Below are 72089 nucleotides of genomic sequence, written 5' to 3'. Positions count from 1 at the left end.
CTATCAGATTAGCTAATATGACAAAACAAAGGAAAATGATAAATATTGAAGGGAATATGGGAAAATACTTTGGTGGAGCTGTGAACTGATCCAACTATTCTTTTTTTTTTTTTTTTTAAATATATTTTATTTGGTCATTTCCAAGCATTATTCGTTAAAGACATAGATCATTTTCTTTTCCTCCCCCCCCCAACCCCCCATAGCCGACGCGTAAGTCCACTGGGCATTAGATGTTTTCTTGATTTGAACCCATTGCTTTGTTGATAGTATTTGCATTAGAGTGTTCATTTAGAGTCTATCCTCTGTCATGTCCCCTCAATCTTTGTATTCAGGCAGTTGCTTTTTCTCGGTGTTTCCACTCCCATAGTTTATCCTTTGCTTATGAATGGTGTTTTTTTCTCCTGGGTCCCTGCAAGTTGTTCAGGGACATTACACCACCACTAATGGAGAAGTCCATTACGTTCGATGATACCACAGTGTGTTTGTCTCTGTGTACAATGTTCTCCTGGTTCTGCTCCTCTCGCTCTGCATCACTTCCTGGAGGTTGTTCCAGTCTCCATGGAACTTCTCCACTTTATTATTCCTTTTAGCGCAATAGTACTCCATCACCAACATATACCACAGTTTGTTCAGCCATTCCCCAATTGATGGGCATCCCCTCATTTTCCAGTTTTGGGCCACCACAAAGAGCGCAGCTATGAATATTTTTGTACAAGTCTTTGTGTCCATTATCTCTTTGGGGTACAGACCCAGCAGTGCTATGGCTGGGTCAAAGGGTAGATATTCTTTTGTCGCCCTTTGGGCATAGTTCCAAATTGCCCTCCAGAATGGTTGGATCAGTTCACAGCTCCACCAGCAATGAATTAATGTCCCTACTTTGCCACATCCCCTCCAGCATTCATTACTTTCCTTTGCTGTTATGTTAGCCAATCTGCTAGGTGTGAGGTGATACCTCAGAGTTGTTTTGATTTGCATCTCTCTGATTATAAGAGATGTAGAACACTTCTTCATGTGCTTGTTAATAGTTTTGATTTCTTTATCTGAGAACTGCCTATCCATTTCCCTTGCCCATTTATCAATTGGAGAATGGCTTGATTTTGTGTACAATTGATTTAGCTCTTTATAAATATGAGTAATTAAACCTTTGTCAGAGGTTTCTATGAAGATTTTTTCCCAATTTGTTGTTTCCCTTCTGATTTTAGTTATATTGGTTTTGTTTGTACAAAAGCTTTTTAGTTTGATGTAGTCAAAATTATTTATTTTACATTTTGTGATTCTTTCTATATCTTGCTTGGTTTTAAAGCCTTTCCCCTCCCAAAGGTCTGACATGTATACTATTCTGTGTTTACCCAATTTACTTATGGTTTCCTTCTTTATGTTTAAGTCACTCACCCATTTTGAATTTATCTTGGTGTAGGGTGTGAGGTGTTGATCTATTCCTAGTCTCTCCCACACTGTCTTCCAATTTTCCCAGCAGTTTTTATGAAATAGTGGATTTTTGTCCCAAAAGCTGGGATCTTTGGGTTTATCGTATCTGATCCAACTATTCTTGAGAACAATCTGGATCCATGCCCAAAGGGTCATAAAATTGTTCATACCCTTTGACCTGGCAATACCACTAATGGATCTGTATCCCAAAGAAATAAAAGATAGGTGAAAAGGACCTTTTGTACAAAAATATTTATAGTACCTCTTTTTATTGTGGCAAAGAATTGGAAACCGAAAGGATGTCTATCATTTGGGGAATGCTAAACAAGTTGTTGTATATAATTATGTTGGAATATGATTGTGTCATAATAAATGAAGAATGGCATGACCACAGAAAAATCTGGAAAGACTTGTATGAAATGATGAAAAATGAAATGAGAAGAACCAAGAGAATAATGTACAGTGATCAATTGTGAATGATTTAGCTATTGTCAGCAATGCAAAGGTCCAAGGAAACTCCATGACAAAAAATGGTTACCTACTGCCATAAAAGGAACTGATGGGGTCACAATACAGATAAAAGCATACCATTCTTCACTTTATTGATTTCATGAATTTTTCCCTATGATAAGTGATATGTACCTTCTTTCATATGATGAACATGGAATTATATATTATATGATAGCACATGTAAAACTTATATCATTTTATCTGCTGTCTCAGGGGGAAGGGAGGTTAGAATGGTTGGAGAGAACATTGCTAGCAAAATCTCAGAAAATGATTATTAAATTATTAAATTATTATTATTATTAATTACATTATTAAATTATTAAAATTGTATCTACATGTGATTGGGAAAAATATAAAAAATAGAACTTGGAAAAATAGGGAAAAAAGGAAGTGTGGCACAAGTGAGTCTGTAAAAGGTGGCAGAAGACAGGTACAAGAGATACTGGGAAGAGGCTGGTAAGAATACTGAACTAAAGGTTAGACTTCAAGGGAGAAGAGCTATGAGCCACAGCCTGGGGATATCAAATTGGAATGCCATTAAGGGTATAAATGATGAGGTAAATACATGCAGAAATGGAGATGGGAGGTAGAAAGTAAAAGAAGAAACAGTTAGATCAGATCATGGTGGAAAGTGAACAAATTATAGCACAACGCAGAAGTCTAATTTTTCCATTTCCTTTAGTAACTAAAGTGTTATTTTTAGAAAAGCAAACTGATATACTAAAAGGTGAAATTACTAGCCATAGATCTGACAGACAATTTAGTCATCTGTAGTGATAGTGGATTTTCTGCTCCAATAATGATTCTGCACCAAATATTCAGGTAGGATTTTATTTTTATTTTTAAACCCTCACCTTTCCATCTTGAAGTCAATACTGTGTATTGGCTCCAAGGCAGAAGAGTGGTAAGGGCTAGGCAATGGGGGTTAAGTGACTTGTCCAGGGTCACACAGCTGGGAAGTATCTGAGGCCAGATTTGTTTAGATGGGATTTTTAAGTGTAATAGAAACCTAATAAAGTTCTTAGTAAGTCTGGGTGTCCCCCAAGTGTCCTTTTAAATAAATACTGCTGCCATGGGAAAAGCAGGCTCAAGTCATGTCTGATATAAGGAGTTGCTCTTCTTCATGTATCAGCGGTGAAAATTGTGGCCAAAAGAGTAGTATATGGTAGTATATAGGTGTAAAAGTGATAGACAGAAGGAGCAGCTAAGTGGGACAGTGATTAGAGAGCCAGGTGGGGAGACAGAATCTCCTGGGATCTAGCCTCAGATACTTCTTAGCTGTAACCCTGGGCAAGTCATTTAACTCCCATTGCAGAGCCCTTACCGCTCTTCTGACTTGGAACCTATATATAGTATTGATTCTAAGATGGAAGGGAAGAGGGTTTTATTTTAATTTAATTTAATTTTTTTTTTAAGTAATAGGTGGAAGGAAAGACTAAAAAGAGAAAGAAGAGTGATAGGCTGAATGGGGACCTAAATGAGGGATTGAGATGTGGGAAAAATTCCAAGTAGTACAATTAGTACCAGTACAACTTCTTACCTGTGAAATGGGGATAATAAATGATGTACTACTTATCTCCCAGGATCATTGCAAAGAAAGTCGTTTAAGAATTATAAAATGTTATGCGAATTTATTTTTATTATTATGATTTCATTGGAAATTAATACAAAGCATACAACTAAATCAATTTATATTGTCCTTATGAGTAATAGTCATAAAGCACCTTATTGCAAAGAAAGTGTTTCATAAATTATAAAACATATGGGAATTTAAGTTTTTATTATGACTTCAATGGACATTAATACTTAATAGAATTTTGTAAATTAATTTACATTGTCCTTGTCTGTAATAGTTGTAAATCACTTTGCATTCATGGGGAGAGAAATTCATTAGTGGAGGTGAATCACACATTGGGAAGAAGGTGAGCCCTTTTGAGCTCAGGTACGGTGAGCCGACTATTCCCTTGCCAAGACTCCAGGACTCAGGTTTCACAGGTTAGTTGGCACTGGTCTGGCGCTCCTGATGGATTTGCATTCTCAGGCTTTTTGCCTCTGAATTACTTTCCCTTTGTTCTAATTGATTACAACTGCCTTGTGACTTAAAGGGAGCTTCACAGCAGAATTAGAGCAGTGATAACACAAAGCCATCGACCTTTAGATGGAATGTTTTAACTTGTGTTAGGAAAGGCCATGTCTTCATGAGAGGTACCCCAAGATAAGAAGCCAAATGCAAAAAGTGAAGGGCACTGTCTGTGTCCCCCAAAAGGGAAGCAGCCTGGAGATGCAGAGAAGGACAGAGAAGGGAACAGTAGAGCTATAACCGGAGATGTTGATAGAAGCTCAGACTCAATGATTTTTAGGTCATGGCAAGAGTAGGGAGACCAAGATGATCCTACAAAGGAGTTGTACTCTGAATATGAGTCCTTAAACTAAACTCTTGGTACCCTTCCTATATTTGATGGATAGGACTTTCGAGCTTGTTGTCATCCCATTTGTCAAGGCTTGTTGGGGATATTAGAGAGATAACTATGGCATATAAAATAGACATGTAATCAGGAAGACTTGGATTCAAATTCTGTTTCTGGCCCTTATTAGCAGTGTGATTCTAAGCAAGTCACTTAACCTTACTGGACTTCCATTTCCGCATCTATACAATGGGGATCTTTGGACTAGATGGCTTCTAACTTTCCTTAGAGCTCTAAATATATGATTTTGTGGTGCATTTTAGGGGGCAGAATCTTTATAAGGGGAGGCATGGTCTTTCTTGCCTGTCTGGCAAGCTGGAAGTTTCTAAAGTGTAAAAATGGAGATTTGAACCCTAGACTTCAATCCCTAAAAGTCCTTGGTATTTCCCAGAATTCCCTATAATATCACCGGAGTCCTGGGCAAGATCACAATTAGTATTTTAACTGGTAGTAACGTCTCCCTATCCTTCTTCTATGCTCTTGCTCTCTCTCTTCCATTGCAATGATATAGTAAGTAAGCTAAGCGCGGGGGTTCTGAATTGGCTAATCAGCCATGGGCACATGAGTTATTATTTTGTATCTTCTTTATTCCGTGATTTCTAATAATCCTTAAATAAACCTCATAAAATATAATACTTTTATTACTAAAGACTAATTTAACTTTTACACATGGAAACTCTTGGATATATAGGATTTCAGAAAAGGATTGGGATTGTACACGTTAGAAAAAGGTGAATAGTATCCAGAGGAGAAACAATCTGTCAAAAAACAGGCTCAGAGAACAAGAAGCTCTCTCTACCACCACACCCTGAGAAACTGACTCCTCTATCAAAAAAATGCCTTCTTTCCTTAGCATAAATTTTACCGTACCTGTTCATGTGTATATGCTCATCCATTCTGTGAAGAGAAACACAGTAATAATGACAATAACTAGCATTCATATAATACTTTATCATATGTGAATCACTTTACACAAATTATCTTATTTATTGAACAGTAATAGAATCAGCAACTCAACAAGCATTCATTAAGCTACCTACTATGTGCCCAACACTGGGCTAGGCATTGGTGATAGAAGGATCAGAGTAAAACAGTACCTGTTTTCAAGATCTTACATTCATCTGGGAGGAAAAGAACAGGCACACCAATTAGGCTATATACAACTAAAACTATCAAAACATGAAATCCTCTAAAGCTTTTGGGACACCCTGCATGAAGTAGTTTTGGGAGAGGAAGCACTACCAACTGTGGGGGGATCAAGAAAGGTCTTTTGTAAGAGGCAGTATTTGAGTTGAGTCTTGAAGGAAGTTGGGGATTCCAGGAAGTAGGGGCATAGGGATGTGTGAGGAGGCTGTGGGGGACATAATTATTCTACCTACAGGACAGCCTAAACAGAGACAAAGAGACAGGAAGAAGGAAGGGCATTTAAATTTTCCCTGAATGATAAGAGAGCTATTATTCTCATTTTATAGAAAAGGAAACTATGACTCAGAGAGTCAGTATAGACCAGTGGAAAGGATATTGGTGGAGTGTTGGAGTCCCATGAATTTTGTCAATCTATTTTTACTTCTCTTGGCCTCAGTTACTATATCAGTAAAATGATCTCAAGTGATCCTAGCTTGTGCCCAAGGTCACACAGTTGGTAAGTAATAGAGGAAGAACTTGAACTTCAGATCTTCTTCTAAAACCCAATGTGCCCTTTGTAAAACAGGACATCATATATCGATTCAAGGCGAATTAAATACAATGGACAAGTTATGCGGGATTGTAGCTGATTGCTCTGCTTTCCATCTGTCCTGCCCAACACCATCCCAGCCTCCATTTCTGGGTCTGGCCATGCAGAGTAAAATAGCTGTTGAATATATGTACTAAACTATGAAAGGTTTTGTCCTTAAAAAATGTATGCTTTAATTCTTCTGCTGTTTCAGAAAAAAAATTGTGAAATAGTCTTATAAAGGTGAGATATTGTCCGAAGAAAATAAGTGTTAGTGAGTGAATAGCTAAGTGTGTGTAATGGGTTCTGGTATGGGGTAAGAGCAAAGAGAAAGATGCTGATGAGCAAAGAGAAGGACAGTGAACTCAACTAATTAGTACTGCATTCTGTGTCTGACAGAAATCATTCATCTACAAATGGAAATGAAGGAAGCATCACCATATGCCGGGTCGGTTTTGATCAGCCTCTATTAGAAGGTTAGAAAGCATTTCTGGGATGAATAAAAATAAAGGCAGCAACAGTCACTCTGCCAACAAAATGCTTGTCGGGGGCCAGTCATTAGTACAACATTAGGCCTGGAATGGTAGCAAATGTGAAAGGAATAGATTGTGTCAGTGTGAAGATGGCCTGCTTCCAAATGGAGCCCACACAAATACAAATTACACTTGGGGAAAATGCACAGAAAAAAAGAAAATTAAACTGCCTGGCTATGGATTTTTTCTCACATTGAAAGAGGCACCTATGATAACTATTGATTGACTCAATTCAATTCATTCAGCTGAAGCTTATCTACAGGGCAGTGATGTCTGTATAGACCCTGTAGTTGAATGACTAGAGATGAGACAATTGGCATAGAGAAAGAGCATTAGAGAGCTGGGCTTGAGTATTATCTCTCCAGATACCCACTAATCTCTACTAAGGTATGGACCAATTCTTTCTTAAAATACTACCTCTTTCTGGAGGATTTACAGTTTAATAGAGACTAGAAGATTTTTTTTTTCTGGCTTCAAAACCTTTCTTAAAGGCGTTTCTGGTATCAAGTACAAGAGACCTCTAAGAGCTGGTCCTTCCAATGGAAATAATGATGATAATGACATATAAATGGAATTATCCTCCTTTGTTTATTTTAACTTGATCAAGAATTTGGAGTGCCCCTTCTTTCACATTTAGTTAGTTAGACACTTGAAAGAACCTTTTACTGGAAAAAGAAGTTCACATCCTTAAAGACCAGAAGTAGATCCCATAAGCCCTGACCCCCAACACCCAGTCAGTGCTAGACAAATTAAGGAACTTTGATTGGTTCCTGAGGAGTGACGTGGGAGAACTGTTTGGGGGAGAAAAGTGTTTATAAGGTGAGACCCAACAGGAGGTCATTCATTCCCATTTCAGATTCCCATTTTGGATTCTCATTTCAGATGTGGATTCTGATTTCGGCTTCCTAATTTGGACTTTGGATTCTGTGTTGGAGATTCTATGTTGGAGATTCTTGCTGAAGAGACTATCGTGACTCCTGGTTACAGATTGGGAACTTAGGGAGCCTTTGTTGGAGTTGTACTGGATTCCCCTGGATCGGCAATTATAGGGTATTTAGCTAGGCAATATTTTCTACCTCCTTCCTATATTTCCCCCTTTACTATCTCTACCTTGCTGTAATAAAGCTACTAACAGCCTCATGATTTAAGAGTTAATTTTTGTAAATGGCGACCACAACAACCTTTTTTAAACTCTTAATTTGACTGAAACCAATTTTAACTCTTAAAATAATGAGTGGCTCATGTTTTTGTAGTGCTTTAGCTCTCTGTAATAAAAGTAGTGTTATCCTATTTTCTATATGAAGAAACTAAGACTCAGGTTAAATGACTTGTCCAGAGTCACATAGTTAGTACTTACATGTGAGAAGCAGAATTTTTGGGATCCCAGGTCTTAAGTCTAAAATAAGTTTTATTTTTTCTTTCTTTAGGGAAGTACATATCCCCCCCTTTCTCTCCACTGTACAAATAACTGCCCACTTAGTCTGAAGGAGATGCCCTGTATGATAAGATGATAAGGGATAATGAAATCCCTCCTACCTCACAATTAGCTCCATCATGTTAACCAATTCTATTTCTATTCTATTCTCTCATATTCTATTACATGTAAATTTGTATATTTGTATACTTTATTATATTGACATAACTTAAATAATAAATAAGCATATTTATATGCTTTCTATATTAAGGTAACATAGGGAAGTGGAGCCCAGTAAGAGATGGCACCTGAGCCAGGTTGGGATGAGGCTAATTATCTGGTGCTGAGTATGGAAATGAATTGTGAAGGCTATGGTGATGAGAGAAAAGGAAGTTCACTGAGTCTGAGTTCTTCCTCTGCCACTTGTTATAAACCAGACCTGGGGGTAAATTACCTTATTCTCCTTGGGTCTCCATTTTCTCTTCTGTAAAATTAGGATACTAGAATAGATAACTTCTAAGACCCATCGAGCTCTAAATCTATTTTCTTGAAGGAAGGGTAGAAAGTACATACATAGCAGAGGCCAGAAACAATACAGATTTTAAAGGTTGAAAATGATTGGTAATAATTCACATTCATGTAGCAATTTTAAGGTTTATAAAACACTTTCCTATCAATGCCCCAGTGAGGTAAGTAGTGAATATATTATTATCCCCATTTGACAGGTGAGAAACTGAGGTTTAGGGAGGATAAATGACTTACTTTTCCAAGGTCACAGTTCATAGCTTTCCATAGGTTTAATTTACACTCAGCCCATAATCATTTTATTTAAGGAAACAAGTTGGAAGGATTTATTGCTGCCCTTGTTTACTGTTGGCAAACAAAATGTTAGCACTGAGGAGATATCCAGAATGCCTGAGGCCTTGGTAAAGTTTAACAGCCCGAGAAGAATGAGATCCCAGAAGTCTCAAAGGAAGATGTGAAACTAAGGAGCTACTTTATATTTCCTAAAGCTTTTATAATTCAGAAGATTTTATAATTCAGAATTTTTCATGCTTTGGGTGATTAGCTAGGCACAATTTATTTCTGATATAGATGTTCTCAATGTATTAATTAATTTTTAATCCTTGGGTGACAAAGAAACTCATTCAGTGAAATATCCAAATTGACATTGTTTTATTTGGAAAAGTCTGGACTGTAAATCAAGACAGGAAAGAAAAGAAGGATCTTAGTAGCAATGATTTCACTCTTTGGTTCTAAGTCTTATCTCTCCTCTCCTTTTCACAGTTAAACTCCTAGAAAAGTCCTTTACATTCCTGATCCCTACTTCCCATTCTCTCATTTACTCTTTAACCCTTCATAATCTGGCTTCATCCCTCAATTCAGACTGTCTCCTCTAAACTTAACAAGGATCTCTTAACTAGTAATTCCCCAAATCCTTTCTATTATTATTAATGTTAGCATTATTATATAATTAGTATTATGATTCCCTGGGTTCATTGATTTGCCTTGCTTAAGTGATTTACTAAACTATATGACCATGGGAAATTAATTTAACTTTTCCATAAATAAAGTAGGTATAAAAATACATATTACCTTATAGAGTTCTTATGAAGTTAAAACATGATTATGCATGTAAAATGCTTTGCAAACCTTAAATCACCATACAAATGGCACCTATTCATGCTATGATTATTTGGGGAATTGCTCAGTGATTTTACTTATCTCTGGTTTCTCTCCAAAACAGAGCTCCATCAATTTATCACTAATATTCTTTCAGTATGGTGCTTAATGGCCATGGAAGCTCAATTCTAGTCTCTAAAAAATTAAAGATGCTAGTCATTCAAAGAGTAATGGAGACACATTATGGGCACAGGTAGGTTACTGCATATATTACCAATGAAGTGTTGAGCAAGAGATAATTATCTAAGAAATATGTGACTTAGAAGAGGATGAGACAGTAAGGTAACAAGAATGAAGAATCACCAACATTTATACATTTTTGTTTATATATATTAGCATAAATATATTTGTGTGGATATAGCTAATTACATAGGTGCTAATCTTATTTTAGGAAATTAAATATAAATTGTTTTTTTGATTGATTGAACTATTACTATAAAATGAATTAATGTTTTATTAGTTTCAATTGAATTAATTATAACTTTTTCATTTACCCTTTCTCAGTGTAGAATAAAAACTTTGTAAAACCCAGCTATATATGTTGACAAACAAAAATAATAAAAAAATACTTATTTAAAATATTTCATTGTTAATCAGATTATGTCAATATATCTTGAGGGTGTACCCTTTGTGGAGGAATTGAGGAAAACCATTGGAAAAAGTCATCTAGGATGGAAAGGTATGGATATATATATACCTTTCCTGTGCCTTTTGAAAGTATCAAAAATACAGTAGATTTTCTATTGTTTCTGAGTCAACATTAGGATCACAATCCTTTGGTTTCTATGTGCTTCTATCTGTCTGACTTTGGGAATATGTTCTGGTTCTTGGTATTGACAACTTTCAGTAGTGTGTGAGCATTAAAAGGGAAGAATAACCAAGTAGGTCAGTAAACTAAAATTAAAAAAAAAAAAAAAAGAAAAGAAAAGCAAGTTGATTCATTAGCTCTAAATTGGAATGGAGATTTCTGTTAGATTTCATTTATCCATGCTACCTCTCTCTCAAACTGTCCCAATTAGCATAGAAAATAAGGCTGGCTCTACAGTATTTATTTAATTCAATGTTCAATACCCACAGCCTATCTCAAATTGAATTATATCCACAATATTCCACCAAATACTGTGCAATGTTTATCACGTTTTGCATTATAGCAAGAACTAATAATATTTTTATCTTGTCAGAAGGGTCACATGTTTATAGTATTAATTATTTCCTATCTCATTCTTATAGAGGTAGCAACCACTTAATAAATGTTGGATTGCACTGATTTGAATTGAATTCTTATTGGGTAAAGATTATTTCACTCAGACTTTAAAATATCTAGTTAAAAATGAACCTGCCTAGCATGATAGTCAAAATAGGGAGGATAATTAAAGGTCGCTTGCCATCTCTGCAATTCCTTGAGTACTGATGAATAATTAAAACATTAAAGAGAGCTATGAATGTGAAGCTGACCTGTTGAACAGCCAGAAGAATATTCCAGACGGCCTAAGATTTGCCAAAAATATGTTCAGAGTCACAGAGGCATAATAAAGGCATTCATCATCAAATAATCAAAGATTTTAAAAAGTATTCCTTAAGGGCATGCAGTGGGGTATGAAATACCTAATATACACAGATTGGAGAAATAAAAGATCTTTCCTCAAGCAGTTTAACCTAGAGATTCTACAGCTCAGTCCTAGAAATTTCCCTCTCTCCCCTCCTTTCAAATCCCAATGGGCCCAGCTCAGCCTGCTATCTCTAATATTGATCCTTTCTCTCCATGACTTTGCAGAAACAGCATCTTTCCAGCCCACCTCACTCCCTGTACTCTTAATAGTCATCTTAACAGAATTATGATTTGGCATTCTTTTGGCTCAAGTCAATGTGATCTAATCCAACAGCTGCATATTAAGCATGGAGCCATGCCAGGTATTGAGAAATACAGACAAAACATAAAATATAAAAAGTCCCTACCCAAGTACTATATGGTTTCCTGTGGGAAAGGGAGAGGACATAATATGTAAACAAATAAATATGTCAGAGGAAAGACCATTCTAGGCATCTCAGACAATCTAGCAAAGAAAAAGAGGTGGAAAATGGAATGCCAAGTTTGGGAACCAGCAATTAGATCAAATTTGAATAGTATACAGATTATCCAAAAGGAAGAAATGTGAAATAATACCAGAAATATAAACTGGAACCAAATTGTGAAGTCTTTAAATGCCACACTGAAGAGTTTTTATAGTATCCCTAAGGACAAGGTTCTTGAGCTGTGCTCAAACTTTGTAAATTTGGTTTATTTTGGCAGTGGTTTGCCATTTCCTTTTACAACTCATTTTATAGATGAGGAAACTGAGGCAAAAGGATCAAGTGACTTGCTCAGTGAGGTCACAGAATTAATAGATGTCTGAGCTGAGATTTGAACTAAGGAGATGAATCTGAGTTCAGACTTAGCACTCTATTCACTGTGCTACCTAGCTATTCCAAGTCTAAGGTTTTCAGATGGCTATATTTGAAGTTGTGTGTAAGACAGATTGAAGAAGGGGAAGAGAATGGAAGCTCTGCATTTAATTAGAAATCTGCAGTAAACTAAGCAAGAGGTGATAAGGACTCAAACTGGAGTCCTGACTGAGTGAATGAAAAATGTGCAAAGGAAAGAGAAGTGTGAGAGATAAAAGGTATGTTGTAGAAAATGAACTTGGACTTAGTATAATCCCTCAAGGGAAAAAAAATGGATATTTAACAAAATAGAAGACTTTTAAGTATTCCTGATGAAAAGACAAGACATGAATATAAAATTTGACTTTCAAATGCAAAATTCAAGAGAAGCATAAAAAGGGTAAACATAAAAGAGAAATCACAAAGTACTCAATAAGATTAAACTGCTTACCTTTCTAAAGGTGATACATGTAACTTGTAAGAATTTTATCTTAGGGCAGTTGGAAGAATTCTATGTAGACATAGGGCATAGGATTGAGTTAATAATGTCAGGATCATGTGAAAAATAGGTGAGGAAGAGGGATACACTGATAGAAGGGGAAGGGAAAAGAAGAATAGGAAAGATTATCTTGCATAAAAGAGGCACACAAGGAAGACCTCATACAGGAGGGGAAAGTGTTGTAGAAGTGGACAACATTTAAATCTCATTCGTATCTAATTCATTCAAAAAGGGAAAATATAAATATACATACTCAATTGGTAATAGAAATAGATCTTACCCAATATGGAAGTAGGGGGGGAAAGGGATAAGAGAAAGGATGGGGTGATAAAAGGGAGGGCAGATATAAAAAGGTAGTGGATAGAAGCAAAATGGACTTTAAAGGGAGGATAGGATGAAAAGAGAGAAAGACAAAAGAAGGAACTGTGATAGAGGAAAATGCACATTTAGCAATTATAACTGTTACCATGAATCAAATGAACTCATCCATAAAATGAAAGAGAATAGCAGAATGGATTAGAAATCAGAATCCAACAATATACTGTTCATAAGAAACATGCTTGAAACAGTCTATTGTTGGATTCTGAAATCTAATCTGATCTAATAGATTTTAAATAAAAAGCAGAATCTATTGTGCTTCAGCTGATGTAAAAAAGGACTGGGGTCTTAGACTAAGCAAAAGCAAAAATAAACCCAATAAAAAGGAATATGTAGGGAAAAAAAGAAAAGAAATCTTTCTAAAATGCTTCAGAGACAAAAAATTAATTCTAACAACAAAATCCATCAGGAAGAGATAGAAAGGGCAACTTCATTTAAAATAATTATAGATGATACAAAATAATTGGGAATCTACCTATTAAGACAAATCCAGGTATTACCTGAAAACATTTATGAAATGCTTTTAACAAATAATGATATCTAAACAATTGGAGAAATGTCAATTTCTCATGGGTAAGCTAACAACCGTAACTAAAATTACATTTCTATTTAAGTCAATTTACTTATTCAATGCCATGACAATCAAACTCTCAATGAATTATTTTGTAGAGCTTGGAAAAAATAATAACAAAATTCATATGGAAGAACAAAAGATCAAGAATGTCAAGAAATCAAAGGAAAAAATGTGAAGAAAGGCAGTTTAGCAGTACCAGATTTTAAAATATATTCCAGAGTAGTCATCACCAAGACAATCTGGTCAGGCTAAGAAATAGAATAGTGGCTCAGTAGGTTAAGTACACAATACAAAGTAGTAAATGACCATAGTAATTTAATATTTGATAACTTAAAGATTCAAGCTTTTGGGGTAAGAATTCACTATTTGACAAAAATTGCTGGGAAAACTGCAAAACAATTTGGCAGAAACTAGCAATAGACCAACATGTCATCATGATAAGGTACCTATGAATAAATATTTTAAACATAAAAGGGTGATAACAAAAGGAAATTGAGGGGAGGTGATAGGTGGCACAGTGAATTGAAAGCTAGATCTAGAGAGAGGAGGTCCTAGGTTCAAATTTGACCCTGGGCAAGTCACTTAACCAACACTCATTGCCTAACTCTTACCACTGCCTTGGAACTTGGAACTTAGTACTGATTCCAAGACACAAGGTAAGGGTTTAAGTAAAAGTTAGGGGGTCATTGAAAAGAGTACTTGTCAGATCTGTAGGAAAGGGAAAATTAATGACCAAATAAGAGATGGAGAGGGTCCCAGGAATTGAAATGAATAATTTTGATTTCATGAAATTATAAAGGTTATGCACAAACAAAATGAATGCAACTCAAATTAGAAGGAAAAAAGAAAATTGAAAAAAAAATTTATAGTAAGTTTTTCTGATGAAGGCCTCATTTCTCAAATATGTAGAGAATGAGCCAAATTCATAAAAATAAGAGCCATTCATTAGTTGAATGATCATCAGAGGATATGAACAGGCAGTTTCCAGAAGAAGAAATCAAAGCTATCAATAGTCACATGAAAAAAATGCTCTAAATCCCTACTTATTAGAGAATGCAAATTAAAAAAAAAACACCTCTAAGTAACCACCTCACACCCATGAGATTAGCTAATATGACAGAAAAGAAAATGACATGCTTGAGGGGATATGGAAAAATTTGGATACTAATGGATTATTGGTGGAGTTGTGAACTAGTCCAGCCATTCTGGAGAATAATTTGGAACTATGCCCAAAGGTTTATCAAATTGTGCTTACCTTTTGATCCAGAAATACTACAACTAAGTTTCTATCCCAAAGAGATAAAAGGGAAACAGACCTATCTGTATAACAATTTTTATATCAGCTCTTTTTTGTTGTGACAAAGAAGTGGAAATCAAGGGGGATGTTCATCAACTGGGGAATGACTGAACAAGTTGTAGTATATAATCATAATGAAATACAGTTTTGCTATAAGAAATGATGTGCAGGACAATTTCATAGAAAACCTGGGAAGATTTATATGAACTGATAGAAAGTGAAGTGGGCAGAACCAGGAGAACATTGTATACAACAATAGCAATATTTTAAGGGTTATCAATTATAAAGAAATCAGATGGTCTGATCAAGATAATAAATTAAGGCAATTCCAAAGGATACATGGTAGAAAATGCTGCCCATTACTGGAAAGAGAGAGAACAGATGAAATCTGAATGTACATTAAAGCATACTTTAAATTTTTTTTCTTTTCTTTCTTTTTTTTTGGGTCTATGTTTTCTTTTGCAATGTGGCTATTACGGAAATATATTTTGCCTGATTTTACATGTATAATTGATTTAATTTTTCTTTTTGCTTTCTCAAGGAGTGTAAAGAATAGGGAGGGAGAGAGAAAATTTAGAACTCAAAATTAAAAAAAGGAATATTAAAGATTTTTACATGTAATTGGGTAATGTTTAATGAAATAAATAAAAAATAAAGAAAATATCCTTGACAAGTGACATCATTGGTAGAGGAGAAGGAAGAGTCAATAATTCTGAGGTTCTAAACCTTCTTGGTAATAGATGTCATTCACAGTTGATAATCATACAATATTGTTACTACTGTGTACAATTTACTCCAGGTGCTGCTCACTTTGCTTCATATGCGTTTTTCCCATTTTTTTTTGTGATTATCTTATTTGCTTTAAATTCTCTTCTCCACACTCTGTTTTATGCTGCCTCAATCAATCCTGACCCCGTTTCTTCTTCCTGCTTAATTATTCACGATATACTTTCAGTGTTTGCCCAAAACATACACTTATAGCTAGAAGGAAACTCACAGGTCATCTAGTCCACCTCCTGCATTTTATAGGTGGAGAATTAGTTTCAACATGGGTACCAAATTTCAACATAGGTAGTAAATGACAGAGCTCCACAATATAAACTAAAGAGTGAAGTACAAATGTAAAAATTATGACTAAATAAAAAAAATAATGAAACGTGCTTTAAGATTTAAATGTCACTGAGTAACCAGCATTTTTCTAAATGACTTATTAACTTGAGGCAGATGAATTAGGAGGCACAATATATTTTCCATTACTCCCAGAAGCAAGGTTTTGAAAAAAAAACAACAACCAAAGTCTTCCTGGAATAATTTAATGGCTTGGCCACTAGCCAACCATCCTTGGTTCTACTATGACCTCATTCCTGGAAGTGCTGCCTTTAGAAAAGCTGTATTTGTTTGGGCCTTTTTTTTTTCCCAACTGAAGGGGGAAAAGAACCCTAGGGAGGGACAATATGACCCACTATGGAGTTTCATCAAGGTTGCCTGTCTGCATTACTCTAATCATGCTCTTTAAGTGGAGAGGGTCTCAGGGTACGTACACTGGGTTAATTATCTTACAATTCTTAGAGCTTCTCTGATGGTGAATGAAAGCTAGAAAAGCATCTAAATCAAGATATGTTTTTCTTGGAAAATTTCAGCAAATAACTGTAGAAGAATCTGCCACCATCATGAAGTTAAATGACATCCATCCTTTTGCATCTTCACAATTACTCAAGTACTATTTTTATTTTATTTTTATAATTTTGAACTTAAACATTAAAAAAGAATATTCTCATATACCTAGACTACCAGAAAGGACTGTATATAAAACTATGAATCTCTATTTCATATTGCTTACTTTTTTAAAAAGCATGTACTAATTTTACACATACTTTCAAAATTGTCCTATTTTGTATTCTGCCTGTACTTCCTTCTGTTTCCTTCTTTTCTCTTCTGTACATTTAAAAAATAATCCAAAGGTTCTTTTTCTATATCACTATTGCTAACCCTTCATTCTCAAAAGTCCTCCAATTAGGAAGAGAAATAACCTTTAAAATACTTTGTAACAAAAAAGCAGCAAAGCAAGTCCACAAAGTATGGATTTGTCTAGAAATGTGTGTCTTCCCTCACATTGACTCTATCATTTCTCTGTCAGGAGGTAGGAAGAATACTTCATCATAGGTCCTGTGAAAACACAATTGGTCATTTCATTAATGAGAGTTCTTGGGTCCTTCAAATTTTTTTTACAGGTTTGTTGTGAACATATTGTTCTGCTACTGCTTACTTCATTTTGTAACAGTTTGTACTATTTAGGATTTTCAGAAATTGTCATTTTTTTGAAATTGTTTCTTTCATAATCATCATTCATGCCATTACTTTTATATACTATAATTTGTTCAGTCATCTCCAACTGGTATTGCCTATATACTATTGAGAAATTTTAAATATTCTGAAAATTGATGATTAATTTTAATAACTACATAAAATAAATGGCTATGAGAGATTGCCATTAGTCTAAACTTGAGTTCCAGACATATCATGTCTGTAGGAAAGCTAAAACAAACAAACAAAACAACATCAGCAGGGAAAATGCCATAGACCATTTATAGTAAAAATTGCCAGGAAGGCATCAGGGGATAGGCATTTATATCTTACAAGAACTGACCTATTTACTGGGTATTCCTGCTGTTATTTCAGCTGATAGCTGCAATTATTCAGATAATGTGAGTTCATTAAACATGTTCTTTGACTGAAGTCATGCTAGGCTTAATTTCCTAATCATTTAGTGTGGCTTACACTATTGCAAAAATAAATGAATTCATCAAATACTGCTACTGTATTTCCTTGGGCCATTTCCTCGACCACATATTTTCCCAGCTCTTTATTTTGAAGGGACAAAAAAGGCTACCCTTCCCACTGCGGATGGTCCTCTTGGTAACTACAGTAAGCAGTCTTTTTGCAGCTACAAATCATTGTCTAAGCTGTTCCCAAATTTTCCGTACATAAACCTGACTCAGAATAGCCCAGTAAGTCAATTCAACTTAATGATTTTTTCCAAAATAAATTTTATTGGTACTTTTATTTTTATATCACTTATTTTCAATATATGCTTGCTTCCTCCCTCTCCAAGAAAGTCATCCTTTTATTACAAAAAAAAGGAGGCAGGGAAAGGAGGGACTCAATTTAGTAAATTTAGCCATTATATCAAAAAAGTCTGATTCTTTTCAACAATTGTGATGTATGCATATGTGTGTGTGTGTGTGTGTGTGTGTGTGTGTGTGTGTGTGTAGAGAGAGAAACAGAGAGACAGAGAGAAGAGAAAGAGAGTGGGGGTGGAAATGTGGTTGTTGGGAGTGGAATGTGGAGATAGGAAAGCTATTATATTAGAGGAGTGGCAAAGGATAAGTCACTGAAATTCTCAATGCCTTGCTTGGGCAGCTCTCTAGGACCAGAAATTAAATTTTATCTACCTTGGAGGAAGGAAGTTCTACATAGAAAAATCCTTATTGAGAATTTTTTTCATAGGAATGAAATCACAGGTTCGTCTCCCTTCCTTCTTAACCTTCTTCTCTTCCAAAGGAATAAAACTGTACAGAGAACAATTATAATATCTTCTAACAAAAAGGATATCATGGCCTCAGTAGTGGTCTGGAGCTGAAGTGTTTTCCTTCCCTTCCTCCCTTTCCTCATTTTTTTGGCAAAGTGAAGCAATTAGAGTAGTCTGCATTAATAGCTAATAAATGCTGATACACAATTACAATATGTTCTCTCTTATTTTTATAAGTGTGTTAACAGTTACAAAGCATTTTCCTCACAGCAACCCTATGGAGATTGAGGCTCAGAGAGTTCAATTCAATTTAAATCAGTTGAGTTTAATAATAGGATCCTACATTCGGCTTTTGCCTGACCCTCTCCAGTTGTTAGTATTTCTCTCTCTACCCTCAAACTCCAGTGAGTTTGTTTGTATTTTCTTGTTGGTGCACATGCTTTTTCACTCAGTAGAATGTAAACTCCTTGAGGGCAGGGATTATTTAATGTTTGTCTTTGTATCCTTATTGCCTTGTACAAAGTTCAACTATGTTTCCTTAAATTGGATTTGTGAGCAAATCAAAATGTCACAGCATGCTGTCAGTGGTCCTCTTTGAAAATGAAAGATGAACTACAACACAACATCTATTGAACACTACTTGAATGAAGCATGGTCTATATTAAACACTTACTCTCTGCAAGGCACTATGAAAGACACTTAGAGACATGAAGAAAAACAGAGTCTTGCCTTTAAGGAGCTCTTATTCTACTATGGACTTTTAAAATGAATTGCTCAGGTTCCCACAACTTGTGAATTTTATATCTAAGATATGAATCTGAGTCTTATGACTACAAAACCAGTGCCCTTTCTATTGTGTTAAGTCAACATTAAGTATCTATTATATCATGCACGGTATTAAGCTCTTTGGATATGAATAAAGATCAAAAAAATAATTCCTGCTGTAAAGGAACTCACAGTCTAACCAGAGACAACATGCAGACTATGTACAAACATGATATAGACAGGATAAATGGAAGATATTTACAGAGAGACAGGAGACAGAGAAGAGGAAGGAGAGAATTCTGGGCAGGGGATAGCCTATGAAAATGTATAGAGCCCAGAGATATGTCTTATTCCAGGAACAGTAAGGAGGCCATTGTCACTGGATTGTACAGTTCTTAGAGGGGCAAAGGGGCACAGTAAGGTGTAAGAAGACTGATCCTAAACCTATAACAGAAGTAAAACTTGGCTTTGATGTGTCACCTTTAAAAATATCATCTTGGATTTTTTTTCAGAAGGATCAGAAGGGATTCATAGGTTACCCAGACTGTTGAAGAGATCTATGACACACAAAACAGTTAAATCCTTTTAGACATGGAGGGACAATCTGAATGGATAAATAAAGTAGTAGTTATAGTCACACCTCACGCTCTGTACAGTTTTTGGCATATATTAAGTACTTAAAGGTTTTGGAAAAAATTCATTCATTCTTTCATTCTATAATGGAGTTATGCTCCTCTTGGCAGGAAGAGATCAAGCTCTGGTGTTTTCAATGGTATATAAAAAGCCTTTTAAGATGCCATGGGAAAACAAGAAAGACTTCAGCACATTCAGTAGCATCTTGTGACAAACTTTAGGAGAACATGCTCAGGAGCTAGAGCTAGATAAGATGGTAGGCATGGATATGTTGTAATCTGAAACATTGAATGCAATTTCCAAATCTATGATATTTTACAGATCTATTTGAGTATGGCATATGTATACCTGAGAGTTAGGGTTGTGTCTGAACTGAATTGATGTAGATGTAGTGATTTAATTTAGATGGCATGAAAATACGTAATTTAATTATCAATCAGTGCTTGTGGAGGTGAGCCCTGATTTTTAGCAGGATCTTCTCTCTGAAACATAACACATGTGAACACTTTGCTGCCTAAACTACATATGTTTCTAAAGAAAGATAAAAAGAAACAAAATCTAATGTCTGTAAATTATTTATCCTTAACATCAAAAATGTGAGGGGAAATTTGCTTTTTTAAAAGTTTTACGGTGAATCCGCTAAAAATTAAAGAACCCCTTCTAAATTATGTAAAAAATGCAACATCATAGGAAGTATCAGATTTGTTTAGTGAGGGACTCCTTTGTGTGACATTGTCAAAATCTTCCTCTCAAGCATGAACAATAATAATGGGCTCCGTAGGTATGGAAGAAACTAAATGCTCTCTCAGTACTGATTCCTGATTCTTTTAGAGAATGGCTTATTGATACCTATAGGTGCTGCCAATAGTCATGCTTCCTTGTGTATTTGGGAGAGATAAGTGGCATAGTGAGATGGAGAAAAAATCCTTTACTACTAAGGTGTGTGCATAGATCCCAATGACTTCAGATGCTGCAATTTATAATGGAATATTGAGATTAACAGAGTTAAGTTAGGGTGCAGGGAAAAGCTGGTACAATATTACTTAGTGACTAAGTCCCAATTGTACCTAGCTGAAAAACTGTAGTTCATTCTGTTGACAGAAACCTTTTTGTTTTTATGACCCCTTCTTAGAATGAGGCTTTCAAATGTACAAAATACAACTACAAAGGAATAGAAAAGAAGCAGATCATATCAAAATTCAATCATCAAAATATTAATTCAAAACAAGTTCACAGACTCCAATTTAAGAACTCCTAGACACGCTGAAGATTAACCATGCACAAAACACCATTTGTGGTTTTTACTTTGTCTCTGCCTGACTTTCCTAGTTTGGGTTATATTTTGAGTATGAATTCAGCTTTCTAGGATCATGCCTGTTCACCCATTCAATTCAGTTTACCTTACTCTAATGTTCCTTCCATCATCAACTTAGGGGCTAGACTACTAACAAATAGATATGAAGAGATAAGCTTGATTCTGTAACTTGAATTTCTTTATCTTCTGTTTCCATGTAAAATCCAGTGAGAGGAGCAAACTTTTCATCCAGATAATTTAATATCAGATAGTTATAATCTCATATATAGATACAGACACAGATATGTAAAACCAAGTAGTATCATAAAAAAAAGAAACTGATACCTGATTTTTCATAAAAGTGGTATAAAAAACCAACATGGAATCACAGCTTTGGAGCTGGACGGAATCTTGAAGGACATCTAATTAGACTTTTTCATTTTACAAATGATTTAGCACCATGCCCAAAGCCAAAGAGGTGCCAAACAGCAGAAGTGGGAGTTGAAAGCTGTTGCTTTGACTCCAAATTCACAGTCCATATGCATTTATTAAGCACCTGCTAAGCACTAGGTTCTGTGGTAAGTTCTGGGAAGATAATGAAAAGCAAAAGACAGTCCCTGATCTCAAGGAACTCATGGGGTGCAAATGCAGAGCATGAATGCACATCATTCGTTTGGGCATGCTTATGTGGAAAGAATAGTGTTTTCATGTTTCCATGTGAATGCAATCTTCAAACTGACCTTTGAGTGGAATTTCTGTGCTCCCCTCCTCCTCTCGATCTTTACTGCATGGCTGCATTTAGAAACAGCTTACAAAGATTTGTGACAGGACAAGTGAGCAGGACATGGCTGTATTGATCAAATGTCCAGGTAAGGAACTACTGTAATAGTGATGGACACCTAATCCATATATTTAGACTCACAGAATGTATTCTATTCTCTAAAGGAATTGCGAAAAGTCATTTGCCACAACCCCATTTGCTGAAAGGCTGAAACTCACACTGATGATTAAAGGAAGAGAATACCAAGCAATCCTCCATTCTAAAGGATGGTAGTCTGTAGACAGTGGAGGAAATGCTTTATTGTTACATTGAAAAAACAGTCAGAAGAGGTCAATATATGAAGCCAGCCTTTGATTTGATCATTTTATTTTAAGATTATGGAAGCATCCAGAGAGTTCACTCCAGCTACTTTCTTGACTGCTGGTAAGTGGATAAAAATACATAAACAATTTCAACTGCTTTAAGATGGAAAGGAATGTGCAAATCACCTGTATTTTTAGAACATTGCCATACTTTAGTCTCCTTGTGTGCTCTTAGCCAAGGGGGTTTGGGGGATGGTGGAACCCACCACAGACAAAGTAATGGCAATTTATACATTGTGTAGCTTTATATAACTATTAGACTGACTTTAAAAAATGGGTAAAAAATGAACAATAACACTATTGAAGGGTTGTTAAAAGACAGTTTACAGACCATGTATTAAAATACCCGATGAGCCCTAAAATTAATTTTTAAAAACCAGCACATCCTTATACAATCTATTAGTCATTTAAAATTTATGCAATTTTTTCTGTCATGTTTCATTGCTGAGCAGTATAAAACGTGGCATTTGACTCTGGCAATTAACGATGCAGAAATCTCAGGAATGAGAAGCCAGTTAGATATGAAATATTCATTTATGTTTTTTATCTCTCATCACTTTAAAATGTCCCTTTGATGAAAACATTAAACTTCATAATTAGTGCTCCTATTTAAATATTCCCAAAGATGAGATAAAGCATAAAATCATCACAAAGTTCAGCAGCCAAGAAAAAAAGGGTTTCCTTTTTCACATCTTCTCTCAACATTTAGAAATACAAGAACCAGAGAAATAAATACTTTATGAAAATAAACATTTACTCAGCTTTTTTGGAAGGTACTAATATGGTTTACTTCAATAATTTCATTAATATGGGTTCTGCTACCAGTGGTGCAGATTTCAACCAATTGATATGTTTTTATCCTGTATGGCTATGGTCTGTGTGTTATAAAATGGAGATTTGAACCCCAGACTTCAATCCCCAGAAGTCCTTGGTACTTCCCAGAATTCTCTATAATCTCACCTGAGTCCCCATCTGGGCGAGATCACAATTTGTATTTAAACTGCTTGTAACACCTACTTCGGCCTCTATCTCTTCTTCTACTTGGATATGGCAAGATGTAGTGAGTAAGATGTGAATGGGCTAGTGAATGGGCTAGAATGGGTTTATTATCATGTATCTGTGATTTCTAATAATATTTAATAAACTTCATAAAATGTAATATTTTTATTAGTAGGGAAACTAAATTAATTTTTACAGTTTGGCTGAGCTCGTTGGTTGTGATGAAATACCCTCAATCTTCTTAACTTTCCTAAATCTTTTCTCTACTGTGACTAAGTTCAGCTTTTAATAGCTACTGCCTAGATTTTTTTAAGCCACATTTCTCAAAGGTTTTTCAGAAAAGCCTCTTGATCAGCTCACTCATGCTGCCTGTTCTTGCTTCCTGCTATCCCTGGTTGCCTCTCTGGACCTGCTTGACCCAGATGGCTCTCTTGTCCCAGCCTCCGGCCCTGGCCTCAGCTGATCTCCAGCTCCAGATGATCACAAACCAACTGGTAAAAACCAAGGTGATTCTTCCTTAGGCTACAATTAGCCTCCACGTGGCAAAGGACCATGGGGGGAGGGAGGGGGACAATGAGGGAAAGGAAGAGACTTTTCTGAACAGGAAGTTACAAGCATGGCTTATTTAAAAGGATATCTTTTGAGTGCACTGATCCTTTTACTTATCTTACCTGGGATTCAGGGGAAAAATTCAACTCCTGGCAACTCTTTGGCCCAATTTGAGATTACAAAAATCCACCCTCACTCTGGGGGAGCAGCTCAGTGGCTCAGTGGAATGAGAGCCAGGCCTAGAGACGGGAGGTTCTAGGTTAAAATCTGGCCTCAGACACTTCCTAGCTGTGTGACCCTGGGCAAGTCACTTAAACCCCATTGCCTATACCTTACCAATCTTTTGCCTTCTGACAATAGGCATGGAAATGGATAAAAACCCAAGGAACTTTAAAGAGACTGGAGGTTATATTTTTAAGGCTTTTTGGACTCCAATGTTTTATAAAAATCTGTATTTTATTGCATTTTGCTGGTTGTTTTAAGATTTAATTTTCTTGGTTTAAAGTTCATATATTAATGCATTCAATACTATTCTGTTACACTGAAGTGTTTTAATGTACTGGGTTTTAACTACTATTCTGTTGCTTTTCCCTTATAACTATAATGAACACATATTATTGAATAAGCCTAATAAAAACAGTCCTTTTTCTGTTTTGAATTTGTAAATTGTCACCTAAAGGATGGATGGACTTCATAAGAACTGGTTACAATTGTATAACAACTTTTGGAAATTTAATTTTAGCTAAATATCTCAAATTGATTTTAAGGGGTCTTTTAGACATGATTTTTAGATTTTTTTCAACAATCTCTGGTCCTTTTGCCTGCTCCTAACAGGAGGTAAGGCCCATTTTAGTAGCTGAAGTGAAATACAAATTTAATCCCCACCTCCCACATTTACAAAAATGTGAATGGATGAGACATCACAGTCTCATACCAAGGGAGCTGGGAAGTTAATCCTAGGGCATGGTACCCCTCTGGATGACTCCCCAAAGAGGAGCATCTCTCATTTATAACTCTTCAGCTCACTTTACCCAACATCAATAGTACAGAGGTTTGGGTTTTTCCTAGACTCCTCTGCCACATTTTTTAATGATATCTAGATTTCTTGATGATGTTCTAGACCCAAATGAGTTTTACTTTCTTTAAAAATATGTTTGCCAAGGTTGAAACATTGCTACACCTGAAAAACTTATGACAAGTATCCATTTTCTTTAAATGTCATATAAAAACTTATGTAAAATATGACAGTGGGTTTGTTTGCTATTGTAATTAATTGGGCCATTGAGAATTTTGAGGATATTGATACCTACATATTTGTAATACTGTTCTTTATAAAAACAAACTGTTACCTTGTGAAATTCATTTGCTCATACCCATAGTGGATCATGGCCAGGTATGAATAGTAAATGGGTCTCATTCTCACCAAAAGGTGAGAAACCTTGTATTTTATATTTCCTTAGCTGACACATTGTGTCAATGATTATAAACTATATTTTTGAATTTAAAAACTTTTATTATTATATTTTGCTTGTATGCGCAACATACTATTTCAGTCTTTTATTTTCCTCTCCTTTTTATATTTGAAGCACATGTCACCAGTATTAAGATTTTCTTTAACTTTTTTGATTTAGCAGTAATATAAGTTTAAAATGCATTTGCTATAATGTCAATGCATGCCCCAAAAGCTTGAGACTATAAAAATGATTCCATTGATTGTTTTAAAAAATTATGGGACTTTGCTTAATGATTCTGTCTGATTCCAGGACAAGATATACAAAAGAACCATTGCACAGGGCCAAAGAAGCGCAAAGCTAAACCTGAATTGTGCCAAAAGAGCACACAGGTCAAAAAAAAAAAAAAGAGAGAAACCAATCCAGGAAGGATTGATGCATTTCTAAGCCAATACAAGGGACTTGAACTCAGTGTGAAGACTCAAGATTATGACACTTAACATATGTTAAGATGTTGGCCTTCCTTGTATCTACACTCTTCTTGAAAATACTTATGGACAAGTATCTCAAATTTGGCTCCTACCTGGCTCCTATAATCTAGTCCCTTTTCTGTCTTTCATAGTGTCTTTCAACTTTCTATAGTCCTGGCTACTGACTGGGTAAATGCTTACTTGCTTATATCATTTTAATTGTGCCCTGATTCAGGGACCTGTTATAGATTTATTTTTCCTTACTTAGAATTTTTACACATAATACTTTGATAGTCTATATTTCATCCAGAAATTATCTTTTTTTATTTGGATTTTCTGATGTTTTTAAATTTCTCTTGCCAATTGATTCATATACCTCATAACTCAGCCATGCATCCCTAAACGATCCCTGTGTTTTTCAATCACCCTCTTCAGGGGGGGGGGGGTAATGTAAAATCATTATTATTCTAAATTGCAAAGTTTAAATTCCTTTTGAGAGTAATTTAGGTTAAGAAACATGCTACCTCTCCGAATCCAGAAACTGAACTGTTTGGAGAAGACACTATGAAGATGCCTCCACAGACCACAATCTGCATGAGAAAGAACAAGAATGAGCTTTGGGTGTGAGGTTTGAATGCATTTGTTTTGTATGTATACTCCTATGCTAAAGGGGACTGCCCCCTAACTGGCTTTTTGTCAATGCGCCTAGCAATAATTGATTTTGTTATCTTTTCCTCATGCTAAAATTGTTGTCATTTCAAAATTGGTATGTTACAAGCCCCAGCGGAGAGACTAGTCTTCCGCCTCAGGGGGGTAATGTAAAATGGAGATTTGAACCCCAGACTTCAATCCCCAGAAGTCCTTGGTACTTCCCAGAATTCCCTATAATCTTACCTGAGTCCCTACCTGGGCGAGATCACAATTTGTATTTAAACTGCTTGTAACACCTACTTCGGCTTCTCTCTCTTCTTCTACTTGGACATGGCAAGATGTAGTGAGTAAGATGTGAATGGGCTAGTGAATGGATTAGAATGGGTTTATTATCATGTATCTGTGATTTCTAATAATCTTTAATAAACCTCTTAAAATATCATATTTTTATCAGTAGAGACTAATTTAATTTTTACAGTGTTCACATAAATCTTCCAAAGGGAGTTCACCTAATGTGCTGGAAGCCTTCATTTAGATTTCTTAAATTATATTGTACAAATGGAAAATATGAATAGGCTGTCCATTTACTGTCCTTTATTCTCCCTGCATAATTAGATTACCTCCTTTTCTAGTCATATAATTTATTAATAACTTTGATGTTGTTTCTGGTCTAATTCCTTAGTAGTGATAAGCTATTGTCTCTTCATCCACACTATATATATTCTCATTAGTCTTCATATGACCTCAAATTCTAATTCTTTGGGAATTGATATCACTTAGCCATATAATATCACCAGAAGAATTTGGGTACTGAAAAGGTTTTGTTCCAGGGTCTATTTGGGAATGGGAAACACCCCCAAAATTTCAAAATGTAATCCAATCTATCCTTGTCCATTTTTCCTGCTAAATCCTACTTTGATATTTCATTTGGACATTTGAAAAGTTTCTCCAGGAGAAAAGCTCTATCAAAAGTGTATGTCTGTTTTCAAAGAAAACGAACTCCTCACTTACTAGAGGAGTTCATCACATTCAAGTTGGTCATTAGATGATGAAATTTTTGGTTACTGTAACCTAGTGACTATATCCTTACCCAAATCAATATTAATATCCATATCTATTATCCATATATTTCTTCCCACTTTTTCTCTTTCTCCCTTCCCCTTTCTGTCTCTTTTTCTCTGTCTCCTTCCTTTTCCCTTCCTCCTTCCCTTTATCCACTATATCTATATCATCTATATATCCACACTTACATGTGTGTATATTTATAACTACATACAATATGCACACAGCATGCATATTTAAATATCAAAGTCTTAGACACTGAATCATGAAACACAGCTCAAAACTGCATTAAGATTTTTGATACACTCATCAATGTGTCAATACATGTCTATATATTCATGTAAACATACATATGCATATATGCATACATATACTTCCATATATGAAATAGGATGGCATAATGAATAGAGATTCAAACTCAGAGTTAGGTCCAAGTCCTACCTATGACACCTATATACTGGCTCTGTTGCTCTTGGGCAAGACATTTAAATTCTCTGTTCCCTAGGTAACTTCATTTCTTTTATTTTTATTTTATTCCAATAATATATTTACACATAAGTTTTCCAAAGTTAAATGATTCATGTTGTCTTTCTCCCTTCTTCCCTCCCCCCTCCTACAGTTGATAAGCAATTCTACTGGGTTATACATGTATTATCACTCAAAACATATTTCTATATTAATCATTTTTGTAAGAGAATAATCTTATAAAACCAAAACCGCAAATCATACCTAAATAAACAAATGATAAATCATATGTATTCCCAGGCTACTCTCTAAGCCTAAGTACAGAACAGCTGCTGGTCTCCATTAGAGGAGGAACTTCATGACTAAGAAGCTCTGTGCCCTGATGAGCCTGCAGATCTGGCCATGTCTTTGTATAAATATGTATTCATATATTGGATTTGTAATTTCATTAATGAATGGAACTTTCAATAAAAAATTCATCTCTCTATAGAGACTTAACATTTATCCAATAACTTAGTTTTATAGAATTATCTGGGGGGGGGTACCAGAAAATTTAGTGACTTGCCCAAGATCACAGAGTCAATATGTCTATACCAAAGTTGAGACTTGGTTAGGTCTTCTTGACATTGAGATCAGCTTTCTATCCACTATTTCATGCTGCAACATGTATACCTCATGTATATGTGATTTTGGTGAAAGGTAATGTGATAACTATTTCAGGAGGAGGTGAAATATCTCATTGATATCATATATAGTGAAAGTCACTATTTTTTCACCTTTCTGGGAATCTGTGTTCCTTCTTTTCATGCAGTATCAACTCTTTATGTCTTCTAGTTCCACTTGCTATGAGGTGTTCAATGTGAATATGATCCATTTCCTTCAGTAACATGTCACTTCACTATTCTTTGGACAAAGATCATATGTTCAGAGCACCAGCAGTTAACTAAACATTTGTAGAATGTTTGACCAATAACTGTATGATCTATCATACTTTCAGCTCAGCTTCTTGATATTCCATCACCTTTTCTTTGGAACTAGAAATTGGGGACTAATTTGAATTTTGTCCCTTTATTTATGGAACGACAAATTACAATTGCATTAAATGTGAAAGGCATGAAAGGAATAAAGTCTACACTGGCAGAGGATTAACCAACATTGATAAAACCCAGATCAGAGTAATTATTCAACTTTTGCATTTCTTCTGAGGAGTAGACAATATACCAAGAAAGAACATATATCATGGTAAATGGAGGAAATGAAACTATTTAAAAGAATAGGAATGACTTCTTAGGGAATGAGATGTACACTTAGTGAGGAGCATCTTGGATTTGGAGCTTGTAGGTCTGGCTTCACATGTTGCCTCTGGCATTTACCCCTTCTGTTATCTTGTGCAAATTACTTAACTTCTGGTGGATCTCATCTATAAAAATAATAGGGTAGTATTAAATGACTTCTAAATTACCTTTTAGTTTTAAATCTTTGATTCTATGAAAAATCCTAAATTATCATTTTTATTATTTGAGGGGTTACACATATCATGTACATGGTGCATTGTATGTATCTGTCTACATTTTGATTCATTTCACATAGATGCATCTGCATATGAGGTGGTAATATAAAGTAAGAAAATAATGAATTTCTCTGAGTATGGAAAACTCTATAGAAACCAGTCTTGTTACCATTCAGTCACTCCCATGCATATCAGAACCATAAAAATTTATTTATTAACCTTCAGATTAAAAATCCCTTCATAATAAATCTATTTCTCTTGTGCTCTATGGAAGGCACATTTCTTGAGATCCTACAATAGAATACATGTTCTTATTTCCCTTCAGGATTCTGCCCTCAAGTCTACTTTCATCTCTTGGGGCTGAATTATTCTGCTGCTGGTGGCCTATACAAGGCTACCAATGCTAGCATTCCCCTCTCCAGGAATTGAGAAGCAATATTATGTGCTTGGGGATGGTGGGGAGAGGATATGTCCATTGCCTTTCTATAGTCTTCATTGATATCCTGGGAGGGGAATGCGGAGCAGCCACACAGAAAGCACTTCTGTTCTGCTTGAGGAGGGAAATGTTCTTCCTGAAGTGAAAGCTAATAGGAAGCTTAACTCTGAAGTTGGCTATCATTATCTCTGCTCTCTTCTCAGCCTAGAGAATTAGAAAGAATATAGTTTGTATATTTATATATATACACATAATTTCCATTTTACAATGTATTTTTAACAGCCACAGAATTATTCTCTTTAACAGAGAATATTTTTTAAAGGCAAAAAGAGGGAAAAAATCACAATAATTGATTGATACAATGAAAACAATAAAGATATTACTTAAAGATATTTATTCAGACTATTCAATAGAAGGTCAGATAACAAAGCAGAAGTTTAAATAATTGGGCCACATAATGAGAAGACAAGACTTATTGGAAAATATCCTGATGTTGGGAAAGATTGAAGATAAAAAGAGAAGGGAACAACAGAGATTGAGATTGAGATAGATAGATAGATAGATAGATAGATAGATAGATAGATAGATAGAATCATGGAAACAGCAAACATGAACTTAGACTTCAAGAGATAGTGGAGTACAGAATGACCTGGCATGCTAGAGTCTACAGAAAGAGTTGGGTATGACTGAAGGACTGAATAACAGCAGAACTGAATAACAGCATTGAAAACAACTCAAAATATGTCCAATATATAATTATCTTTCCAAAGGGTGGATTGGTATTAGGTGACTGCATATTTAATAATAAAAAGATTAGCTCTCTCTTAGTACTATGTCAAGAACAAGTTTAAAAGTAGTAATTGGGAGAACTGAGATGATTTCTTCATAGTCTAGCACGGATCTGCTCCTTACCCATAAAGCCCTCTTATGCAGACCAGAGACACAAACAAATGCTATCCCAGAATTGGTGATATCTTTGGAATTTGACTATCTAGAAGAATGCTTTTTCAGGCTTCAAGTAGGGTAATTGTTACAAACAGTCATTCATATTGGCCACTAAATGGGAGGAATTATGGCCAGGGCATAGTGGGAGGCCTGATCTCTTAATACTGGTTCTCCTCCTTCTTCCCCATCCCCAGTTACAAACAATGGGAATTGGAAATTGAAGAGATGCTTTCAAGCTGTTGGATGAAAACTATTCTCACTAAGTAGTAAGAATTTTATGAGGGCCCTAATCAAAAGAGTTTTCCTAATTCATTTGATGAAACTCTACGATGATCCAAGCCCAAAAGAGCACTTTTGCTTCTAAGATCTGTATATTTTACACAGAGGTATATTTATGTATATATGTTTGTTTTCAGCTATAATTACCTGAATTATCCAGGTTATTGTTTCAAATCTCTACTTCTCTCCTACTTTAGAAGAAATGGCAAGTTCAAAAGATATCAATGGACCATGTTAAATAGTTAAAATTAATCTGTGTGCCAAAACATGAATGATCTTGAAAACTTTTTTTGTCCTTTTTCTAGGCAGTGATGTTAAACAACATCAAGCAATGCAACACTTGGCACCATGGTAAATGGTACCATGGTAAGCACTGGCATTATTTCTTTCCTTTGGGGCTATGGTGTTCTTACAGTTGGGGCTCCAGATGTTCTTCAGAGATCAAATGAAAGAAAATAGATTTAAGCTCCATCATGAGGATAGATTTAGGTTAGATATAAAGAAGAATCTCCTGATGGAAATGATTGTTAGATATAGTAATAGACGGTGGTCATGAGATCTTTCCTTAGGGGATTTTGAAAAAAGGAAACATGTTGTTCCAGCCGAGATGATTATGGTACAAACTGCTTGTCAGCAGGGGAAAAAAGTATATGATTTTTAAAGATCTCTTGCAAGTTTATGGTTTTCAGTATCAATTGAATTGGGTTGAGAAGAATCTTTAGAAATTAGTTTAAAATACAAATCAATACCAGGCTTCTTGTGGTAGAAAACACTGGAAAAAAAGTAGATGCTCATTGATTGGAGAATGGCTCAATAAATTGTTACATCAATGTAATGGAATGTTAATTTGCTCTACGAAATGATGAATATAGGGAAGCATGGAAAAACTCATATGAACTGAAACAAAGTGAAGTAAACAGTGTCAAATAGTATACATTGTCTGCATCAATGTAAATGAGAAAATAAAAAAAAATGAATGCTGCCAAGTCAAACTGTTTTTCACCTCTTCACACAGTGGAACTGAGATATGTAATAGGGGTTTTGTGTGAGGTGACACCTTTCCTTACCATTGTCCTATTGAACTGGTAGATCAGGTACTTCTATTTTTGTTAGGTCTCTATCTCATTTCAGCACTCAAAATAGCTGGCTTATTGCTTGATATCTTTGTGACTAAATTAAAGAGACATCACAGTAAAGAGGCGAGGATGCTAGATTTGGAATAGGAAATACTGGTTTCAAATCCCCTTTGTCCAGTATTCTAACCACTACAGCAGACTACTTCCAATTAAGTAATATGTTGAGTCATTCAAACTGTGTGCTATTGGAATTCAGACAAGAGTGTTCATTGAGGGCTGGAATAGTCAAGAGAAAGTTTAGATAAGTGAGAAAGAAAGTCTTTTTGGCAAAAGAAGCAGTAACAATTAAGTCATGGTAATAGGACTATATATAATGAGGATAGGCTTTATAAGTGTAGAGAGGAGTAGCAAAAAATCAGGTTGGATTTTCCTAGACCAACTTAGGAAAATAAAGGTGGATGAGTAGAGAGGTTGGATTCAAAAGGGGTTCAAAAAACTTGACATCCAACTCAATAAATATCTATTGAAGATGCACTCTTACCAAACAGACGCTGTGACAAGTGCTAGGGTTATAATTAATAAAAATATAGATAGCCCTGTTATCAAGGAGCTCACAATTTAATGTGGGGAGACATCACATAAAAGGAGGCAGGGAAGAGAAGGAAGGAGAAGAGACCAGGAGCCATCTTATTCCTTGGAGTTAAAACCAAACGAGCCAAAGTCCATTTTCTGCCCTCTATAAAAGAAGGCAGTGGGAGATGTCTAGTTCTCTACCATCCAGTTCTCCAATCAGAGGAAAGAGGAGCCTGAGCATGGTAATATAAATCAAGGTTTGAGTTAGAGCATAGTGATGAGATTAGAGAAAATGAGATCAAACCTAGGAGGGGCATTTTGTTTGGAGGAGTTGAAACCAGGCAAAGCAGTAGATAGAGATTGGAGTGTAGGATATTCTAGTAGGAAAGAGGGAGCCATTAGACATATTTGAGCAGGAGAATGAAAAAAATTAGATAAATATCCCTTTCATTAAGGAAGATTGGAGTGGGTAGCAGTATGTTGGAAAGATTGGAGGAGAAGCCTGAAATCAGGAACACTTACTTACAGTCTCTTATGAAGTAGTAAGGGAGTAAAGGTCTGCTATATTAGACAATTCTAATTGTTGATATAAATGGCCCAGTGGTACACTAGAAGAAATACTTGAAATAAATTTTCTTGAAACAAGGAAAATTTAGGTTCAAGACCCATCACTCCCACATACTGGACAAGTCACTTCCTCTGGGCATCTTTAAGATTATAATTTGTAGAGAAGGTGCTTAATAAAGAAATTTCCTCACCTGGAAGTATGAGTACTAATGAAATTATAGAGCCAATCCATGTCTCTAATTATTGACCTAGAAATTAAGGGGAGAATGTAAGAGGCTTTTAAAGACACAACTATATAGTACTTACATACAGTATTTTGGGAAGCTAGGTGATACAGTGGATAGAAGGCTGGATGTAGAGTCAAGAAGATTCCTCTTCTTCAGTTCAAATCTGGCCTCAGACACTTATTAGCTGCGGGACCCTGGAAAGTCACTTAACCTTATTTACTTCAGTTCCCTCATCTGTAAAATGAGGTGGAGATACCACTCAAGTATCTTATCTTTACCAAGGAAATTCCAAATGGGGTCATAGAGAGTCAGACATGGCTAAAAAATGACTAAACAATAACAAAAATATACTGTACTTAGTGAATGACCTGAAATGAAGGAAGAATGAAAAGTTATCAAACATAACTTCAAGGCTTTTGACTTGGATGACTAAAGAATATGTGGGACCATGTCAGGGATGTTAGAAGGGGAGCAGGTCGTGATCAGATACTTAACTTTTTTTAAGATTTTGAGATGACGATGGGATATACTAATCAAAATGGGAAATATATATATATATATATATATATATATATATATATTCACACACACACACACACACACACACACACACACACACACACATATACTTTTACTCCATTAGCATGAAAACTCCTTTGCTTCTTGTCAAATGCCCCATTTTTTGCCCTCTCAGCAATACAGATAGGAAAAAACAGTGGAATATTTCCTGTGTAAGCAGTAGACCAAGAATGACAGGGAGAGTTTAACTTAGTGTTGGATTAAAACAATGCCTTGGCAGAAAAAGTATTCAGTTCTGACAGAAAGGTTATGGAGGTCAAGTCACATCTTGAGCACAATAAATTCAAACTAGTTCTACTACAAAATACTTTTTCTGTGTTCTTGATTATAGTTGTTACTGCTTGCTTGGCATGGTAAATCATGAATTCTCTTTCATCTAGACTCCATCCTAATTACTCTACCAAAACTGCTCATCAGTAGTGCCTCCTGGGTAAATACATAAAACTCTGTTAATTTTTGGTACCTCTCCAGTTTGACACTGTTGACTATCCTTTCTCTGACTTGGTACTTATTTTTACTTGGGGCAGGAAAACCTGGACTCCATAACACCATACTATTCTGCCTGTTGCTATTACTGATTGGCTCATTTTCCTCCCTTCAACACTTTGGTTTTCAACTGTGTGTATCCTCCATGCTTTGTTCCTGTTCCTCAGCTTTCCTTTGCATCTATTTTTTTGGGAGCTATATGGCTGCAATGGTTTCCATCAACCGGATAATTTTTTTAATTAATTTTTTTCAGTTCTGTCACCTAGATTTATTTAAAAACACACACACACACACACACACACACACACACACACACATACACATAAACATATATAAATCTGGAATTCAGGATAACAATTACTATACTTGCTAGAATTTTAATCCCTCCTTTTATTTTGGTTTTCTGAAGTGGTACTAGTTTAAGCATTTATGTGGTTACTCCATTTTTCTTTCTTTGTTAAAAAAGATATTTTATTTTCCCAATTACATGTGATAACATTTTTAACATGTTTTCAGAAATTATAAGATCCAAATTGTCCCTCTTTCTCTCTTTTCTCCCCTCTTCCAGAGATGGTAAGCAATTTAATCTGCATTATACATATATTATATAAAACATGCTTTTATATTGGTCATTGTTGTGTGAAAATACTCAAATAAAACCAAAACCCCCAAATAAGAACATAAACTAATGTGCAAAAGTAGTATGATTTGATCAGCATTCTGACTCCAAGTTATTTTTCAGGAGGTGGATAGAATTCTTTGTCATAAATCCTTCAGAGTTGTCCTGAATCATTCTATTGCTGAGAGTAGCTATATCTTTCACAGTTCATCATTCAGTATTGCTGTTACTATGTACAATGTTCTCCTTGTCCTGCTTATTTCATTCTGCATCAGTTTATGTGGATCTTTCTGGCTTTTTCTGTAATCATTCTACTCATTGTTTTTTATAGTGCAATAGTATTTTATCACCATTATATACCACAATTAGTCCAGTCATTCCTCAATTGATGGACATCCACTGAATTTCCAATTCTTTGCCACCACAAAAAGAACTGCTATAAATATTTTTGTAAAAGTTGGTCCTTTCGCCTTTTTTATTCTGTCTTTGGGAGATAGATCCAGTAGTGGCATTATAGGATCAGTGTAGGCACACTTTTATAGCCTTTTGGGCATAGTTCCAAAATGCCCTCTAGAATGGTTGGATTAGTTTTGTGAAAGGGGATTTCTTTATCTTAATAAGTTAATCAAGTATCAAGTACTTTGGAGTGCTCCACCCTTTTAACTCAATCAGTCAGGAATTTGTGAATTATTTTGACAAAAGTTTATACCCTCTGAGAAGACAAGAGATGGATCCCACAGACTCTGCCTCCTGGACAGTGGTAGGCAATTTGGAAGCTGTGATTGGTTCCCATGAAGTGGGAGAAAGACAAGAAGTGACGGGGTAAAGGACTATAAAAAACAAGACTGAGGAGAAGATTCATTCATTCATTCCTTGGCTTTTTGACAGGTAGATTCTTTTGGGTAAGGAGGATTCTGCATGATTCTGCAATGGAGGCTTTCTGGGTGGATGACTGGAACTGAAGGAAGAGGCTTACACTGGTGAGACCCATATTGAAGAGGTTATCAGACTTCCTCATGGAGATTGGGACCTAAGGAAGCTTTTGTTGGAGCTAAGCTGAATTTATTCAGATCAGTAATTATGGGGTATTTAGCTAGGATATTTAGTTAGTAAATATTTTCTACTTTCCTCTTACATTTCTCTCTTTTGCTGCATTTATATTATATTAAATTATTAAGAGCTACTTACAGATTTTTTTTTTTTACTGAAGAAGTTAATTATTTTTATAAATAGCAACCACAATCTCACTTTTACAACTCTCATATTGAGTCAAATCTAATTTTAGTTATTACAGTTTACAGCTCTACCAACAATGTATTAGTGCCCCTTACTCATATTTAATTCCTACTTCATCATTCAAATAAATTACAACATTCTCCTGATTCTTCCTGATTCTTTGAATCCTTTCCTTGTTCTTTGTGTTTTGCTCAAAATTCTGCTTCAGAAATTGAGTATTTCATCTTTAGGCTATTATAATAGTCTCCTAGTAATAATCTTCATGCTTCTGGATTCTCCCATCTCACTCCCTTTCATTCAATTTGTATAAAAACTGAATAATTTCCATAAATGTTATTCTCATTATAATAGTAATGATAGTAATAATATTTGTATAGCTTTTTAACTTTATATACCTCTACCATGTGAACTATCTCATTTGATAGTCATGACCTACCTTGTAATGAAGTATATTTTAGAATTCCTTTTTTTACAATCAAGAACACTGAAGCAAAGAGAAGGGTCTTGATGGATGTCTCTAAGACTACACAGCTGGGAGCATAGTCCAAAGGTAAGCTGGTAAATATTTAAAAACCAAGAGTCAGGTAGTCTGTATATAGAACTCTGTCCCTGGACTCAGCAAGATCTGATTTGAATATACTCTTGGACACTTTCTATCTGGGTGATCCTGGGCAAGATTCTTAACCATTTCCAGACTCAGTGTATGTATATGTAAAATGGGGATGATAGCATTTACTTCCCAGGGTGATTATAAAGTTCAATGAGATAATATTTGTAAAGCTCCTTAGAACTTAATAAATTCTTGTTTCCTTCACCAATTTGCATTATTAATACTTTCTTTGTTGTTGTTCAGTTATGTTTGACACTCTTTGTGATCCCATGGCCACCATAGTTATCCATGGGTTTCTTGGCAAGGATCCTGAGTGGTTTGCCATTTCCTTCTCCAGTGGATCATTTTTGTCAGGCAATAAGAAGGTAAGTGAATCACATGATTATCTCAATAGATGCAGAAAAAGCCTTGACAAAATACAACACCCATTCCTATTGAAAACACCAGAAAGTATAGGAATACTTTTTGTACAAAACAAACCCCAATGCAACCAAAATTAGAAGGAAAACAACAAAGTAGGGAAACTCTCTGACAAAGGTTTAATTTTCCAAATATATAAGGAAGTAAGTCAAATTTACAAAAAAAGTCAAGCCATTTCTCAATCAATAAACGATCAAGGGACATGAATAGACAGTTTTCTTTTGATGAAATCAAAACTATTAATATTGAAAAAATGTTCTAACTCCTTCCTGTTTAGAGAAATGCAAATTAAAGCAATATTGACATACCACCTTACACATAGCAGACTGGTCAATGTGGCAGCAAAGGAAAGTGATAAATATTGGAAGGATTGTGGCAAAATTGGGACACTAATACATTGCTGGTAGAGTTGTGAATTGGTTCAACCATTCCGGAGGTCAATTTGGAATTATGCACAAAGTGCTTTAAAAGAATGCCTGCCCTTTGATCCAGCCATATTACTGCTGGGTTTGTACCACAAAGAGATAATAATAATAGCTGTGCTCTTTGTGGTGGGAAAAAATAGAAAAATGATAGGGGTGTCCATTGATTTGGGAATGGCTAGACAAATTGTGGTATCTGTTGGTGATGGAATACTATTGTGCTAAAAGGAATGATGAACTAGAGGAATTACATGTGAATTGGAAAGACCTCCAAGAACTGAGGAACAGTGAAAGTAGCAGAACCAGGAGAATATGGTGCACAGAGACTGATACACTGTGGTAGAATTGAATGTAATAGACTTTTTTAATAGCAGCAATGCAATGACCCAGGACAATCCAGAGGAATTTATGAGGAAGAACACTATCCACATCCAGAGAAAGAACTGTGGGAGTAGAAATGCAGAAGAAAAATATATGATCGATCACGTGGTTTGATGGATATGTGATTGCTGTTTTGATGTTAAAGAATTGCTCTACTGCAAATATGAATAACATGGAAATAAGTTTTGAACAATGATCCATGTATCACCCAGTAGAATTGCTTGTCTGCTGCAGGAAGAGGGAGGGAAGATGGGTTGGAAAAATCATGAATGATGTAACCATGGAAAAATATTCTAAATAAATAAAAAAAAGAAGTTACATAGTTTATCCAGGGTCTAAGAGCTAGGAGTTAATCTAAAACTAGATTTGAATTTAGGTCTTCCTGTTTACATAACCACTGAGTCACATCTGCCTCTAACATTTTCTTAAGTCTAGTTAAATAACAAAACAATTACTCAAACCCTGTTTTTGAGAATGTGATGATTTCTAAGACATAAATGCTTTTAAAAAATTTTTTACAATCAACTATAGAGGCTCTAGTATAGCCTGAAAATGGGTCTTAGAAAGTAGAGTTGTTAGAAAACCACTTAGAGATCATATAGTTCCATAGCTTCAATTTTCAGATGAAGAAACTGAGTTCCAGAAAAGGGCAATGAATTCTTCAAGGTTAATGCATTAGTAGTAGGACAATGATTAGTAGTTGGGTTTCCTGGATAAGAGTCTAATATTATTTTGCCCTTACGCAATGCCATGGTATGGTGTAAAATAGAGCATCAGACTTGAATCAGGATATATCTGAGTTTGAATTCTGCTTCTTTCATTATTAGCTGCATGATTCCAGGGAGGTGGGACAGTTCTTTCATATGTAACAGAGAGATAATAATACCACTAATGTATAGTTCTGAAGTTGTGCCAAGGTCCAACTGGATAATACATTTTTAATACTTTGCAATGCTTTAAAATATCATTTAAATGTCACTTAGAAATATTTCCTACCCAGTTTGCTTTGTTTTTGTCTTTTCTAGACAATCTTTTAAGGGAGGGATAACTTTAGGCAAATTTGGGAAATGCCTTTTAGTGTTCTGAAGTAACAGTTCAATTAATATAAGCACAAAGCAATGTGTTCTGGACCACATAGAAAGCTTAAACAAGCTAGGGGGCATGCCGTCATGGAGCTTGTTGTGTCCTAAAATAAGTTAAAACTTATACAGATAGCTATGATACATAATAAAAATTATGTAGCATATATTTTTGGAGTCATTCTCCCAACCCCATATTTGCCCTGGCAAATCAGTTCTCCAGAGCTCTGGTGATGTCTCCCCCTAAACGCAGCCAGTTAACCCCTAGGAGAGCAGGCTCAAGTTTAAATTTCTTTATATAAAATATACTCTTGCCCTCAATAAAATTTACTTGTTGTAGGACAGGTACTAGAAAAATTGCTTCTTTGAATTGTAGGATATTATTTCTTGACTATTTGGGCGATTTATTCCTGGGCTAGGTCAAGATGCTTTTTCTCAGAGTTGGCTTCTTACTGGAGTCAGCTATTATAGCTACCATTAATTTGGTGTGGTGGTTGTTGTTCAGTTGTTTCACTCATGTCCAACTCTTCATGACCTTATTTGGGGTTTTCTTGGCAATGAGACTAGAGTTGTTTGCCATTTCCTTCTCCAGCTCATTTTACATATTAGGAAACTAAAACAGTGTTAATTTACTTGCCCAGGGTCACACAGATGTTAAGTGCCCAGGTTTGGATTTGAACTCAAGTCTCTATGACTCCAGGCCTAATATCTTATCTACTGTGCCAGTAAATTCAGCTATACATTCCCATTGCTTGACCTATGGTGACTCTTTGAATATTTTTTTTTAAACCCTTACCTTCTGTCTTGGAGTCAATATTGTGTATTGGCTCCAAGGCAGAAGAGTGGTAAGGGTTAGGCAATTGGGGTCAAGTGACTTGCCCAGGGTCACACAGCTGGGAAGTGTCTGAGGCTAGATTTGAACCTAGGACCTCCCATCTCTAGGCCTAGCTCTCAATCCACTGAGCTACCCAGCTGCTCCGACTCTTTGAATATTTTAAAGCTCAGAAGGCTTATTTGGACATGTTTCATCTCCTATAATAATTTACCCAAGATCAAGAAACAATCAACACAACAGAGACAAAAGAGACAATTAATACAAGGCACCAAAGGGGTCAGTGAAAGCAAAGCAAATACATGCAAAATGTCCATGAAAAACATGAATTGGTCTCAGGCTCTGGAAGACCTCAAAAAGGATTTCAAAAATCAATTAATAGATGCAGAGGAAAAATGGGGAAGAGAAATGAAAGCAATGGAAGAAGACAATAACAGCAGAACTGGCCAAATGGAAAAGGAGGTTCAAAAACTCAGAGAAGAAAATTATTGTTTAAAATTAGAATTAGGCAACTAGAAGATAATGACATCATGAAAAATGAAGAAACATATATAACAAAACCTAAAGAATGAAACAGAAGAAAATGTGAAATATCTCAATGAAAAAACAATTGACTTGGAAAATTGATTCAGGAGAGACAAATGAAGAATTTATTGTACTACCAGAAAGTCATGATAAAAAAAAAAAACAAAACAAAAACCTCAACAACCTGAACATCATAATATATATTTAAAAAATTAGTCTTGAACTAGAGTGTAGAATAGTATTTGAAAGAATCCTCAGATAATCTCCTGAAATAGATCCCCAAATGACATCTCCCAGGAATATTACAGCTAAATTCAAGAGCCCCCAAGCTAAGAAGAAAATACTTCAAGCAGTCAGAAAGAAGCATTTAAAATATCATGAAGCTACAATCAGGATTACATAGGACTTAGCAGCCTCTACATTAAAGGATCAGAAGACTTGGAATATAATATTCTGGAAGGCAGAAGATCTAGTTTTACAACTCAGAATCATCCATTCAGCAAAACTGAGTATGTTCTTCCAGGTAATTCATAGTAATTTAATCAAATAGAAGGTTTCCAAGCATTACTGATGGAAAAATCCAGATCTCAACAGAAAATTCAAAGTCCAAACACAAAATCCAAGAGAAGCCTAAAAAGGTAAATAAGAAAGAAAAAATTTAAGAGATTCAAAAAGGTCAAACTGTATATATTCCTATGTGGAAAGATATTTGTAATCCTTAAAATTTTTAAATCATTTAATAGAGTAGTTAGAAGAAGTAGATATAGACAGAGAAAATAATCAAGAGGTGAAAAAGAGGATTGCACTGAGAGCAAAAGAGGGAAGGATGAATATGGTGATGGGCAATACTTAAACCTTACTCTCATCATAACTCTTTCAGAGAGGGAATAACTACCATACAAATTTGGGTATAAAATCTTACATTACCTTAGAGAAGTAGGAGGGAAATAAGACAAGGGATAGAGACATTAGAAGGAAGGGGTAAATAAAGGGTGGTTATTAAAAACAAAATACCCGCAAGAAGGGACAGAGAAAGGAGAAAGAGCAGGATCAAAAGAAGAAAATGAGATGGAGGGGAATACACAGTTGGTAATTAGAACTATTAATGTGAATATGATAAACTCACCTATAAAATGGAAGCAGAATCCTATGATGTTTACAAGAAACACATTTGAAATAAGGAGACACACAGAGAATAAAAGTAAAAGACTGGAACAGAATTTATTGTGCATCATCTGAAGTTAAAAAAAAAAAAGAAGCAGATGTAGCAATCATAATCTCCCAGAAAACTAAAGCAAAAATAGAGCTGATTAAAAGAGACAAGGAAGGGAATTACAACTTCCTAAAAGATACTATAGACAATGAAGTAATATCAGTACCAAACATATAAGCACCAAAAGGTGTAGCCTTCAGATTTTTAAAGGAGAAATTAAATGAGCTTCAGGAGGAAATAGAAAGTAAAACTATACTAGTTGGGGTTTTGGTGGGGGGCTTAACTTCCCCATTTCAGATCTAGAACCAAAAAATAAACAATAAAGAAATACAAGGAAGTGAATGAAATTTTATAAAAGTTAGAACTAGTAGATTTCTGGAGAAAATTGTATGGGAATAGAAAGTAATATACCTTCTTTTCACTAGTGCATGGCAATTGACAAACATTGACCATGTATTAGGGCATAAAAACTTCACAACCAAATGCAAAAAAACAGAGGTAATAAATTCATCCTTTTCAGACCATAATTCAATAACTATTATAATCAATAAGGGTCCATGGAAAGACAAATAAAAAATTAATCAGAAATTCAATAATGTAATGCTAAAAAGGAATGGGTCAAAAAATAAATTTTGCAAATAATTATGGACAATGACAATTAGGAGATAGCATAAAATTTATGGGATACAGCAAAGCAGTAATTAGGGGAAAATTTATATCTCTAAATGTTTACATTAATAAAATAGAGAAAAAAGATCAATGAATTGGTCATGCAGGAGAAAACAGGAGAAAAAGGACAAATTAAAAATCTTCAATTAAAGACTAAATTAGATATCATAAAAATTAAAGGAGAAATTAATAAAACTGAATGTAAGAGAACCATTGAACAAATAAAAGACTGGGTGTTGTTTTAAGAAAAAACAAATAGGACATTGATTAATTTGATTTGAAAAAGGAAAGAAGAGAATTAAATCACCAATATCAAAAACAAAAGAGGTGAACTCACTACCGATGAAGAGGAAATTAAAGAAATCATTTGGAGTTATTGCCCAATTATATGCCAATCCTTTTGACAATCTAAGTGAAGTGAATGAATAGTTACAAAAATATGTTGCCTAGATTAATAAAAGAGGAAACAGAATACTTAAATAATTCCATCTCAGAAAAAGAAATTGAACAAACTGTCAATGAAATTCCTAAGGAAAAAAAAAATCCCTGTGACCAGAAGGATTCACTAGTGAATTTCTATCAAACATTTAAAGAACAATCAATTCAAATACTATATAAACTCTTTGGGAAAACTGGCAGAGATGGAATCATACAAATTCTTTTGATGACACAAATATGATGATGTTACCTAAGCCAGGAGGAGCAAAATCAGAGAAAGAAAATTATAGGCCAATTTCATTAATGAATGTAGATGCAAACATTTTAAATAAGATACTAGTAAAGAGACTACAGCAATATATCATGAGGATCATTTATTATGACTAGGTGGGATTTATATTAGGCATGAAGGGTTAGTTTAATATTAGGAAAACTATCAGTGTAATTGACTATATTAATAACCAACTAGCAGAAATCACATAATTATCTCAATAAATTCAAAAAAAGACTTCAACAAAATGCAAAACTCATTCCTATTAAAAACACTAGAAAACATAGTAATAAATGGGCCATTCATTAAAATGATAAGTAATATTTGCCTGAAGACATCAGCAAGTATCATATGTAAGGGGGCAAGTTAGAAGCCTTCTCAATAAGATCAGGGTGAAGTAAGGATATCCATCATCACCACTATCATTTAATATTATACTAGAAATTCTAATGTTAGCAATAAGAGAAGAAAAAGAAATTGAAGGAATTAAAGTAGGCAGTGAGGAAATTATCACTCTCTGTAGATGATAAGATGGCATATTTAGAGAATCCTAGGAAATCAACTAAAAACCTAGTTGAAATAATAGTAAAGTTGCAGGATACAAAATAAAATCACATAAATCATCAATATTTCTATATATTACAAAGATATAGAAAGAGAAATTCCATTCAAAATAACTTTAGGGGACAGCTGGGTAGCACAGTGGATTGAGAGCCAGACCTAGAAACAGGAGGTCCTAGGTTCAAATCTGGTCTCAGACACTTTCCAGCTGTTGTGACAATTAAAAGAGTGTTTGCCATAAACTATTACAGATAAAAGAGTGGTTGCCTTAAATTGTGACCACAGAAATACGGTTTCAAGATAGAGTCTTGAGTTAAATCAAATATAAAGTGGTCGCCAGGAGAAAATTACCAAATATGAAATATACCCAAGTCAGCTGGGTTTTATAGAGATTTTAATTAACACAAATTAAGGAATTAATGAAAGGGAGAGAGAGAGAGAGTAAGAGGAAATAATGAGAAAAGGGCTAGGCCAGCCTAGGCCACCATAGGTCTAAGCCTTAAGAGAGAGATCAGTCAGTCTTTAATCCACTCACCACAAGATTTGTCCCAAGCACGATTCTAGTGTTTAGAGAGACCCACCAGTTCAGCTCCTCAGCTCAACTAAGTTCAGCCACCAAGCCCTTTCATCTCAGCTTTGGCAAGCTGAGTCTCTTCAGAGAGAGTTCTCTCAGAGAGAGTTTCCTTCTCTCAGCTTCTGACCTCCTTTTAAAGAGAATTGTCTCCTATGTCACCTCCCCTAAGTTCTCACATCTACCAATCACAGTAGACGTTTTCCAAAGGACAGACCATTCTTAATTCACACCTTCTTTAGTTCTCAACTTCTCTGGGTAGACTAAAACTTCTGAGTAAGTTCACACCTCTTTGCCCCTTGCAAGTTTGCAAGTTGCCTGACCTTTATAGGTACTTAGCACTTTTTTGTATTAGATCTAAAATAGACTTAGCTTAAGTGCTTGGCCTCACTATAAGTATGGGTTAAGTACTTTTCATTGTTCAGTAAAGAGTTAACAATTTTATCTTCCCCTAAACTATGCTTAAGTATGGGTGGACTAGAGTTCTCACATTCTCACATTCCTGATCAAAATCAGGATCAAAAACAAACCTTTATTGTTTAAAATGGGGAATGGTCTTAACCAAATCTTCTGAAGTAGGGTCTGAGAATTTTTAAGATTCACACTGTGTGACCCTGGGCAAGTCACTTGACCACCCATTGCCTAGCCCTTACCACTCTTCTGCCCTGGAACCAATACACAGTATTGATACCAAGTTGGATGGTAAGAGTTTTTTAAAAAATACTAACTTTAGACAATATGAAATACCTTGGAATCTACTTGCCAAGACAAACAGAAATTACATGAACACAATTATAAAACACTTTTCACTCAAATAAAGACAGATCTAAACAATTGGAAAAATATTAATTCCTCATAAGTAGTCTGAGCTAATAGGATGAAATAACAATTCTACTGAAATTAATTTACTTATTCAGTGCCATACCAATCAAACTGCCAAATCATTATTTCATAGAACTAGAAAAAATAATAACAAATTAATCTGCAAGAACAAAAGGTCATAAATAAGAAAAAAATGTATGAAGGGAGACGATCTTGCAGAACCAAATCTCAAATTGTACTATAAAGCAGTAATCATCAATCAGGTACTAGCTAAGGATTAGAATGGTAGATCAATGGAGCAGATTAGATATATAATATACATAGATAAATGATCTTAGCACCCTATTATTTGATAAACTCAAAGATCCCAGCTTTTGCGATAAAAATTCACTATTTAACAAAAATAACTGGGAAAATTGGAAACAGTATGGCAGAAACTAGGTATATACCATACCCTATACCAAGATAAGGTCAAAATGGGTGTATGATTTAGATATAAAGAATGATACCATAAATTAAATAGGGGAACATAGAATAGTTTACCTGGCAGATCCATGGAAAAGGGAAGAATTTATGACCCAACAATAGAAAGAGTATTATAAGATGTAAAATGAATACTTTTGATTATATTGAATGAATAATAATAAAAAAAAACATTTGTACAAACAATACCAATGTAACCAAGAGCAGAAGGGAAACAAGAAAATGTGAAAAAAATTATAACAAATTTCTCTAATAAAGGTCTGATTTCTCAAATCTAGAGAACTCATTCAAATTGATAAGAATACAAGCTGACAAATAGTCAAAGGACATGAACAATCAACTTTCAGATGAAGAAATTAAAGCTATCAATAATCATATAAAATGTTCTAAATTACTGTTGATTAGAGAAAATGCAAATTATTCTGAGGTACAACCTCACACCTGTCAGATTGGTCAATATGACAGTAAAGGAAAATGATAAATGTTGGAAGGGATGTTTCAAAATTGGGACACTAATGCATTTTTGACAGAGTTTTGAAATGATTCTACCATTCTGGATGTCAATTTGGAATTCTGTCCAATGGATCATTAAATTAAACATACCCTTTCATCTTTCTGGTTTTTTATCCTAAAAAGGTGATAAAAATTGGGAAAGGAGATACTTATACAAAAAATATTTATTGCAGGTCTTTTTGTGGTGGCAAAGAATTAGAAACTAAGATTTCCATCAATGTGGAATGGTTGGATAAATTATGATATATGATTATAATGGAATACTATTGAAGTATAAGAAAAGATAAATGGGATGATTTTAGAAAAAGATGGAAAAATCTACATAAACCGATGCAGAGCAAAATAAGCAGAACCTGGAATAGATTGTACACAGAAACAGCAAAATTGTGTGATGATCAACTAAGCTTCTCTCAGGAATGCAAGGTTCTGGGAAAATTCTGACGGACTTATAATGGGGAATACTATCACCATTTCTGCTGGATGGGTGAATATCAAAACATACTATCTTTCACATCAGTGTATTTATGGTTTTATTTTGTGGTTTTGGGTTTGTATGAGTGTGCTCTTACCACAATGACCAACCAGTATGGAAGTATTTTGCATATGTATGTCCAAGATCAAATTCCTTGCCATCTCTGAATTAGGGGAGGAAAATGAGGGAGGAAGATGGTTTGGATCATATAATTTTGGAAAACATGTTGAAAATTATTATTACATATAAAGGGAAAATAAAATATCCTTAAGTTAAAAAAAACACTATATTGTACATACTCTAGGACTCAGCACTAATTGACCAATTTCTCCATTATGTATGGTAAGTAATAGAGATAAGATGCTAAGTACCAGTCATTACAGCTTTGAAGATTAAGAAAGGATTCCTAGAGGGGGTAGTATTTGAGTTTCATGACCATATCTATAGAAAAGGAAACTTTCTCAAGAATTGTTATGAAATATGAATGACATTTTTATAGAAGATAGAGGAAGAAAGACCTGTTTCACAGATGTAGAGCTAGGAAGGTCTTTAGATATCCCCCAATTTGATGTGTCATCCCTTTCCATGAAATAATAACAGAAGTCATTCCCTATCCATGGAAAGGACCCCCTCCTCTTTGCCTTTCAGATTACTTATCTTCATGTCAAATTATAAATGAAGAAACTGAGGTCTAAAGGGGTTAAGTGACTTGACACCTGTTAGAGAACTCTTGCATCAAAAGTTGGAATCAAGGTTGCCAAGAGAAATATTAACAATTTCAGATGTGTAGATAATACCACTCTGATGGCAAAAACTGGCTTGAAGCTTAATATTTAAAAAAATAATGAAGATCATGGCAACTGGTCCCATCACTTCCTGCCAAAAAGAAGGAGAAGAAATGGAAGCAATGTCAGATTTTATATTTTGGGGCTCAAAGATCACTGTAGCCATGAAATTAAAAGACACTTGCTCCTTGAAAGGAAAGTTATGGAAAATTTGGACAGCATACTAAAAAGCAGAGACATCTTGCCAAAAAAAAAAAAAAGTCATATAGCCAAAGTTTCCAAAGTTTCCAATAGTAATGTATAGTTGTGATCCATATACTATTTTTAACTGTAGTCATTGAATCAGAAGTAGATGTTTTCCTGAATTTCTTTGCTTTTTCCATAATCTAACAAATGTTGGCAATTTGCTTTTTAGTTCCTATGCCCCTTCAAAAACAAGCCTGCAATTTGTAACTATTCCCAAAGGGCTTTAAAAGAAAGCATGTCATTTGATCCAGCCAATACCACTACTAGGTTTGTACCCTAAAGAGATAATCAGGAAAAATGCTTGTACAAAATTATTCATAGCCACATTCTTTGTGGTGGCAAACATTTGGAAAATGAGGGGATCTCCCTTGATTGGAGAATGGCTGAACAAATTGTGGTATATGATGGTGACGGAATACTATTGTGCTGTAAGGAATGATGAACTGAAGGATTTCTACATGAACTGGAAAGAACTCCAAGAACTGATGCAGAGTGAAATGAGCAGAACCAAGAGAACATTATACACAGGAAGCGAAACATTGTAGAACAATACAATGTAATGAACTTTGCTAATAAAAGACAATCCCAAGGGATTTATGAGGAAAAATGTTATCTACATTGAGAAAAAAAACTGTGGGAGTAGAAACATAGAAGAAAAACAAATGACATCATCTGTTTGAATGATTTTATGATTTGGGTTTTGGAAATAGGTATAATTGGTAACATTTACAAAACCCAGTGGAAATGCTTATTGGATCTGGGAGGTGGGAGGGAAGGGAGAGAAAATGAAATATGTAAATATTATAAAAATTTTTTAAAAACAAACAAAAAACAAGCCTGCACTTCTGGTTAGAATCAGTTCACATATTACTGAAGCCTATCTTTCTGAAATTTAAGCATAACCTCACACAATTGTTCAGTAATTTAAACATTCTTTGGCATTGCTTTTGAGGATTTGACTACTGTTGAATTTTCCAAATTTGTTGGCAAAATGAGTGTAACTCTATAACAGCTTTATCTTTTAAGATTTTTAAATAGGGACTCCTATCTTTTATCATTTGAACACTGTCTATGGGGGTTCTCTTGGCAAAGAATTTCTTGGCTTGCCATTTCCTTCTCTAGTGGATTACCTTTTGTTTGAACTAGAAGACTAGACCAGCAGTTTTATTGGTATAAGGAATTTCTGGGAGTGGAAACACACAGGTGACTCCTTCTATACATTGTATAGTCTTGGGTTAGCTAATAATAACAGCTAGCATTTATTATAGGACTTTAAAGTTTATAAGAAAGGCTACAAAAGTAAAATGTATCCTTACAATGCTAGGAGGTGGGTGCTATCCTTGTCTACATGTTTAGGTGATGAAATTGAGACAGAGAAGTTAGATGACTTGCCTAAGGACATATAGCTAGTAAGTGTTTGAGGCCACATTTGAACCTGGATCTTCCTGGTGCCAGGTTCATCACTTTATCCACTGTACCTTTTCCCAGAGTTCACATAATCAGTTATGTCATGATAGAGTAACTAGAGTGTTGGACCTAGAGTCAGGAAGACTCAAATTCAAATTTGTCTCTAGATTTCTATTAGCCATGTGACATTAGACTTCATTTCTTTATCTGTTAAGTAGGGATAGGGTAGCTAAGCAATATAGGGGATAGAGCACTGGGACTGAAGTCAGCAAGCCTCATCTTTCTAAACTCAAATCCAGTCAATGACACTTCCTAACTATGTGACCCTGGGCAAGTCACTTAATCCTATTTGCTTCAGTTTCCTCATGTCTAAGATGAGCTGGAGAATGAAATGGCAAATCACTCCAGTATCTGACAAGAAGACCCCAAATGGAGTCATGAAGAGTCAGACATGACCAAAACAACTAAAGAACAACAACAACAAAGTAGGGATTATAATAGCACTTATCTTCTAGGGGTCATATAAGGATCAAATAATATTTGTAAAGCACTTTGCAAACTTCAAAGCACTATATACATTCTATCTTATAGATGAAGGATTTGAAGCAAGAACTGTCTTGCTTTGATTCCAAATCTCTACCCACTATGGCATGTTCATAGTATATGTACAATTTGAGTATAGTCATTTAGAATCAATAACCAATTTTTGTTGCCCAACTTATACTATTATTCAGAATTTTAGAGAAGTAAGAATCATATTTCTTGGCAATCAGAGATCCCTCAGATCATTTACTGCCTTATTCAACAGGGCTACATGTACCCTCAGCATTTTACATATGTTCATCATGTTTTAGACATTTCTAAACTCCTTTTAGATTGCATGCTTCTATAGGGAATGATATTTTCCCTGTATTCTTGGCAGACTCTCATAATGCCTAAAATGTGATTTTGCATATGCAAGCTAGACAATAAACTTTACCAATATATATATACATATACATATATATATATATATAAGGTTAGAATAATGAGAAAAAATTTTAGTGGATTTGGGAGAATTTCAAATGGTAAGAAAACTTTGTATATTTCAGGCTTCTGTACTATTTAACTGAGAATACATATCCCTGGAGATTCATAGATGATATAATTCTTTCTCTCTTCAAGTTGAACAGAAACAGAATCGACTATAAACACAGAGGTTTCCTTTAAGAAACAAGCAGATTTGAGAGAAAAAAATTTAATGATAGCTACATGTCTAGGTAAACAATCATGATTTAAGTTATTGTTGCAGTAAAAGTTTATTGAATTTGGTTTAGGGGAGAAAACAATCTTCATGACTTTGAATCCCTCTAATGTTTAGAGAAGAAAACTCTTCCCTCTCTTCCTCCCCTCTTCTCATATTTCTTCTTTTAGTACAGCAAGGTTGGAACATTTTAGTCACTAGACATTCCCCATGGATGAAATATCTCTCCTCACCTGTACCTCTTGAAATGCCATTTTGCTTTAAGACTTAGGTCAAACACCATAATTTTCAAGAAGTCTTTCCTACTATCCCCACTCTCCCACTCTCCCATCCCCCAGCTTTTAAGACCTCCTTTCAATCTCCAACACAATATTGTATACGTTTATGTGTGTTTTTATATACTCCTCTATATACATGCTATTTTCCCCCCATCAGAATGAGAGCTTCTTGAGGGCACAGACTATTTTACTGGTGACTTTGTATCCCCAGGATGCTGGGGATAATTTGTATCCAAGGCCTGGTACATAATAATCATTTAATCAATACTTAATGATTAATTGAATGATTGTTGAAAACTTACTGTCATTATTCTTCTCTGTGTTGCCCAAAAGTATCCTTTGTGTACCTTTATAAATTCTGTTTCATTATTTCAACTACTGATTCAGTTCCTAGTTCTTGCCTTTCAGGGTCACAAATAAAGATATAAATTAAAGTTGTCTAAGAAAAAAATAAAACAAACAACTATCTAAATTAGAAAGAATGATTGTTCTCTGAGAAAGTGAATATCACAAAAGGAAATGAATCCAGGGATGGAAGAAAATGTGTCAGAGTGAATCTGAAATAAGAACACTGTTGGATGATCACATTTGATTTTATAAGATAAGACAATGGATATTAAAGATAAAATGCTCAGGGTCAGTTTGAGACATGTTTTTTAGAACTCAAAAAATGAATTAAATATCGTGAATGTCTTATCTATTGAATTTTGAAAGAAAGAAGCCCCTGGTTTAACTGAACTAAATATACTGCGGTCAAGCTTCAGAATGGCATTAAACAATAGATCTTTATAGAATCATAGAGATAGTCATTTATATGCTAGAGGTAAAACATGTTGAATTATGAAAGAAGAATCTATATTATTTCTGAGAAATGAAAGAACAACTTGTAATATAATATTTCAAAAAGTAAAAAAATACATTCTAAAATGACATATCCTACAAATCTTAGCTTAAACATCAATGAAAAATTATGAATTTTCAGCCATAGAAAAGAGTTTGACTTATTCTTTCTGAAGAAACCTGAGGAGAGTAGGACATTATACATTCAAAAGAAATGTAAAAAAGATAAATAAGCTTTTGTAGCAACAACAGGTAAAGCAGCTAAATCAGTTTTTATACCCTTCTAAGACATAGATAAGTCTATTTTTAAATAATGTCTCCTTCTCAAGGATCATTAGAGTACAAAGAACATTTACAATATAAGCAAACTTCCGAAAGAAGGTGAACTAGGAAAAAAGGAAGGAGAAAAATTGTATTATTATGCATTAGAACCCATGTCCATTCATCCACTGAGATTTATTAGGGTGGGACCTCAAAAGTCATTTGAATGCAGAGATCAAAAGAAGAAGTTAGAAGAACTAGAGACATTTTTGTTTGACTTAAGCAAGAGAAATGTAGGATTTATTGTCTTCTTATCTTATATGGAGATCATTGGGAGAAAAAGAAGAGATTATTTAGTTTTGAGACAATTGGGAGAAACTGGAATTAAATTCTACCTATCAAAATATTATTGGGTGTTCATAACATGTTCCTTCCAAAAATGGAAGTTTTGCTTAAAGGGTATTACTGACAATTCTTTTCTTTTAATTCAAAGATAATTTATTTTCCCAATTACATGTAATAATAATTTTCAATATATGTCTTCAGAAATAAAATCCTAATTATTTCCCCCTTCCCTTCCTTCTTCCTTATTGGATATGGTAAGCAATTGCTTATTGGATATCGTAAGCAATTGTATCTGTGTTATACATATATTATCATGCAAAACATATTTCATTCTTGGTTGTTGTTATGAGAGAATATTCCCATAAAGTCAAAACCCCAAAATAAAATAAACTCATATGAAGGATAGTAATCTTTGATCTGCATCTGACTCTTCACAGTTCTTTTTCTGGAGATGGATAGTCCTTCAGAATTATCCAGATCATTGTATTGCTGAGAGTAGTGAAGTTTTTAATAGTTGTTGCTGCCAATTCTGCTCAGGGTTAGGGGCTACTTCTGTTTCAGAACATGACTCAGCTTAGGACAGGAGGAATTGGGTTTAGGTCTTAGGGACACCCGGGGCAAAGTGCAAGTGGACAGAGGGTATGTGGCAAATGAAAGGGCATACATTAGGAATAGGTATTCTGAGTTTCAAAATTGAGCATTTTCCACTGCACCATGCAGGCTCCTTTATGATACAGTATTAATGAAAATTGATTTCCTTAGATAAGGGCAATTATAGCAGAGATAGAGAAGGTGGAGTAGGAAAATAATGTTCTTTTTAGGTGGAAATATTAGAGATGGAGGAGACAAAGCTTCCTGAAAACTCATTTTGTGAGAGGGTCATAGAAATAATAAAGAAAGGTGCTTTATTTACAACATGTAGCTGCTAAATTGATTTTCTAAAATAATTCTGCCTAATCCCTCCCTTGCTTAGGAAGCTCCAATGGTTTCTTCTTTCTCCAGGATAAAATACAAATTACTCTTTTTTGGGGGCATTTAAAACCTCTCATAATCTATTGCTTACCTTTCTAGGCCTACTCAATGTTATTTTCCTTCATATATTCTGTGTTCTAACAAACTAGTCAACTTTCTTTTTACTCAGGCTATCTTCTGTGTCTTGAATGTTCTTTTGTCTTATCTCCACCTTAAAGAGTACTTAGTTTTCTTCAAAGATCAACCCAAATGCTCTTTTGTACTGGAAACTTAACCTGATTTTCTAGTGGCTCCCTCCACTATGAAGTAACTTGGTGTAATCTTATTCGCATATATTGATACCCTTTTTATTTAATTTAAAGAAGATGCATTTCTGGAGACAATGATGAAGTCCTGACAATTGGTCAGGTGGGAAATACATGCTTCATATTGTTACAAATCCATTAATGGAAGATAGCTATCTAGAGTATCCCACAGGGTAAAATGATTAACAAGTGGAAAAATTAAATAAATATTTCTTGAAAGGGGGAAATTACTAATTAGTTTTTCAAAGAAGAGATGGGATAATTGGGAGAAGATAAGGAAGTATTCTATACTACATTCAGAAAATACTGAGATCAGAGTAATGAAATTAATGCAAATCACAGGGATCAGGTACTTGTTTAAAAGATAAATAATAATATAGAATAAAAGTGAATTTAATTTAATAGAAAAATATAATTGAATTTTAGAAATACAAACATAATTGTAACTTTAATTGACAATGGTATAAATATGCCACTAAAAATAAGCATGACTAATATGGAAAAATGTTTTATATGATTACACATGTAAAATCTATATCAGATTGCTTTCTACTTCATGGAGGAGAAAAAGGGACAGAGAAAGAAAATTTGGAAGTCAAAATTTATACAAATGATAAAAATTGTCTTAACTTGTACCTGAAGAAAAAGAAAATATTATTAAAACATAAACAGTAAGACAGTATACAAGAAAGAAGAATAAAAATAAATTGTCATAAATGAGATATATTTAAGACAAAAAGACATATACCACATTAAACTGAAGGACTTGAAACTTGTATTATATTTCTGGTGACAAAAAAACTGGGGGTTCTGATTATAATTTGATGTAAAAGTATAAATATTGGTGTGATAAAGAAAGGCAAAAGGGGAAATTGAATTATAGTATTTAACATGTATGCAACAGACAATATTGTATCCAGGGATTTCAGGTAAGAGCTAATTGACATGTAAAGATATTGATGATTACATAATAATTCTTGGTGACTTTAACATTCTTTTTTCAAAGCTGGATAAATTTAACAGTGATAAACAAGAAGGAAATTATAGCTCTGAACAGATTGTTGGGCTAATGGTGATTTTTGTGTGGGAATATTAAAGAGTAGTCACATTTTCCAGCATCATATGTTATGCTATAGAATATTGCAAAACTGTTATAAAAGCAAATCATATGATAAGATATAAAATTCATAAGTAAATGCAGAAAGAAAAAATATTAAACATAATCATTTGTAAGATAAAATAGTAATCAATAAAGGAAATATGAACAAAAACTACTATCTTCAGTGGAGACTAAATAATGACATTTAAAATCATTAATAAAATAGAAGCAATAAATGATTATTTTAAAGAAAATGGAAAACAATGAGATAGTATGTAAAAATAAACAGTAAGCAACAAAGTCATTCCTCTGAAGGAAATTTCATCTATGAACATACAAATTGACAAAATTAAAGAGAGGATTAAAATATTGAATATACAATTAGATAAGGAATAGAAAGACCAAATCATAATTCCAGAACAAAAAGAAAATAAGAAGATTTTAAAATCACAGGTGAAATAAATAAGATTGACAATACAAAATCACTGAACTGATAAAATGAATTCATTTAAAAATACTACATGGATCAGGCATCAGTGAATTTCATAAAAAATGAAATATTTAAATCAAATTGCCAAATTTAAACAAAGTGAACAAGATTAATTTCAAATAAATAAAATTATAAGAAATTATTATATTTACTCATATGCCAGAAAAACTGAGAATTTAACAGAAATAAATAATATTTCCAAAAATACGTTTAAATGACCAAAAAACCTCTGAAAGTTTCAAACCTAATTTGAGAAGAAAAAAATTAAACATTTCATGAAATAACCTATGAACAAAAACTATTGGTCCGGATAGATTTTAAACAGTCTATTAAATATTTAAATTCCCATTAACTTAAATGCCTGTAACAATAATGATTGTGATCATAGAGGAAGAAGGCACTCTGCCCAAAATCTTTTTATATGACAAATATGTTCCTGGTTGATAAATCAAAGACAGCTAAGGCAGAGAAAGAAAAGTAGAGACCGATATTATTATTAAATATATAGTAACGAACTATAACAAGGAGACTAGAATATATTTCAAAGTTCTTTTTGGACAAGTTGGAATTAAGTCAGGGATGAAAGTTTGCTTTAGCATTAAGAAAACAATGAGGACTTCCAGGTAAACATGGTGGCAGTCTAGATGCAGGACTCCTCCTCCCCTCAGCACCCACTGATATAGACTACCTCAAAAGACCAAAAAAAAAAAACCCAAATTCATAAGAATGAAGGGACTCTACAGTAGGGCATAGCATTGAAGGTACATGGGATTTGGGAATTTCCACCCTATAAGGGGGAGAAAAAGCTCACACCAAACATGAGCTGATCTATCCTCTCCTACCCCACCTACAGAGCCAGAGTCAGAGCCAGTGCATGCCAGAATCAGTGTGTGAGTGAGGGGCACCTCTAGTGCAAGTGAGGGGCACCTCTAGGTCCTAGGCAGATGATTAAGATCACCAAATATCTATCTCTGAGAGCAGCTAAACCAGAAACCCTAGCAAGCTGAAGAGAGCAGACCGTGGATGCTCGTGGGAAGAGAACACAGAGAAAAGCAGCAAACATCAGAAGCTGTGGAGATTTGAGAGCTTGCCTCAGGCAAAATCCTTGCTCCTTAACTTCATACACAGAGAACCTGCCAATCTCACTCAGATTTTTGACTAAAAAGGGAAATAAATCTCCACAGTGATGGCAAATTCTGCCCAGGTGCTATGACCTCCTTCCACCAAAAAAAAAAAAAAACCAAACAAAAAACAAAAAACAAACAAACAAAAAAAAAACAAGAAGAAAGGGTTGACCCTGGAAATTATTTTATGGAGGAAAAAACCCAGGCTATAGAGGAAATAGAGGAGGAAATTCAAATAAACCCCAAACCTCCCCCCTCAATGGAAATTTTCCACAAGCTCTTGAAGAATTTAAATTGGAGCTTATCAAAAAGATGGAAGCCTTCTGGCAAGAAAAGTGGGAAATAATTCAAAGAGAAAATAACAGTTTAAAAGACAAGAACTCCCAATTGGAGAAACAGCTGGAAGCCACAAAAAGCAGGATAGACCAAACCGAAAAGGAAAACCAGTCTTTAAAGACCCGAATTAGGTAACTGGAAGACAATGATCTTGCAAAACAGCAAGAATTAATAAAGCAAAGTCAAAAGACTGACAAAATAGAAGAAAACATAAAATATCTCACGGAGAAGATGATAGATCAGAAAAACAGAGCAAGGAGGGGCAATTTGAGAATCATTGGTCTACCTGAAAAGTCAGAAATAAACAGAAATCTTGACATCATACTACAAGAAGTCATCCAAGAAAACTGCCCTGATGTTCTTGAACAAGGGAGAAAAATAGACTTGGAAAGAGTTCATAGAACACCATCTATACTAAATCCTCAAAAGATAATTTCCAAGAATGTAATTGCCAAATTCCAGAGCTTTCAAGCTAAGGAGAAAATTCTACAAGAAGTCAGAAAGAGATAATTCAGATACCAAGGACCACCAATCAGGATCACACAAGACCTGGCAGCTTCCAAACTAAAGAACTGCAAGGCCTGGAACACAATATTCAGACAGGGAAGAGAATTGTGTCTTCAATCAAAGATCACCTATCCATCAAAATTGACTATATACTTCCAGGGGAAAGTATGGGCATTCAACAAAATAGAAGATGTCCAAGTATTTGTAAAGAAAAGACCATAACTAAGTGGAAAGTTTGATATCCAAACACAAAGATCAAGAGAAACAAAGGTAAATAAGAAAGAGTGGCAAAGAGGGAAAATGTTTTTTTTTAATTCAAACTTTCTTCTTTAATATATATATATGTGTGTGTGTGTGTGTGTGTGTGTGTGTGTGTGTGTGTGTGTGTGAGAATATATGGAGATAATGTAATTTGTAACTCTCAAAAATTATATTCACTATTATAGTAATTATAAGAATCATTCACAGGAAGAGATTGGTATAATAAGTGCTTTAAGATGATATGCAAAAAAAGAAAAAGGGAGGGGTGGAATTGAAGATGCCACCAAGAGATACTTGAAATAAATAGGATAATCTTTATCACAAAAAGATATGCATGGAAAGGGAAGAGGAAGAATACTCTTATAAGAGAGAGAGGAAGAGAGTGCTAAAAGGTAATATTTAAACATTACTCTCAGCGAAATCAATTCTGAGAGGGAAGAGCATCAAGATCAATTGGGGTCTTCAATTCTATCTTACCCTACAGGGACAGTGAGAAGGGAAAACTAAGGGGGTAGGAGAGGAGGGAGTCCAAAAATGGAGGGAAAGAGAGGGGGAGGGAACTTAACAGACTTAAAAAAAATAAGAAGAGAACAAAAATGGAGGGGCTAAAAATGGAAGCATATCAGGGGAGGGGATTACGAGGATTGATTAAAAGCAAACCACTGGTTTAAAAGGATATAGCAAAAGAAGAAAGGACAGAACTAGGAGAGGATATCAAAATGCTAGGGAATACACAAATGAAAATTATAACTTTGAACGTGAATGGGATGAACTTATCTATAAAATGAAAACAAATAAAGTGAATTAGAATCCAAAATCCTACCATATATTGTTTACAAGAAACACACCTGAGGCGGGTAGACACTCACAAGGTTAGAATGAAAGGTTAGAGCAAAATCTATTGGGCCTCAACTGATAGAAAGAAGGCAGGAGTTGCAATCATGATTTCTGACAAAACCAAAGTAAAAATAGATATGATTCAAAGGGATACGCAAGGTAAATACTTCCTGATAAAAGGGAATATAGACAATGAGGAAATATCAGTAATCAACATGTATACACCAAATGGTATAGCATCCAAATTTCTAAAGGAGAAATTAGTGGAATTGAAGTAGGAAATAAATAGTAAAACTATACTAGTGGGAGACCTGAACCTACCACTGTCAAATTTAGATAAATCAAATAAAAAAAATAAATAAGAAAGAGGTAAGAGATGTAAATGAAATCTTAGAAAAATTAGAGTTAGTAGATATGCTGGAGAAAAAAAAATAGTGACAAAAAGGAATACACCTTCTTTTCAGCAGCACATGGTACATTCACAAATATTGACCATGTACTAGGGCATAAAAACATGCTAAACAAATACAGAAAAACAAAAATAATAAATGCAACCTTTTCAGATCATAAGGCAATAGAAATAATAATCAGTAAGGGTACATGGAGAGCCAAATTAAAAAATAATTGGAAATTAAATAATATGATTCTCCAAAATCAGTTAGAGAACAAATCATGGAAACAATTAATAATTTCACTGAAGAAAATGACAATGATGAGACATCCTTCCAAAATCTATGGGATGCAGCCAAAGCAGTACTCAGGAGAAAATTTACATCATTTAGTTCATATATTAACAAATTAGGGAGGGCAGAGGTCAATGAATTAGACATGAAAATCAAAAAATTGAAAGCAAAGAAATAAAAAATCCCCAGAAGAAAACTAAATTAGAGGTCATAAAATAAAGGGAGAAATTAATAAAATTGAAAGTGAAAGAACTATTTAACAAATAAATAAGACTTAAAGCTGGTATTTTGAAAAAAAAAACAAACAAAATAGACAAAGTACTGGTCAATCTAATAAAAAAAAAGGAAAGAAGAAAACAAAATTAACAGTATCATAGCTGAAAAGGGAGACCTCACCTCCAAAGAAGAGGAAATTAAGGCAATCATTAAAAACAATTTTGCCCAATTATATGGCAATAAATATGCCAATCTAAGTGATATGGATGAATATTTACAAAAATATAAATTGCCTAGATTAACAGAAGAAGAAATAGATTTCTTAAATAATCCCATATCAGAAATTGAAATTGAACAAACCATCAAAGAACTCCCTAAGAAAAAGTCCCCAGGGCCTGATGGATTCACAAGTTAATTTTATCAAACATTCAAAGAACAGCTAATCCAATACTATACAAAATATTTGTCATAATAAGCAAAGAGGGAGTTCTACCAAATTCCTTTTATGACACAAATATGGAACTGATCCCAAAGCCAGGCAGGTCAAAAACGGAGAAAGAAAACTAGAGACCAATCTCCTTAATGGACATAGATGCAAAAATCTTAAACAGGATACTAGCAAAAAGACTCCAGCAAGTGATCAGGAGGGTCATTCACTATGATCAAGTAGGATTTATATCAGGAATGCAAGGATGGTTCAATATTAGGGAAACCATCCACATAATTTACTATATCAACAAGCAAACCAAAGACTATCTCAATAGACTCAGAAAAAGCCTTTGACAAAATACAACACTCATTCCTATTGAAAACACTAGAAAGTATAGGAATCGAAGGGTCTTTCCTAAAAATAATAAACAGTAGTTATCTAAAACCACAGCCAATATCATCTGCAATGGGGATAAATGTGATGCATTTCCAATAAGATCAGGAGTGAAACAGGGATGCCCATTATCACCTCTCTTATTTAATATTGTACTAGAAACACTAGCAGTAGCAATTAGAGAAGAAAAAGAAATTGAAAGCATTAAAATTGGCAATGAAGAGACCAAGCTATCGCTTTTTGTGGATGATATGATGGTCTACTTAATGAATCTTAGAGAATCAACTAAAAATCTATTGGAAATAATCAACAACTTTAGCAAAGTTGCAGGATACAAAACAAACCCACATAAGTCATCAGCATTTCTATATATCTCCAACACATCCCAGCAACAAGAATTAGAAAGAGAACTTCCATTTAAAATCACCCTAGACAATGTAAAATACTTAGGAATCTATCTGCCGCAACAAACACAGGGACTATATGAACACAACTACAAAACACTCTCCACACAATTAAAACTAGATCTAAACAACTGGAAAAATATTGACTGCTCATGGGTAGGATGAGCTAACATAATAAAAATGACAATCTTACCCAAACTTATTTACTTATTTAGTGCGATACTGATTGAACTACCAAAAAACTTTTTTACTGAATTAGAGAAAACCATAACAAAGTTCATTTGGAAGAACAAAAGATTAAGGATATTCAGGGAAATAATGAAAAAAAATGCGAAGTAAGGTAGCCTTGCAGTACCAGATCTCAAACTATACTATAAAGCAGTGGTCATCTAAACAATATGGTATTGGATAAGAGACAGAAAGGAAGATCAGTGGAACAGACTTTTGGTAAGTGACCTCAGCAAGATAGTCTATGATAATCCCAAAGATCCCGGGTTTTGGGACCAAAATCCACTATTTGATAAAAACTGCTGGGAAAATTGGAAGATGGTGTGGGAGAGATTAGGTTTGGAGCAACACCTCACACCCTACACCAAGATAAACTCAGAGTGGGTGAATGACTTGAACATAAAGAAGTAAACTATAAGTAAATTAGGTGAACACAGAGTAGTATGCATGTCAGACCTTTGGGAAAGGAAAGATTTTAAAACCAACTGAAAACTTAGAAAAAAATCACAAAATGTAAAATGAATAATTTTGATTACATCAAATTAAAAAAGCTTTGTACAAACAAAACACATGTAACCAAAATCAGAAGGGAAGTAACAAATTGAGAAACAATCTTCATAACAAAAATCTCTGACAAAGGTCTACTTACTCAAGTTTACAAAGAGATAAATCAATTATACAAAAAATCAAGCCATTCTCCAATTGATAAATAGGCAAGGGACATGAATAGTCAATTTTCAGATAAAGAAATCAAAACTATTAATAAGCACATGAAAAAGTGTTCTAAATCTCTTATAAATAGAGAGATGCAAATCAAAACAACTCTGAGGTATCATCTCACACCTAGGAGATTGGCTAACATGACAGCAATGGAAAGTAATGAATGCTGTAGGGGATGTGGCAAAGTTGGGACATTAATTCATTGCTGATGGAGTTGTGAATTGATTCAACCATTCTTGAGGGCAATTTGGAACTATACCCAAAGGATGCTAAAAGACTGTCTTCCCTTTGACCCAGCCATAGCAATGCTGGGTTTGTACCCCAAAGAGATAATAAGGAAAAAGACTTGTACAAGAATATTCATAGCTGCACTCTTTGTGGTGGCAAAAAATGGAAAATGAGGGGATGCCCTTCAATTGGGGAATGGCTGAACAAATTGTATATTTTGGTGATGTAATACTATTGTGCTCAAAGAAATAGTAAACTGGAGGAATTCCATGGGAACTGGAATAACCTCCAGGAAGTGATGCAGAGCAAAAGGAGGAGAACTAGAAGAACATTGTACACAGAGACTGATACACTGTGGTACAATCGAATGTAATGGAGTTCTCCATTAGTGGCAATGCAGTGATCTTGAACAACTTGGAGGGATCTCTGAGAAAGAACACTATCCACATTCAGAGGAAAAAATGTGGGAGTAGAAACACAGAAGAGAAACAACTGCTTGATTACATGTGTAGAGGGGATATGGTTAGGGATGTAGACCCTAAATGAACATCCTAGTGCAAACATCAACAACATAGAAATAGGTTCTGATCAAGGTCACATGTAGAGGAATTACGTGTTGGCTATGGGAAGGGTGAGGGCAATGGAGGGAGGAATAGAATATGATTTTTGTAATCAAGTAACAATGTTTGAAATTGATGAAATTAAAAAAAAATGAAAACAATGAACACAATCATATGAATAGCAAAAAACAAGAGCAGCATGTAATAATAGACAGAATATCTTTGCCAAAATGCAACTTTCTAATTCAAAAATATAAGCTTTTAAGTATCCTTTAACCTTTTATTTTTAAAAAGTTTGTATTGAAAACTAGAGAAAACATTTTTGTAATAGAGAAATATTGAAAGATTTCCTAATAAATGCAAGGGTAAGGAAAATATGCTTCACCTTAATGTAATTTGTTATAGTTGTTATAAGTTGTTATAGTTCTGTTCAATATATAAGTAATACAAAAAAAGAAATTATCATCAAAGCAAAGAGGAGAAAAAATAATTCCCATTTTAAGCAATATTTTTAATTAGAAAATCCTAGTTAATCAATCAAGAAAATAATCAAGAGAGTATCAATAAATTAATGGATTACAAAACAAATACACAAAATTATCAAATTCCTAGTAGAAAAATCTGGATATTAATATATTATTATTAATTATCCAGATTAAATATCTAGAATTCAATTTCCTGAGATATCGTTCAGTCATTTCAGATCTGTCCAACTTTTCATGATCTCATTTGGGATTTTCTCAGGAAAGATATAGAACCTGTTTGTCATTTCCTTCTGCAGCTCATTTTATAGTTGAGGAAATTGAGGCAAACAGGATAAGGGACTTGCTAGGGTTACCACTCTGCCTGTACTAAGTTGCTATATAAGATATGTTTTATAAAAATAAAGGAAGAAAAATGATTGGAGAGCTAGTCATGCATAATGAAAGGGCACTGGACTTCTAGTCAGGAAGGAAACATGAATTTGAATTCTGCCCAAGAGAATTACTATCTTTGCATCCAGGGGAAAATCACTTTAATTGCTTCCCTAATTTTCCTCATAGGAATAATATCTTTACACACTTGAACTGATTCAGAGTCAAGCGAGCAGTACCAGGAAAAAAAATTATTCGGTGACAGAATCATAGAGACAAACAGCTTTGACAGTCTTATAAACGTCTATCAATGCAATGACAAACTGGTGGACTAATGATGGAGCATTAAAAGATGCTCCTAATTAAAAGATGTGAGCCCAGGTTACTGATAGTGATGTATGTATTTTTGGACACAGTCAATATAGAAGTGTGTTTTGCTTGACTATATGTGATTGTTACAAGGCTTTGTTTTCTTCTTTTCAATTAGAAGAAAAGAAAAGTGGGAGAAAGGAACTAGTGATATGGGGGTGGGGGGAGACAGACAGACAGACAGACAGAAATGTTTAGAAATGCACAGAGGAGAGGCTAGGTGGCACAGTGGATAGAGCACCATGCATGGAATTAGGAGGTCCTGGGTTCAAATTTGGCTTTATCCACTTCTTACCTGTGTGACCCTGGGCAAGGCACTTAATCTGTTTTTCTTTGTTCCTATTCTTCTATTTCAGAGTTGTTATTAAGAAAGTAAGGATTGAAAAAAAAGATATCCTCAGAAAAGAATACAAGTAAAACTGGAAGAACTCATGGGCAAGCATGACAGATTTGAGAGTACTGTGTTTTGTTTTTTTTTCACTTAAAAAGAAAAACATTGTTCATAGTAAAGATCTGAAGTTTCATATACAATCTTTTCCTTCTGTTGTACTGTATAAATGGTGCTCATTTTAGTTGCTTAAGTTCAGAATTTTTTAAAGAGTAAAATAAATAACACTAATATCTTTAGAAAATATACATGGAGGATTCCAGGAGTGGAGCCAAGATGGTAGAGCAGATGTCAGGAAAGTTCAAACTACCATGACAATCCTCTCCAACCAACCTTAAGATAAAACTTCAAGCCAAATACTCGAATGAAAGAGCCAACAAGGAGAGTGAGTAAAGCAACTTTCATGAAAGCACAACTTGACAGGTAGGTGGAGAGGTCTATTCACTGGGGTAAGAGGGGGGCACAGCCCACAGGAGGCTACACCAGGGAGTACCACAAGCTCCCCCACCCAGCATCTATCATTCCAGGTTCTGAACCTGGGCCCAACCAAAGCTGAAATGACAAAACCCTGCCTAAGCCAACATGAGTGCAACCTCATGACAACCCCTTAAAATTCCAAGTCTGCCGTGCGGTCCTAAGCCCTAGAGCAAGGCAGTTTATGCCTGGCTGCTACAGGTCCAGAAGGAGACTCTGAGCCCCTGTCAAAGCCCAAACCAATGCTCCGAGCTCAGTGCAAAGCAACTGGCAAGGCACCTAGCTGATGTGAGCCTAAGAGAAGCTTAGCGCCCTTGTCCAAGCCTTCAGTGAGGGCCTGAATCCCAGCACAAGGCAGTTCACAGAGAGCCTGGTCTGTGTAAACCCAGAACAAGGACCAGAGCCCCAATCCAAGATTCCAGTGAAGAAGTCCAGAGCCCCTAGCCAAGCTCAAGGAGAAGTTACAAACCCGAGGGCGAAACAGTCCATTCTGTGTCTGACCTGATCAAGGCCCTAATGAGATTAACAGCCCTCACCCACGTCTGAGCTCCAGCACAGGGCATCTCCTAGTGCTCTGAGCTCTGCAAGCCTTCAGCTATCTCAGGGGTGATTGAATCAGCAGTGGGAGGTGACTTTCAGATCTCTCAACCCACAGGCTATCACTCCACATTAGAAGACCTGAAACTTCAAGAAACTCAGAAATAGAGCTAAGGATAGTAGTCGTCTCTCGGTAACCGAGGATGACGATTTTCTTTGTGCGCTTTCATCTTTGATGTAGATGAGTGTGCACAAAGACACTTGTGCGTGAAGGAGATTTAAGTGGAAGAGTCCATGCACAGAGACAGTCCCACTCTCTCAGCATTGGAAGCCTGGGTCCAGTGGCACGAAAATCGTTACACCTGGAGACTTCCTCAGCTGCACTGGATGGCCGTGTTGTCTTTTGTGCTCCAACACGCCCTAAGCACTCCACTGTGCTTTGCTGCATCTCCATCTCAGCTAAGGACAGCATCAAGGAAAAACTGAACTTTAAGAGAGTGCTTTCTCTACCTTGAGAACAGAGTCCACCTTTAAGATAAAAGTGAAAGTCAAGATAAAGGCTGGGAAAATGAGCAAAAAAACAAACAAACAAAAAAACACCTAACTACATAAAACGTTTATGGCTAAAAAGAAGAGCAGGCACAGACACAGAAAGGGACAGTGAAAGCAAAAGCAAATACATGAAAAACTTCAAAGAAAAATATGAATTGGTCTCAAGCTCTGGAAGGCCTTAAAAAAGATTTCAAAAATCAATTGAGAGGTGGTGGTAGGGGTGGGGAAGAGAAATAAAAGCAATGCAAGAAGAAAATAACAGCAAAAATGGCCCAATGGAAATGGATGTTTAAAAGCTCACAGAAGAAAATAATTAAAAAAAATAGAATTGGGCAACTAGGAGCTAATGACTTCAGGAAATATCAAGAAACAATAAAACAAAATCAAAAGAATGAAACAATGGAAGAAAATCTGAAATATTTCATTGAAAAAACAATTGACCTAGAAAATAGATGCAGGAGAGATAATTGAAGACTTTTTTAACTACCTGAAAGCCATGCTAAAAAAAAAAACAAAAAAAACAACAAACCTGGATATCATAAGATAAGAAATTATTTTTTTCAAGAAGGTAAAATAAAAAGTGAAGAATCTACAGCTCACTTCTGGAAATAAATCCCCAATGATAACAACAAGGAATATTATAGCTAAATTCAAGAGTCCCCAAGCCAAAGTAAAAATACTGCAAGTATCCAGAAAGAAACAATTCAAATACTATGGCACTACAATCAGGATTATGTAGGATTTAGCAACCTCCACATTAAAGGATCAGAAGGCTTGGGGTATGATATTGCAGAAGGGAAAGTATCTAAGTTTATAACCCCAATTCACCTAAAGTATGACTGCAAATGTTTTCACGGTATACTCAGAGAATCCTAGGCAATCAACTAAAAATCTCAACTAAAAAAGATGAGATAATTGATAAATTTAGTAGTAAAGTTGCAGGATACAAAACAAATCCACACAAATCATCAGCATTTCTTTATATTACCAAGGAAGTTCAGCAGCAAGAGATAGAAAAAGAAATTCCATTTAAAATAACTCTGGAGTATATGAAATATTGGGGAATCTACTTGCCAAGACAAACATAGCAATTATATGAATACAATTATAAAACACTTTTCACATGAATAAAGTCAGATCTAAGTAATTTGAAAAATATTAATTGCTTAAAAGTAGGCTGAGCTAATATAATAAAAGAACAACTCTACCAAAATTAATTTACTAAATCAGTGCCATGTCAATCAAACTACCAGATGATTGTTTCATAGAAGTAGAAAAATAAAAACAAATTCATCTGCAATAACAACAGGTCAGAAGTGAGAAAAAAGTGTGAAGGAAGATGATCTAGCAGAACCAGATCTCAAGTTGTACTATAAAGCACTAATCATCAAATAATCAGATACTGGCTAAGAAATAGATAAGGTCAAAATGGGTATGATTTAGATATAAAGAATGATAGCATAAGTAAAATAGAGGAACAAAGAATAATTTACCTGGCAGATCCATGGAAAAGGGAAGAATTTATGACCCAACAATGGAAAGAGAGTATTATAATATGTAAAATGAATAATTTTGATTATATTAAATTAAAAGGCATTTGTACAAAAATACTAATGTATCCAAGAGCTGAAGAGAACAAGAAAATGTGAAAAAAATTATAACAAGTTTCTCTGATAAAGGACTGATTTCTCAAATCTAGAAAACTCATTCAAATTGATAAGAATACAACTGACAAATGGTTAAAAGATATGAACAAGCAATTTTCATATGAAGAAATTAAAGCTATCAATAATCATATAAAGTGTTCTAAATTACTGTTGATTAGAGAATTGCAAATTATTCTGAGGTACAACCTTATATCTGTCAGATTGGTCAATATGACAGAAAGGAAAATGATAAATATTGGAAGGGATGTGTCAAAATTGGGACACTAATGCATTGTTGGTGGAATTGTGAACTGATCCATTCATTCTGGACAATAATTTGGAACTCTGATCATACCCTTTGATCCTATAATACCACTACTGGGTCTGTATCTCCAAAAAATCATTAAAAAGGATCTACTTGAAAAACAATATTTAAAGCAGTTCTTTTTTTTTTTTTGGTGGCAAAGAATTGGAAATTGAGGGGATATCCATCAATTATGGAATAGCTAAAGAAATTATGGAATATTTGGGTGATGGAATATTATTGTGGTATAAAAGATGATAAGCAGGATGGTTTCAGAAAAAGCTAGAAAGATTTATTTGAACTGATAAGGAGGAAAATGAACAGAACTGGGAGAACATTGTACAGTACAACAGCTATATTGTATGATTATGAACTATGAAAAAATACTATTCTCAGCAATGTTCTAGGACAATTCTGAAAGACTTATGACAGGGAATGCTATCCACCTCCATGGAAAGAATTATTAGAGGTCAAGAGACTGAAAATCAAATCATCCTTTTACATTAGTGTATTTATGGTTTTATTTGGGGGAATTTTGGTTTTTATGAGTGTGCTCTTATAACAGTGACCAACATCGAAGTGTGTTTCACATGATAATACATGTAGAAGATGAAATTGATTACCATCTCAGAGTGGTGGTAGGCAGACAGTTTGAATCTTATAATTTTGAAAAACATATATTGACAATTATTATAACATGTAATTGGGAAAATAAAATATCTTTGAATTAAAAATAAAAAAGAAAACATACATGGAAAAGTCAGTAACCTATGCCAACCCTTTGACCCAGGAATATCATGATGAGACTTATGCCCCAAAGAGATCAAAGAAAGATGAAAAGGACCCATGTATATATATTTTTTAATTATGGCAGTTCTTTCTTGTGGCAAAGGACCAGAAAAATTTCCAAGAATTGGAGAAAGAACTAAACAAATTGTATTCTATGAATGTAATACAATGTTTTTGGTCTATAATGATTTGTACAGTTTCAGAGAAACTTAGGAATGTCTGTATCAAGTGATGCAGAGTTAAGTGAGCAGAACCAGCAGCTCAAATTATACAAAACATTATCAATAAAACAATCATAAAAGAATCAGGAACTTCAATACAATGACAAATACACATCCCCAGAGGACTAATGAGGAAACAAAAACTATTTACTTCCCAACAGAACAATAATGCAAGGTGTTTTTATATGTATGTGCATACAAACATATGACAAAGTCAATGTAGGAGTTTGTTTTGCTTGATTTTGCTTATTTGTTACAAAATTGTGGGTTTTTTCCCATTTTTTTGCATTTGACTGAGACTTTGGGGTTACAGAAAGCTAGTGATTGTGTTTCCCCCCAAAAAAAAGAAAAGAAAAGAAAAGAAAAGAAAAGAAAAAGGAAAAAGGACCATTGGAACATTTAAAATGTACAACTGAGAATAGAAGAAAGTTTAAAAGAAAATAGTAACAAGAGGACTATTTTTAACATGTTGAATTGGTTATATAACTCAAGATTACAAGCTATTTGTAATAGAGATTCCTGATTTTACATAAAATCATCTATTTACATGCGACTTTTGATATGAATGTTTTTTTATTTTTGTTTTTCTGTGTATTTTTTCAGGTTGGAATAATTTTTGGTTTGTCTACCAAAATAATATAAAGTGTAAGATTTCTATACTTACCCCTACCATTTTTTAATAAGTATATTCTTTCAGAGCCATATTCTAGAAATGAGTCCCATCCCACATTTTCACTAATATCTAAAATTGGTCAAATTTGCCTACGTACATTAAACTCTCAAATTCATTTTGCTTGTTGCCTCTACTTTATGCATTTCTGATTAGACATTTGGAGCTACTGGTTCCAATGTTGCCTCTTTTCTTAGGTTTTATCTTTTATCAGTATCTGGGCTTCTTTACCATTCTTCTTTTTGTCTTATAGTTACTATTTGTAGTATTAAACCTCGTGAATTACCCAGGGGAAGATTTTACCTTCTACATTTCCTTTCTAATGTAATGTAATATGACATACATACATTTACATTATATAAATTCATTTTTTGTTAAATCTACTCCATTCCTGGCCACCTGTCTGGCATTTCTATATTTTAAACTCCATTCCAGAGTCGATTTTTGGAGCAAAAATTCTTCATTAGAAAGGAAGCCTGAGATCTCTCTTCTTTCCTTTCTCACAATATCTTCTAGCTATATGCCTTTTCTTTTGGTCTCCCCTCAACACCAGCTGACTTGGCTAACCAGGGCTTCCCACTGTGGTAGTCCATGTCCTTAGCATGATTTTCTGGAGCAATGTTTTAATCCCCAATGATGGCAATTTCTGTTGCAGTACAGTTGAATAGTAAAGTAATGGGGGACATGGACCATTTGGTATCTCTCACAGAGTGTTGTAAAGAAATGAGTACTGGACTAGGAATCACAACAACTGGATCTACTCTCAGATTGTTTTTCCAAAACAGGAACTAGAGCAGAGTGATGGAACTTTGACTAGGATGCTAAATTTAAAGAATGATGCTATCTCTCCCAAGCCTTCAGCATCATAAAACCAACAGAACATAGAACCTGGATAGCAAGAATCATTACTTAAAGTAGGCAATGAGCACCTAGGTATTGTGGATTCTTTTCCATTCTGCTTTATATAGTCTTAACCTGGTTCTATGGAATTATAGTCAGTGGACTTTTTATTTTTGGGTGAGGTAGTTAGGTGATGGTGGCATGGTCTGAATGAATCTTTTTTGAGTTGTTGGATATTGGCTACCTGAACTGCCCTCAAGTATCCAGGGAATTCTGCTCTCCTAAGACTTTGGGGTATAAGTTAATTGTGGCTTCTGGGTGGCCCAGACATTACTCCCCAGCATGAATGACTAGATAAACACTCTTAGTAATTAGTGGTTCCTAGCTGGTTGGAAAATTAACATCCCTCTTGGTTTTTTTTTTCATTTATACTCATTCATTTGGGTGTTTCAAAGAGCTCTGATTTCTCTGTTACAGAATGTTTATATGCAGTGATGCAGGATGGAAGCCTTGGGTAATATATAAAGAATAATAATTTTTTTTTCTTGTAAGCTGAATAGACAGCATTTTCTGGTCATATCTTAAGTAGATGTGGCATGTGAGTATTTGGTATTTTAATCATATTGCACATCAGATTCTGTTCCTGTAAGCAATATATCACAAGGGATGAAGTTAGAAATTGAAACAAAAGATGGCTTTTGGTAGATCTTGAAACAATAAAGATGACAGTAAAGATCCAGAAATACCCTGAATACAGAAACACAGCTTGAAAATTCACTCATCTCAAGCTGTGTATTATAGACTAGCAGTGATGGACACAGTATTAAGCATCAGAAAGAGGAAAACCCATGTGATTTTCTATTGATTGGATTCACGATATGATGGCACTTTCTTAAAAGATAGGGAACAAGTATGAAGTGGAGTAAAGATGAAAAATGCTATGACTCAGCACTGTCATTTGATGTCTCTGGGATTTGCTCAGAAGTGGAGGATAATGGAAAACACATTGGTTTTTGTTCTGTTTTTGCTTCTAATTGCCCTGTCTTATATTGCTTTTAGCTTTGTGATGTGCCTCAAATCCTTTTTGGAAGTAGGAAGGACATAAATGTTAAACAACAGCATAAAAAAACAATGAAAAAAACTATGAACAGGCAATTTATTCTTTTTCATTTAATTGGCAGACAGATGGTCAGAATGAATTTGGTGAGCAAAATTTTGACATTTCTCTTTTTTTTTGAGGATTTTAGGCTGAATTTTCTAGTGGTGTAAATGGGGACATATTCAGGATTTTCTTCTTATTTTGAAATTCCATCCTATTCTTTTGGGGAGAAAATGTTTAGGATGTATTCAGAGGTAAAGTCAAATGGAGAAGAGAAGCAATTATTTGTATTATGTATATTTTTTTTAAAACATGGGTATATATGCATATAACCATTGGTCTCAAACTTGCTCTTAAAAAAGGAAATATATTTGACTTGGAATATCTAATTTGTCTTTAATACAATTAAATATACCAATGAACTGTGTGGAGAGACAATATTCTCCTTCTACATATATTATAGATTTGTTAATATAGCATAAGTTATTTTAGTGGGACAGCTAGGGAGCACAATAGATAGAGCACCAGACCTGGAGTCAGGAGGATCAAATTTGACCTCAGACACTTCCTAGCTTTGTGACCCTGGGCAAGTCATTAACCCTGATTGCCTATCCCTTGCTGCTCTTTTATTTTAGAATTTACACAGAAGATAATGCTTTAAAAATTATTTTAGGGGGTAGGAGTGAGCATGTTACAAATAGGAGCTACATCCCAATAAAATTCACAAGTACTTTTTTCCATATGAACTGCCATTGTATCATATCTTACTCATCTTGTACTTACCTAGTTGAATTTTTTTTAAACTTGAGAGTAGGAATTTTACTTTTATCCTTAGTAAGCTTCATTTTCTTTCAACAAAAACTAACTCTAGATCACTGAGGCACAAGTTTTGCTTTCTGCCTTGCTGCTCATGGAAAACAAGATGCCAAGGAGAAAAGCTTACAAATAATATTGAGACTCAGAGGGATGAAACAAGATTGGAATATGATTCTGCATGACCATATCTTATTCAAAGAAACAGGAGAGAAAAAAGTATTTCTTATATTTCCTTTTTAGAAATGTATTGACCACTTCCTTTTTGTCTTACATTAATTTCAGAATATATTCTTCCCTATTGTTCCTACCTTGTGAGTCAACTACCCTTTTAACAATGATTTTTAAAGTCCATGATGCATTCAATAATTTTAGATGGTTTCCAGGTAAGATGGTGATATATAAGGTTATATAGGATCTTGCCTCTTAGAAATTTTTAAAGAGGTCCTCCATTCACCCCAGGCTTGTACCTGAAGATAGCTAGAAACATGCAGAGGTTGTGAGAAGTATCTTGGCAGGGACTAGTAGTTTTCTAGTGCTCTGAACAGAGATGCCCCTAATAGCTGCAATGCAAAACCAGGAATGGTAGGGTA

General features: G+C 34.6%; 1 long non-coding RNA gene across 2 annotated transcripts; it reads left to right on the top strand.

Moving 5' to 3' along the window:
• Nucleotides 1–21787: 21787 nt before the first annotated feature.
• Nucleotides 21788–26853, top strand: LOC103099046 (uncharacterized). 2 transcript variants are annotated; one of them, XR_008914149.1, is made up of 3 exons: nucleotides 21788–22006; nucleotides 23702–23785; nucleotides 26247–26853. It is a non-coding gene; the product is annotated as an uncharacterized LOC103099046 (long non-coding RNA). The 2 variants fall into 2 exon arrangements; XR_008914148.1 differs by having other exon boundaries at nucleotides 21799–22006; nucleotides 26257–26853.
• Nucleotides 26854–72089: the final 45236 nt, after the last annotated feature.

The sequence above is a fragment of the Monodelphis domestica genome, chromosome 8 (assembly GCF_027887165.1).
Source record: "Monodelphis domestica isolate mMonDom1 chromosome 8, mMonDom1.pri, whole genome shotgun sequence".
NCBI classification, from domain to species: domain Eukaryota; kingdom Metazoa; phylum Chordata; class Mammalia; order Didelphimorphia; family Didelphidae; genus Monodelphis; species Monodelphis domestica.
This window is presented reverse-complemented; position numbering and strand designations above follow the sequence as displayed.